This window comes from Limanda limanda, chromosome 11 (assembly GCF_963576545.1).
Source record: "Limanda limanda chromosome 11, fLimLim1.1, whole genome shotgun sequence".
Lineage (NCBI taxonomy): Eukaryota > Metazoa > Chordata > Actinopteri > Pleuronectiformes > Pleuronectidae > Limanda > Limanda limanda.
The window spans coordinates 5161476-5220808 of NC_083646.1; the positions used below are offsets into that span (position 1 = coordinate 5161476).

Genomic DNA, 59333 nt, shown 5'->3' on the forward strand with positions numbered 1-59333 from the left:
CTTCAACTTTCAGCTGAAGCATTTCTAAAACAGATTCTTCATCATCTTGTATGAAGCTTTGATTTTCATGACACAAACTCATAATAATAAATGTGAGCCTGAACCTTTGTTCACGTTGTTCATTAGAGTGTTGACACGATGTGTTTGTTTGCCTGTACTCGAATTCCTCTTTCATTCCAGTAGCTGTTCTGTGTAATGCACGCTGCAGACTGGAGTTTATTACATCCTGTCTCCCAAGTATATTCAGATTCAGGCAATCAACTTTGGGTTAGATTGGGAAATGGCTGTGGTTTGGTTAAATGTTTGTAGAGAGAGATCCTGTGCTGTGCTTCGGTCTGAGTTGACTTCAATATTTCACAAACACTATGAAGAATCTACAGAAAGTATTTGATAGTATAATGATTGAGGTTTCATGGACACACTGGGAGATTTTAAACTCTACGGATGCCATCGTCCATCGGCCATATTTAATATATATCACGACTTTTAGATTATCTACATGTACACAATCGTTACCCCATTTTTCTGGACTGTCACCAGCTTGCTACCGAAGTGGGCACTCAGGGAAATCACACTTGAGGAGCAGAGATGAGATTTAGTTACTGACCCGGGAAGAGGAGAACAGAGAAATTACGCTCTGAGTGAGGATGAAATTATTACCCAGGGCGGGAGCTCACTCCTGAAAACATATCCTCCGACTTATTGATCAGGGAGACGATTTTTTTGTTGTTGCAGTGTCTGGCTGCAGACATGGAAAGAAAGATTAAAAAAGATAATTAATGTTTTGAAATTACAAAAAAATCGTCTAATACGGCGACAAATGAGCAAAGCCTCTTATTCTTTATCGATTGATTTTCATACAAATCAAAGAGGAGCGACATGTCCTGTCTCTGCTGGTGTCTCTGCTGGTCTCTGCTGGTGTCTTGTTGTCGTGTTTACCCGCGGTGCATTAACCTGTGTGACCCGGCCGGCCTCTGTGGGTCAGAACAGGCCGAGTCTCGGAGCCTCAGCCAGACGGATCAATGTCCAGCTCGGTCCATCATCGATCAGAGGACGACACGGTCAGTCAGCGGGAAGCAGCTCACGTGAAGGCTGGACATGAGACGTGCAACGCTTATACGTCTTAATAAGGCTTAAATGTGCAGTAAGTCATTGAATGTGCAGAGGTGGTTTCAGCGTTGTCGATCGATAACTGTAACTCAGAGGCTCTTCTCCCCTCTTCACCTGCACCTGTGATTTTAGTCCAGTTTCGTGACGTTTATTCAAAAGCGCAGCCGCCGTTAAAAGCAAATCCATTTCTCCACCACAGAAAAGCAAAGCAAACACACACAGGACATTTATTTCTGTCCAATTATTCTCCTTTTTATTTTATTTTAGAATATGGGACCAGAAGGTTAATATCCCTTGTGTGAAGGTCTTGACATAACCTCCGATGTGCACATTAGTGTCATCAAGAGTTTCGGCCTTGTAATGAAAGGTGACCATGTGGTTGATATTGCAACGACAAAGGTCGGAAATGGACGTTTCAATCCAAACTGCAATGTTTGCAGCAGGGATTTGTCTCGATTTGTTTTTCGAAAGACACGAACAAACAAACAAATCTGAATGATAAATACAAACACCGTATTTTGTCATTTTATTACATATTATATTATCTGGTAAGAGGTTAACTTTGTCATCACCGTTTGTTGGTTTGTTTCTTTTGTTTATCTGTTTGTTTTGTGCGTCTGTTTGCAGGATACACAAAAACTACTCAACTGATTGTGAAGAAAGCCTTCAATAAAGGAGCAGATTGAATGAAGGAGCTTTTTCTAAAATGTCCTAAGATTTGGGCATTTTGTGAAATTTTTGCGAATTTCTTCAGACGAATATATCAATTTATAAATATAAATTCACAATGAATTTCGATATTTGTCATGGTCCTTGAAGTGCAGACAGAACCGGAGGAACATGGACGGATTAGCTTTTCCTCCACACTCCAGTACATTAATGCTCATATATGACATGTTGATCTGTGGTTTTCAGAGACAAGAATATTCTTAAAATAGCTCGACGATGTTTGAGATGTCGATGATTGTGTCTTTCACTTTGAAAAATCCACTGGAGAACCAAGAGTAGGAGTGACGACATGAAGACATGAGCTGTGGGTGAGGAAGATGAAGAGCGTTAAGAGGAAGAGAGCGCTGCTGGAAGGAGAGGAGGAGGACGGAGGAGGACGGAGGAGGGCAGCAGCGTGTCCATATGTGTGAGATGAAGAGAGAGAAAAGACAGAAAGAGAGAACGAAAGAAAAGAGCAGAGTCCAGGGGGAGGAGAAGCAGCAGCAGCAGGAGGTGGGGGGGGGTGATGATTTGTGGCTCTCTCCCGTGTGCTAGCGTTACAGGAACGAGCCTCCAGGGCAGCATGAAAAGCCTCTTGATTGTTCGGAGTGGTAACCGGAGCCCTCAGCTCCTCGGCCTGATAGATTTATTTACATTTCAGCGCCTGGACCCCACTCAGAAAAAAATGATACGAGGCAGCCAGGGCATCAATATTTTGTAGTAGCGATGATCCTCTTTTACCTAACTGCCCCCCCACCCCCCCACCCACCCACCCTCCTCCTACAGCTCTTCTGTTTCACGATGCTGCTGCTGCTGGTGATGATGATGATGATGCTCTGCTCCGTCATTGGCTGGGACGGACACAGGTGGCTCGTATCATCCAGTCTGTAACTACACGTCTCTGGAGATATTTTAGCAATGGAAATTTTCAAAGGGGTGGGTGTGAGAGTCCTTTTTTTTTTTCTTTGTCTGTAATTTACTTTTAACTAACACTTAATCAATGGCTATTTCACGAACATGATTGCATTACGGCGATGAAGTGAGCACGCCGGTGTTGCACCACTGTGATTACTCTCAAGTCACTTCCAAATGGCCGGGCTGTCACATTTCTAAAAGTTGTTTCTTTTTTTATCAGCAGAACCCCCCCCCCGCTGAGCCCAATATTAGACCAATTGTTCAATCTAGAATTATAAACGACCCTCGAGAATTAAATTTGTGCCGACTCTGTAATTACTTCAAATCAGCCACCAAATGCCACGTTTCTCCTCAACCTTCACTCCGCCTCTCCGGGTGCATGGTGTTAATTTGCTGCTTTTTTTCAGTATAACCAGAAAGATCGTCTCCACAGTTGCCGTGCAATATAACAACTATGGTATAAAGAGCAGCTTGGACTGATGTTTTCTGTCCGAACTTGAGGGAAAATGCTTCACAAGCGTTTTGTTATTTGTGACCCGAGCCTGATGTTTTCCTCGATTACAGGCACATGCAACGTTAAAAACCAAGTAGACTGCCCCGGCCATCGTGACCAAACCTGAACAAAACCGGATTATTGTTAAAAAATGGTGTCTGAACTCTTCCTGACGCGTTGGGTATCCACATGATTGTCAGCACAGATACCCACGTGCGAAACCTCAGGACTTCTGCCTGGATGGAGGTTAGCTGCATGCAGTAGCTAGTGAGCAGCGGCTGTCGAATTGAGAACGGAGAGCGATTTAGACCAGCCAGTAGAATAATGCCAGAAAAAACATGTGTGAGCTTTAATCTGACTAAATGCAAACCCATGTAAAGTAAGGTAGCTGCATGAAACCTTTAATTAACCACCAATTAATACCTGCACAGCTTTGTATAAAGGAACAAAACCAGAACAAATTCAACTGAAATGTAGAGAAATATAGAAATGAAGCTTCCACACAGATGAATCTGATTGTTAGAGAAGAGCCTATGAAGGATGACAAATAGTTTTCACCAGGAGAAAAACACAGAAAGTAAAACAGATCCAGACTGAGCAGCCAGACTTCCTGTTGAATTCTGATACTAAATGACTCCCTGCTCATTACTGTTTGTCAATAAGAGCGAATAGTAAATGCCAAGATAACGATTGTGACCATTATGAGTTTGTTCTGCGTCTCATGATTGTTGCATTTGATTTCTGAGGAAGTTTAAACTACTGATCACAGTGTGATTTTAAAGTAGATTTCTCACAGACTAGAGAAAGTAGAAGTGGTACATTTACTCACGTACACTACAGGATACAATTAATACAACACTATATTTACAATACTAATACTATAGTTTTACTTTACAGTTTAACATTTTCACACAAAACCTACAATGATAAATATGTTGCATGTGATATGGCTTAAACTGCATAAATGTGAGCATCTATTCTGATAGTTAAACCTGATGTTGGAGTACTTTCTTTAAAAACTGTAGATATATTTGCTAGTTTAAGCTTCTCAAATATGACATTTCTGAAAGTAAAGTGAAAATCTTAGAAAATTGGTTGAACAAAACAACGAATGTAAAGATGTTTTCTTGGCATTTATTGGTTATGTAGACAAAAACAGTTAATTAAAAATAATTACAAGAGATTAAAATAATCAATAATGAAAAGAATCATTAGTTCTAACCCTGCCCGGGTACATTTCTGAGATATTGCTCAGGCATTATTGTAAATATTACAATAATCATCCATAATAATTATAAAAATAGTGGCTAGTATCTAATAAAATAACCCTGACAGGAGCAGTTCTGCTGTGTATTGACTTTTCATTCTTTTAGGACATAAAAGAGCTTCATTTATTTCTAGACTGGTCACAAAATGTTTTTAAATTTAGGTTTCCTTGATTTAACCAAGTAAAAGAATCTGAACACTGGTCTTTCACCACTGCTCATCATGTGGCTTTAACAGATAAAAGTACCTGCAACACTGCCACTGTCGCTTTATCAATATGTGGAATATAAACGTGAAAAATACGTTGATCTTTAATCTACTTGCTGCAAAATAATTCCTGTTGAAGCGTCACTCTGCTGCAGCAGGAGCCTGAGTTTTGTGTTGAGTGATTTTCCAAAAGGAGAAAGAACAGAGGTCCAGCAGCAGCAGCATCTCTGGACAGCCAGCAGATATCCACAAGCAGACGGCTCTCAGTCTTAAGTGGAAGAGCAGCAGCCACTCTCCCATTTAGGATAGTGGGCTATTTAGCCTGACAGCCATTAAATATGAATTAAAAACCACACAGGCCTCTTTGCCTTCGAAAATGTCATTACATATCTTTATGGCGGCCGATTGTTGAATAAGCAGTTTGCAGGGCTCCCCTGGGGGCAAGGCTGGGGATGGGAGTGGAGTGGAGTGGAGTGGATGGAGGAAGAGGAGGGAGGAAACCGGGGTGGTCAGATGAGTGCCGGAGTGGAGAGAGGGAGAGAGAGAGAGGGATGGGATAGGGGGGGACGGGTGGATGGAGGAGCGAGCAGGAATGAGAGGATGAGTGGAGGGATGGCAGAAGAAAAACACAAGGGAGAGGGGGGAATGGTCACGTGTGGATGTGAGTCATGGAGGATGGAGAGAGCAGCGGAGGAGTAGCGGACAGGCCGGTCTAATATAACGAATGAGGCCCTAATAGCACCTGAAATGGAATCTACATTACAGGTCCTAACTGAGTGCAGTGCTTCAGGGGCCGGGCCCCAAAAGGAGCAAATAATAGCGCTGGCCTGAAGTGGTGCTTCAGTCTCTCTCCAGCAGATGAGGGAGATGTGTACGGTGGAAATGAGATTGAAGGGGAAGGGGAGTACTTCAGGGAGATACTGCCCTTCGTAGTATTTTTTCCGCATTGTTAAAAATATCTCAAAAGGTCAGCGTGTGCCTGGCGACTCATTTGGCCGCGTGCTGTTTACGCCGCGGCCAGGAAGACCAAAAGCGCCGAGCTGTAATTATCCAAGCTGCGCCTCCAAATTGTGACGGCCATTGTTAACGAAATAAAGACATTACCATTGGTCTTGATGCATTCTTGAATACAACCTTTGTTGCCTTAATGCAGCTAATTTCACTGAAACACGTGTGATGTGCTCTCACACAATGGACATTTAATAAGGTTATTTATACTGGTGCATTCAGGTTCATCCTACAGAATAAGAGCGTCAAAGAGAGGAGGAGAGGAATCACCATAATGTATTCTTTATATGGCGCGCTATTTTTTTCAGTCAGTCAAACACCTCCATGCAAAGTGCAGAGCTCCTTCAAATTAAAGGTGTAGTGTTTAGGATGATATTCATGATTGTGTTCTGTATAAACACATGATAATTAACGCTGCTTTCAGACATGCACTGAACTCTGCAGATCCTCCACGGACCGGAGATGAGTGAGAGCCTGAGGAGGTTCTGTGGTCTCATTCCACCTGGCCCCCCCGAGTGTTAAATCCACAGAGAGTCCGAAGGAGCCGATGAGTGAACACAGCAGGAGATCATCCCACCTTCTAACTAAAGTCAAAAAGAAAACAAATCTCTGGTGCTCACATGTTCAGACGAGAAGAGGTGGAATTGGCTTTTGGTTTTTACAGAGCCCGTCTGGTGACATTTGGGGGAAGAAGATTGCGTGGCCATGAAATAATAACAATGGGAACCAAAAGTTAAGTCGTAGGAATGAGAAAAACACCCAAAATGCCAAATGCGCACTGTCATGATGCACGAAAATCAGGCCCTATGTTTTATTGAGGAGTAATTGCAAACCTTTCCACCACAGTGTTGCCTCAATCAGAGTCTGCGTCAAACTCAAGCTCATTACAGAGGCTTCATCATGAGATTGAGTGAAACGTTTCTCACACAGACGCCTGCACCACAGACTCTGAGCAACCGACCACATTCACTCTCCTGACACAATCCATCGTCTGCTGCAGGAACATGTGCACACGTCTCCTCCTGCAGACACTTGTTGATCAGCCTCCAAACAAACATCAGGAAGAAAAATAACACAATAAAAGATTATTGACATTACTTCTGGATGAATAAATGTGGCTTTCAGCTGGATTTGGGATATTTGATTGTCAGCATAATCAAAAACTATATGCACATTTCAAATATAATTAATATCTTATGATATGATTTTACGGGCAATAATCATCCTCTTTTCACAGTCTGACCACATGTCGACGTGTTCAGAGGTGGAGGAGAAATAGTAATGATAAAAGTTATTCATTGAAATTACTGAAATATAAATAATGAAACCTATACTAAAAATATAGCGCATTTCAAAGTAATGTATATAAGATTGAATTGTTGTTGCTGTTAAAGATGAGGCTCATTTTTACTTTTTATTTATACCCTTTAATGCCTGGACAGCTTGAAACATTTTCCCCAGGGACCAAAACAGTCTTAATTAAAGTACTTTTAATGAACTCTGTTATTTTTAACCACAGTTGGCGATTAACTGATGAATTGAATTGATTTCAAAGTTTTAAAAAAATGTATAGAATTACAATCTAAACACTTTTATCCTTGGTTATATTTTTACTTCATGTTTTTTCCCGCACTGTGTGAGCACATGTCTGTGTTTAAACCGGTGCACACTCTGTTTACATTAGTGATTCATTAGGCTGTTGATTGGTCGGCCTGACAGATGGATGCTCGTGGCGATGGGCGGCCGAGAGACGCTCATCTGTGCAGATGGAGCGGCAGACAGCCTGCCAGACTGATTGTTGTTCTATTGATCATCTGATTGGTCAATACATTGCTCCGTCTGCAACATTATCTGCCGCCATCAGGTTTTTCCCCCCAAGTCATCTGCCAAAACAAAAGAGAAACACACACACACGACTTGTGTGTTCAAAACGCGGATGTTGCAGGTTTAATGCAGCGTCTCACACATCCAGAACCAAACTGCTCATTTTGTATTTTGTGCTAGTTTCCTCTGTGTGCTGCCCAAATAGAGAAACCTGGTTCAGAGCTGCAGCTTTCAGTCCAGTCCCCCCCCCCACCTCATGTTCCAAACAGGCAACTGCAATATTTTGGTCGAGATTCTGCACACAAAGGTGCACAGCTTGCACTTGCACTCTACTGTTCCCTGCATCGCTCTATTTTGAGTGTGTGTGTGTGTGTGTGTGTGTGTGTGCGTACGTGTGTGTGTGTGTGTGCTTTCACTCCTGACAGTCCACTTAAGGGCCTTTGGTTTCAGAGGAAGCCATTGTATTTCCTCCATCGCCTAGCAACCATCACCAAGGCCAGCACTCCATTGTTGCCGAGGCTGAGCACCTGAATTGCCTGCTGCCTGTTGCTCTGTTTCTACTTTTCAAAATTGTACTGTAATTTCACAAAGTGGTGTTTCAGCATTAGAGAGAGAGAGAGAGAGAGAGAGAGAGAGAACGACCATGCTTTAAAATTGGACTGCTATGAAAAGTGGGGGAAGCTTCATTTAGAGCAGCGTGCATTTGCAAAGAAAAATAAAATGATAAAGCTCAAACAAACAGCGGCAAAGATGTTCAACAGTGTATTGTGATGAAAGAGAGGAAAACAAACACCGAGCAATTTATGTAGCGTTGTGTGTTCGACCTATGGCTCACCGTGCATGTGTGTGTGTCTGTGTGTGTGCATGTGTGTGTGTGTGTGTGAGAGAGAGAGAGAGAGGGTCTGAAACAGAGGGTGAAGAGACGACATTGAAACCTCCAATGGTCTTTTTGTGAGTTTGCAGCAGATGTGCGTCTCTGTGGCTTCACATACAGTGTAGCTTACTGAAATGCACTTCACCAACTGAGAATCTGACGGAGGGAGAGAAATCTGCAAAGACAGGTGAACAAAAGAGTGAAGAGAGAAAGAGAGAGAGAGAGAAATAAGTGGAGATACAGAGAAGAAAGAGAGAGAGAGAGAGAGAGAGAGAGAGAGAGAGAGAGAGAAAATGAGAAAAAATATGAAGAGAGCAACATGTGGTGGGAGGGACTTGAGTGTTGAAAAGGTTTGTGGGCTCGATTTTTCTCCGTGACGTCACTTTTTACACAGTTTCTTTGAATAGCACCTGTGTGCACAGGGGGCTGTCTGTCAGTTCTGAGTAAAAACATAAGCCATGCCAGCAAAAACATATCTATCAGTGTTCTGCACTGGCCCATGGAGACACACCGGGTCCTGCCTCCGCTGCCAGGCCGCCGGCGACCGCTCTCTTCAACGCTAGCTGTTAGAATTAGAGATTGGCCCCTTCAGCGGCCCCTCCGCTCTCCAGACCCCCCAAAATCATTTCAGCATCTTTTCTTTGAGCCCTGCGAACATTTTTCTTTTTTTATTTTGCGAAAGAAATCAAGTGAGTTTAGATATTTTGACTAAAAACCCTGTTCTCTCTTTTTTTATTTTTTCTTGCACGCCTGCAATTTGAAGCCCTTGTGGATGACCCCGGGCGCCTGATTCAGAAGAACTGGTAAGTGCCAATAATTTCACCCTCAGGTAAATCTGTGTCTCTCGTTATCCTGTCGTTTTGTCTGAATGGCAGCGAGAATATTTGTATCACCTTTTAAATATTGACTGTTTGTTGTATTTCACTTGTTTGTTGCATTTCAGCTAAACCGAAGAAACGTTTTTCCATATTAATCGTGATTCTCCTGTCATCGTCTGTCAGTGTCACTCGCTTTCTCTTATTGATTTCCAGTTGTGCATCTGGTCCATTCTGTCGCCGCATGACTGCGTTTAACATCACATTGCTGCACACAGATGTGACATCCAGATAGAACTGGTTGCTCTGAATTATTAATGAAAAGCATTGAAAACACACACATTTTTGATTGAAACACACACACACAGAGGCAGATATCTACAGATATGCACAGCTTAGACTGGAACACACACACACACACACACCACACTGACATACTGTTGGAGTATGCACACACACAGACACACGCACACACACACACGCACAGACGCAGATCAGGTTTCATTGTGTCTGTGCAGTAACACACAGACTCACACACTCACGCAGGGTCTGTCTGTGTGGAGGGTCCGCAGAGATTGCAGCTCTGTTGGCCGCTGTGCGATCAAGTTTCAGTAAATACTCACATCATTCTCTAAAAGCAGCAGGAATAAGTTTCAGGCGATGAAATGTTACACAAATCGTGAGAGCACAGTTGTGAATGCAGAAATAATTGTTCACTTTTGCAGCAGTGACATGGATTGAAGAGCATCATTACATTTTTATCTTGTGGTACAAAAAATATGTCTTTATTTGATAGAACTGCATGAATTCTACTGCCGAAAATCATTTCTTATTCGTAAAATGAATGTTAATATACCTTTATTAGGTTGAAATAGAATTTTCTGGTGTAAATCCAGCAACTAATGTAAAGTGTAATTTCCTCACAGTAACATTTGCCCATCACTGTAATAAGTGTCCATCAGTGTAACATGTGTCCGGCTGAAGCATTAACAAAATGGCAAAGAGCCAGAGGGAAACAACTGACTGTACATCTTCTCTCAAAAGTTGACTTGTGCCAAAACCCTGTTATTAATGTTAAATTATTGATCATTATTGACGACATAAAACCCTCATTACCAGTGGAACCTGTAGGTTCTGTTCACTGTGGGGAACAGTACGTGCACGTCTGCAGAAATGTGAAATTAGAAAAGCAGTTTTCAGCAGCACCGAGGTTGGCAGGACTCAGTGGGAGATGTTTAATGGAAAAAAACATGTTCTACTTTTTCATTTTAATAACTGATTAGTGCAGCGTCTGGTAGCTTCTTTCAATGAGTGAATCATAAAGGAGGAGAAATATCATCAACTGAACAAATGTGTTCACAGCTTCATTGATTTGATACTTTATATTCCAGGCAGTCTCTCATCCACTGCTTTTCCTTTTCACAGGGGCTGCAAATAGTCATCATCAGAAAAGATATAAAGGAAATGTGACAAATACACATCAAAATATTACATTTGTGCGATAGAAACTCCAAAATATTCAATTTAGTGTAAGAAAAGCTACAGATTCTCACATTTGAGAACTTAGAACCATCACGTTTGCTTGAAAAATGATTGAAACATTTAATTGACGATCAAAATAAATGCAGTTTCCTGCTTCTTCTCCTTTTAACACATTATTCTGATGGGAAAAACAGAAATAAAGGATCTCTAACTGTAGCATAGGAGAATATAAGTATATTAGAACAGTTAGAGATTGCCTTTATATCTAAAGGGAGTTGAGAAATTAGAAGAGGACATCACCGAGCTCACAGGAGCTTTTCTCTCCACCGTCCCCCTCACTTATTGCAGCGGGGGGGTGGGGGGGTGGGTGGGGGGGTTCTGACTGACGGCTCAATCGAAGTGACAGCGAGATGACGTCAGAGCGTTGGAACGCAGCCCGGTGACTGGCAGCTCATCACCGGGTGTTTTCTCTCTGCTCCGGCGTCCAGGGCTGTCACTTGTTGTACCGAGCCTTGGATCTCACAGTTTGTCCCGGCAGATAACCCCCCGACGCTGACCTCTGCACGCCACCACCCCCCCCCCTCCTCCCCTCCACTCCCCACGCTTCATCCTTCATCCATCTCCTCGGCCTTGTCCTTCTGCAGAACATCAGGTCGTCCCTCACAGGTTGAAACTGTTGCATGTTTCCAAGAAGGGGAAACTGCAGGATTTGCATGTTGTGTCAGATAGAGAAGTATATATCTGTATTTATTAACACAATGTGCCGACAAGAGTGGACACAATATCCAATACGAGTCAGTGGAGCTGCAAGATGATTCCTGTTTTCAAATGTGAAAGATTCTGGATGGAGGTGGTGCAGCAGCCGCACAGAGATAATTGCAGCAATTGAAGTAATAACCTGCAGTGTGTTTCTTTCAAGCATTTTTATTTCTTTCTCTTACAGATGGTCTCTTGACAGGCCGCCAAACGGTTTCACTTCACCCCCGAGAGCACAAGGAGAAGGTCGCCCGGGACGAGCAGTGCCGCCGTGGAACAGGCTCCGGCCTTCAGTCGGAGAAGTGGTTCTGAGGAAAGTTCTGAAGGAGCGTCGTGGGGGGTTCAGTGCAAACAGCTCCTTCAGCCCTCCCTGGTGTCGTCTCCACGGGAGGGTTCAGATCGTACATCAGCTCAAGGAGGCCACCTTGAGTACGGCTGGTATCCTGGCAACAGAGCTGAGAGGGAGCAACGCTGAGGGGAATGAATTTTATCAAGCTATTATGTATATTCTAATGATTTAATGGAGTTATTGTGGATGTCTGCATGAATATTTTGTCATTTTGCGAGTTAAGCTTGAGGGACGATAGGAGATTCTGCTCAGTTATTAGACACAAATACATGTCATGGTCCACAGCGGCTTGGAAGACTAGTGATTTTGTTGTTTTGTGGTTAAACTGACAACAAGTCATTGTCTCCCTCACTGCTCTGAGACACAAGCTTGAACTGCGGCCGAGGATTTGACACTCAACTCCCTTAATGTCCCTTATTTTTATGATAAGAGAATAATTACTGGTGTGAAAACTTTATAACAATAATAAAAAGAAAAGTGATAAACAGTCATTTCAGCCTGATGTGTTGCTTTGTGCACAACTGACTAATCTGGATCAATCTAAGATTCCCCCCCGAGAGACAAGGGACACATTTCTGCATCAAATGTTAAGCATGCAAAATTAAACTGTGAATTTATTGACATCTACTTTACAATGAAACATCGGGTCAATTAAAGCTGCTTTAAAATGGATTTCTAAATCTGAGGAGTTAATGACACTGGTAACGGAGATATTACCTTTAACTGTGTATAAAAATCAGTGCAGATCTTTGATGGAAATCTTTTTTTTTACAGGTTTCATGAGGATTTAAGTACTTAAATCGACTTACAATAACTCCAGGCTCGTGTCTGCAGGGTTCGGTACTAAGTGATGTGTGAGACGACAGCCTTGAAGAAAGTCTTTGAATTTGAAGTGGTGAAAAACCGTCTTTTTGTTGTGACATTACATGCAGAGAAATTACTTAGTGACTCGTGGTATTTCAATATGATGCAAGTCTTCTCCGTGTTGGAAAGAGAAATAAGAATAATTGTCTCGAGGTCAATACATGTAAGAATTTGGGTTTATCTCATCAGCCTGGTTTTATCCACACATGTAACCTGGACTCTCCCACAGCCTATACCTCTGAATATTGACTCACCAATGATTGAAACCTGCAATGACACAAAGGTTAGAGGTGAAGTCGATATCGACATTTCTCGCAACGAGCTACTCTCGACTGATTCTGCTACAATTTATTTCATTTCAATTTTATTGCCTGCCCTTTGGCTTTTCATAAATTAACCCCTGTGTGCTCAGAATGCAAAGTGTGATATATGGCTCACATAAGGAAAAGATAAAGAATGAGTCAATTCAATATAATGACGTTCAAACCCCTTTAATGACATTCAGGATGAAGTGACGGACAAACACGAGGGAAACATGAGCCCGAGCTCTTGGGTGTTATTGAAGCTGGAGCGGACCAACGGCAACTTTACTGAGGGGGGAGCAGGGCATTGGTCTGGTTCACCACCTGCTGGAAGAGGTTCAGCATCATGTCCACCAGAGGCTTGACCTGGTCATGCAAGTCGTCGGTCAGGGGCGTGATCTTATCGTCGATGTTGGTGATGTAGGGCTTGACCTGCTCCTGCAGCTTGGCAGCTTCGGCCTGGACGTTGTCAACCAGGGGCTGGATCTTGGCCTGGCCGTCCTTAATGTAAGTCCTGATGGAGGCAGAGGAGGTGATGTTAGTCAGTTACACTCTGCTGCCGGGTCTGACTCGTATCTTAATAAAGAGAAATGAGCTAAAAAACGCCTGTAAATCTATCATTTGCTGACACACCACTTTAGTCATGAGACGGTGGCATGTGTTGATTCCTGTATTCAGTCACGATAATATGAATTTTACCTAAATATAACTCATTTACAACCTAGAGAGGTGATAACACTTTACTTTTATGTTTTGTATGTATTTTGGCCCCATAAATATGACATTTTCTATTTTCTGTGTATTCAACATCAAATAAATAAGCATCTACTGCATGTGGATTTACAACAATTACAATTATCCTACATAAAAATTGAAAATCATCCCATCTGGAACTTTTCATTTTGCCATTTTGTCCACAATTGCTCATTGTATCACCTTGCACTGCCCATTTATATGTAGTATTCACCTGAATGCCCTATTCAATTTGCAGCACATTGGAACATTTAGCTTTAATCTATATATTAATGCATCAAATGATGAGATAGATCAATATTTTGTCCATAAAATGTTCATGACAGAGTGAGAGCAGCGCAGCGATTGTCAGCTGGAGTTAACACAGTGCAGAACGAAGAAAAAGAAAGAGTAAAGGTGGATTTCTTGTGTTGGTTGTTACTTACTGGGCAGTGTTGGTCACCTCGAGAGCCTTCAGCTTCTCCACCACGTCCTGGGTGGAGCTGGTGATGCTGGCAGACATCTCCTTGAGGAAGTCGGTGATCTTGTCCACCTCAGACTGGGCGTCACGCTTCACCAGCGACACGGCCTCAGAGCCTGAGGACACACATTGAAACATCTTCAATCAAATCTGCTAAATATAACAACTCGATATACTGCAGGACACGAATCAAGCACACTGAAGCTATTTGATAAGCACTGGTTCTCAGCTGCTGTGGTACAAGCTCTAAGTCTAACACTTTCATGGTCATGAGTACAGAGAATTCATATCTTGTACAAATTCTTAGTCAGTGGAAATGCGACTTACCGTGGGCAACAGCCAGCAGAACAACAAGAGCGGCAACAAGGGAGAATTTCATGACTGCAAATTAGCAAGATCAACCTAAAGAAAGAGAAAGAAAGAAACTTTTAAAGAACAGGTCAAACAAACTGTGGAAAGGCCGTCAACTTGCAAAGAAGTTTCTGAAGAATTGTGTGAAGAAGTGAAGCAGCAGCAGCAGCAGGAGACGTACTTCAAACTCCTGGGGTTCTTGGACCAAATGGTAACTCCTGTCAGGGAGCTGAGGCTTTTGTAGCTCCACAGGATGAGCTAATCACGGCTAATCACGATTTAATCACCTCCAACGTAAAAGCGTGACCTCACAAGATGAGCTCCATCATTGTGTTGGCTGGGCCTTGATGCTTGATAGCTGTCACATGAAAGACACAAAGTCCCCTCTGTGTGTGGCATGAGTTGGAAACAGGAGAATTCCTGAAGTGCTGTACTCTTATTTTGAAATTAATGCTATAATAAGTCATGTTGGAGGTAACCTATTTGTACCACACCTCACTACATTTCTAAAGAAAATGTTGTAATTGTATTCCATTCCATTTATCTGACAATTTAAGTTAAAGTTACTTTCAAGGTTAAGTTTTTATACACAAAATAAATTATGTTATCAATTAAACTTCGAAAGTATTGAAATGACTTTTAATTCAACCAAAACAAAAAATTCTGAGTACACATTATCAACATTAAAAGTCCAGAAATAGACTACTCTGCCTGCATTGTGAATACTTTTGTTTTTGATACTTAAATGTACAAAACCCACCTCTTCATATCTGCTTTTACTTTGTGATTATGATGTGTATATTTCATATTTGTAGTTATTTGCTTCCTTTATCTTTAACCTATATTGTATTTTTGAAGATTGTTAAAATTGCTATTTAATAAAATGTATCATTCAATTTATTAACAACTTGTAATGTTTATTATCATTATTGTTATTAGTAGTAATAGTAGTAGTATTAGAAGTAGTATGTAGTATTAATCTTGATATTATTAAGTGCATTTTACGATATATCCTTCTGTAACAGCTGGAAGTAAACATTGCATGGGTATAACATATTCATTAATTTATATTTTTAAATAAATACAAAGAAAGAAAATGATCAGAATACAGCTTTAAATGTTTTTATGTGAGCTGTTTCTTCTTATTGGCACAGATGTGCCCTGTATTTTTTTATTTTGCTGGAGGTTCAGTTGATGAGACACAGTTTCTCCATCCTGCTGACATTGCTCATGATTCACTCAGTGCTATCAACAGCTGCTCTGTACTGTATGTTTCACCCAGCTGACTGAGAAACGGGTTCCCGATAAACTAATCACAGGTGATACTGCAGCGGGTCATCAGGTATAAACCATCACACTTAATGTCAGTGAATCAAGTTTCTATAAACCTTCAAATGGTTATTTTCTGTGACTTTAAATCATTGTGTTTCTTAATGTTTAAATGTATCATTCAGTACATTGTTACAGGCAATACTGGACATTGTGTTCATGTAGTGTTACTTTGGTATCCATCTGTTTTTTGATTTTGTGCGTGTTGATTATGCACAGGACTCCTTGTTTGTAAACATTGATTATGAAAGTGACAACAAAATAAACACAAACTGTCCCTTTTTTTGAGTGCAATCCTGAAATCTGCCTCTCAAGCTGATTTAAAACGGTTCCAAAAAAACTAGAGAGTTTATTTTGAAGGGAGCCGTGAAGTTAAAATAACTGTGACTCATGTCTGTAGTTAAATCTGAGTGGAAGGTGTTTTGGAATTTTTCTGGAAGCTGGTGAAAGGAGTACTCAGGCAGCAGCTGATGTCTCATTCAGAAGATTTTAATGTTGATCCATCAAGGAGACCAGAAGGTGGAACAATATACAAACGCTAACAGAGTAACAAGAGCAATTGTCACCCCCTCAAGTCTGAAGATGTCTCCCACAGCCTCCCAGTATATCTCCCTCTACTTGTGTCACCCATTCCTGCAGCACATCCATGAAAGGCTAGAATGGCTGTCACTCTGAAGGTGTTTGCATCCTACTGGATAGTTAAGCCTAAAGTATGAATTCTTAAATCACATTGTGTCCTGAAATACACAAAAGAGTTGAAGTTGGTGCCTCTCTGTCTGGGGCATGTGAGTAAGAGATGAAAGACCTTCAGCATAGATACTACAATGTACTGTTGGTTCGCCCTTTATCTATAACCTGACCTTGGGTACTGCTTGGAGAGAGAAGGGAGTATATACTATTCTCTTAATGGTGACCAGGTATAATGTGCAATATACATTATATACATCATATATTGTGGCATATACAGTAATGTGTGAGGATGGACTAAAATTCCTCAACAGAATATTTGAATATCTATGAAAATGAATATAGATTTTGGACAATCATTTAAAATATTAAAAAAGAATCTCCTTCAAATGCAGAATTAAGTGACACATTTGTGACTGTTTGATAGATTCATGTCAAGTTTTTAGGGTTATTTCATTCTAGTCTATGTGTCGTTACCTAATGATACAGGCAGGATATTTATAAATACATTCAGCTTCCATAAAAATAAAGTTCTGGTGAGGTCAAGTCAGTGTATTTCTCTAAAATCTTGCTCTTCGATGTCGGATTCTCTTTCACTAATGTGGTAATCCACCGAGTTCCCTTCGGTTGAAACCGCCACACATATCGGATTCTGCTGTAAGTGCAACCTGGTGATTACTGCTCAAGAAAGATCATCACGGATTCATCCATCAACTGTGTTGTTACTGTGCGTTTGTGTAGCACAGGAAACAGGGAACTTCTGGAGAGGTTGGAGATGTGATCTTTCTGGTGTTGGCCACTAGAGGACAACTTTCTGAGGCAGATCAGGAGCAGTCATGAGAAGTGGAGCCTGAATGCTGCCCCCATGTGTTGAATACACAGTTTCTCATTTATGATTTCAAGCCATTATTCAGTGCTTTAAATCTTGTGACCAAAGAATAGAAACTCATCATCGTCCGCTATTATTCTCACATGATCCAGACATTGATCTTATCAGTAGTCATACTTCCTTTTGTTTACTTTGTCTGTCTTCCACTCAGGCCTTTTAGAATGAAAACAGAGCCTTTTCCTTGGAGGACTAAAGGGTCAAGCATGAGGGAAAATCATGAGAAAATTACTATTGTTTTTCATTTTGAATATCAATAATAAAGGCAAATCAGATATTTGTCTTTATTATGAATTTTGAGAATAGAGCCAAAATATTGAAAAATACATATACTTTGAAGACTGGCAATACAAAACGTCTTGTGTAAATGAATAAATGGAATTGTACTTCAGGATCAGTTTCATACAATAAACACAATGTGTCCATCAGTATTAGGACAGTGAAGAAGTTGTGCACTAATGTCTGTTCAGAAAGAGAAACTACACAAAAGATGGAACAATGACATAGTGGTGAATCGCTTCATTCTCGAAGTACAAACACATATTAATATTATTACTGTTGCTATATCTTTTTACATCTAATATTAACATATATACATAATATATTTGTTATAAAAAAAGAATATCCTTCACTGATTAAGTGTGACTTTACACTAAACATTTTTACTTTTATCTATGATATATATAATTAAAACATCTTTTATTTGACTTTAATATCGACATTTTAACTTCATTCATTCAATATAACATTCGACATCCTCCTCTAATTTTATTTGCGTTTATTCGCTATATTTCAAAAGTAAAAAAACTAATCTTCCTCTTTTCACATTTTTGTTTTCTATATTTGTCCCCTACACGCTTCCGTACATTTACCTTCATTCCGTAGTGTTACGCCGATCGTCACACTCTTCCTATGTACGCACTTTGCGTATCTCACACACACACACACACACACAGAGACATCATGGCGGACGTGCTGGATCTTCACGAAGCGGGAGGAGAGGACTTTCCTATGGATGAGGATGGTGATGTTACACATTTAATTAACACGTTAGCGACAAATTAAAGCTTTAGCGGTTAAAACGCTGCGTGCACGTTGAAAATCCACGCATGAAAAAGGTCGCGGTGACGAACGCAGGCTGCGTGGTGCTAGGCCCGGAAACATGCTAACAAGCTAACAGCTAGCTAACAACGCAGCGAACACTCATTCAAACGCTTTTTGCGAGCTAGCTTACTTTTAATAAATATTTCTACGTTTCATCGATTAAATTGTCGATTTGTAAACATGTTGCTTTGCGTTAAAGTTTATTTTTACTTTAGCGTGAAGATGCAAACTGTAAAACTTCGAGTGTTATTAGGCGCCGCTAACATGCTAGCTGAGTCCACATAAAGCTAATGGCTAACTTGAAGTTACCCTCATAATCTGTACAGAACATAAACATATAGTTTTTAAACTTGTGTATTTAATGTTGTGTTAGTGTTGTTGTATTGGATACTTCGCAGCACTTTAAAGTGTCTTGTATTGCTTTGTTTTGACTGGTTCACGTCTCCCTCCGCAGAAAGCATCCACAAGCTGAAGGAGAAAGCCAAGAAGAGGAAAGGACGAGGCTTCGGTTCAGGTGTGTAACCACTGATGCATTGTGTTATTAAATACAAATAGAGTCTTAAATGGTTTGTTAGTAAAGTGAGCTCTAACCTTTTCCCTGTGTGACTGTTTACAGAGGAAGGAGCCAGGTCCAGAATCAAAGAGGACTATGATACTGTGGAACAGGACGGGGACGAGCCAGGTCCTCAGAGATGTAAGTGCTGCTGCTCCTATTGTAAATGTAATGTGAGCTAATCATATGAAGTCCAAGCAACAATCTTAGTTAACTTTTCTGTTATTTAGCAACAATTATCAGGACTAAAGCAATGAAATCGGTTTAGTGTGACCAGCCAGCCAATTTCCTCAACTATATTCTAAATGTTGTGCACATATATAACTGTATGCTGAGTGTGTCCATAGTTTTGTCTTTGTTTCCTGTTCAGGTATCTGGAAATTACATAAGTCATGGTCCATTTCATATCCTCAGTTACATTTGTTGATATTTCTCTCTTAACTATACTCAATGTCCTGCATAAGCAATGTTTATTTAATAGGCAGGGGAATAGAGTATCTATATAAGACGACATACAAAGAGAGCAGTCGAGTAAGAAGGTGGATTTTTGTTTTTCCCCGCATTTGAATGTTGTGCTCTGGACATTATATGCTGGTTTTGAGAATATTAATTATTATTAATAGCTTTTGATGAAGTCAGCTTTTAACTCGCAGACAAACAAGGCGTCGTATTGGTTTAACCAGTGATTATATCTACATTCTACTCAGAATGAGATGTTAAGTAAAGTAAGTAGAATTTGATCTATGTATTACCTTTTTAAAAGCAGGATTATAAAGTATCAGTTGCATAAATAAACCTTCATATGGAGTTCATGTTCCATATTCCTTGAGCTCTGATATCCAATGCTCAGATTCCATTAATCTAGTGATGACAACTGTCCTTGTTATATAAGTTTAGCTGGCTAAAAAAGCTGCTTGGGCTCAATTACAATTAAGGTCTGATGTTTTTGTGAGGAGGTGGCTACCTATTGCAGGATACCTCTCTAACTGAGGGGAATCCTGTGGTACGATGGAATGTCTTAACTGTCCATTTATTTCTTTATTTCTTTATTATTTTTCACCAATCAGTCTGTCATATATAATTTGTGATGTTGTCAAGGAATGTTTGTGTTTCTCTTCAATAAAGTTCTAAAAAAAAAAAAATGCTGCTTGGTTTGTTTTCTGGCCCCTGATGAATCTTCTTGTCTTTCTGTTGTTGCAGCTGTGGAGGGTTGGATCCTGTTTGTGACAGGTGTACATGAAGAAGCCACTGAAGAAGACATCCATGACAAATTTTCAGAGTTTGGAGAAATCAAGAATCTGCACCTCAACCTTGACCGCAGGACAGGCTACCTCAAGGTGAGACATATAAGTATTGTCATGTTTGTGAGTATAGGGTTTTCATTCGGCCAATGCAGACCTTTTACTGTTGTTTTTTAATCAGCCATCTCTGGGTCATTAGCTTTTTATGGTATTTTTAAAAGTAAATGATTTATTTGACATCTTCTTTGCAAACAACTAAATCTAGTCACGTGGGATGCTACGCTGTTCGTCTGATTGTTGAAAGCACATGTCAGAAAAGCCAAATGCAGTAAAAAATGAATGAAGACTGAAGAACAAAAAGTCTGTTTCTGTAAACGGTTTGTGTCTGGTTGTGTCAGAAGTTTGCTGAAACTTTTGGCAGTACAACTAATTTGACCGTTTATTCCATCTAATGAGGCTGGAAATACACTGAGAGGAGATCCAAATATCTTGTTGAGTCATCCATAGCATTTAACAAGTGACCTAGTTTCTCTGATTCAGCCCAATTGTTAAGTGATACATTATTTCCTATGGGAAAGAGTTAGAACAGTATAAATTTAATAAAAATGTCTAACTTTAAAAGAAAAGATATTTTGAAATGTTCATCTTCATTAAAGGAGCCATTTGTTGTAGCCTATGTCCGAACCAAGACATAAAAAAACAGTTTGATACAGTTCTTGCTTTATCGACGTGGGCATCAAAACCTTGCTAACATTGTTAAAAATCTAATTGCTAATGGCTGTTAGACACATCTTATTGGAAAAGATGCTCGAAGGCTCACACATTTGCCCATTTTCTGTCCAGTTTGTGTCAACGTTCTTCTAAACCACAAGATGGCAGCATTGTTTTGAGTGAAGTAAGAATAAAGCATCTTTGGCCTGAAACTTTTTGTAGTCATTTCAGGAAATTATAGAGAATATCAATTTCATTGCTAGTTTGCTTGGTAATCACTGGTTTCAGTCGGGCAGTTACACAAGTTAGCCTGAGGATTGTTATTTGATAGAAATCTTTAACCCTGTTTCTATCTGTTTTTCATTGTTAAGTGTTACCAAATTTCAAAGTGTCTTGCTATAACTCACATAATGTCAAAATAACTGTCTCCAGGGGTACGCACTGGTGGAGTATGAGACGTACAAAGAGGCCCAGGCAGCCATGGAAGGGCTCAACGCTCAAGACATGATGGGCCAGCCTATCAGCGTCGACTGGGGATTTGTCAGAGGGCCCCCCAAGAACAAGAGGAGGTGAGGGTGGTCTCAGATTATCTGTGTTTGCCTGATGTGGCAGTAAGTTGCTGCTAAATGGAGTGTCATCAATATGTCAACACGTCATCGAAGCTGCACTTAGCCTAAATATTTTGTTATATTCTTAGTTCATTGTTGTATCCTTTGTTTCTTCTATCACCAAGTTGTTTGGTGTTTGAAAAGATTAATGCTCATGTATTTATCTACATGTATTTAAAATATATTTTAAATTTTTAAATAGAAGTTAAACTTAATGGGATATTTCACTTCTTTATTTTACCCCAATTAATTGATATGATAATGCAAAACAAATAGGTTTGATTGGACAGGAGCATAATTGAAATACAGTATATGTCGTCCATTTTGTCTGGTCCGTATTTCCATATAGTTTATTAAATCAGCAACGGTACTCTATTCGTCTTTAGATCCATAGATTGGCTTCAGTCATTTCTGTGTGATGTCTCTCTTGCTTGCAGCCAAGTGTGTTTATCCTAAACCACACGTTTGTCTGAGTAAACAAATCCTATTCCTAAAACAACTAAACTGTATTTCCTCTTTTTTAATCTGACTTTCTCCCCCCCCCCCCAGGACTGGTGGACGGCGACGCAGCAGAAGTCCAGACAGGAGGCGGCGTTGAGTCTGGCAGGTGTGATCGGCCGAAGAGGGCGCCTGCTGTCGCTCTGACATGCGGTTTACGATCTGCTCCTCTTCTCATACGATGCTAGTTCCGTGATTTTTGTACGATATTGACAGTAACATTTGTATGGCATGTGCGATTTCCAACACTGAGACAAGGACTTGCTCTTCAGAGATGAATAAACTTGTCTGATGGCATCATTTGCATTTTTATTGTATTGTAAATTGCTGATGCTGCTTTACAGTGGAACATCCGTTCAGTTACATCTGCAAAAATGTGTTTTCCTTTCGACAACCAGCTCGTGATTTAACAACCTAATTCATGTTTGTGGGTTTTCTCAACTCAAATCAAGATCTTTCAGTTTTGCCTCTTGTTACGTGCATTTTTGTTGTGCTGGGGTGTTTTTATTTTGTATCACTTTGAGAAAATTAAACTTAAAAAAAAAAACAGAAAAGCCAAACGTGTCGCCTGGTGTTATTCGTCTTCGTCCTGCTGATGACGTAGGCTTTACATCATCCCGGATGACCTCACCGGGCAGCGGTGACGCCCCTGCTCTTCCCTCAACCCGGGAGCACCTGTCACTCCGCACCGTGCACCGCTCATAGGCTCCCCGGACAGAACCCCTGGCCCCCGGCTCCCCCGCAGCCAATCAGCGACCGGACTCTTCACCCTGGCTCGCCCTCATTGGCTGCTCACTCGAGTGGGCAGTGTCACTCAGTGCCACGCCGAGCGCCCATTGGCTGCGACCCTTGTCACTCACACTAGCCCTCCCCTGTGATTGGCCGGCTGCGGATCGAGGGGGCCGGACCTCACCCCATCGGGTTGACGTTGTTGTTGTAAGTGCTGGAGAGAAATTACTTTGTCGGTGCTGCTCCGGGTTTGAGGGGATTTTAACGCTCGGGCTCCGCGCACGAAGATGCTAAAAAGTTGAGGCTTGTCGCCGCGGGAGACGTCCGCGGGGTTTGCGAGGTGGTTCTCGCCGGAAAACTCCCATGGGACGACGGGAAGAACAACCTCTGCTCGGCCGTCCAAGGTAAGAGGTGCAAGGGAGACTAGGGCTAGCTCCCCCCTAAGCTAGCTAGCGTTAGCATAACTGATTAGCCCCACTTGCTAGTATAACGGGTTGTTGGACCAGCCGGAGGAAAGCCCATCGCTGTTACCCCGGAGGGAGGATGCACAACACGGCGGCGGGAGGGGGTGCTTAAACGCAGGAGCCAATGGCGGCTTGTTGTGGGGAAATAAAGTAGTTGTGAGTCCACGGAGCCCCATGCGTTTATGTAAGCATGTGTGTTGTGTGTGGATAATTTGGTTTCAGGGAATAGTCGCAGCCATAAGAGCCGGTTCTGAGTGAACGTTTCAGGGGGAAGACATCTCCAGCAGCTCGGGATGTGCATGTGTGTGTCTGTGTGTGTGTGTCGGTTGCTGAACGAGCTGTCAGCTGTGCGGTGTAATCATCACATTTAAAGTTGTGCATTTAAAAGAGAGATGCATCTTCTTCTTCTTTGGTTTCTGTTGCATTCCCACCAGCCAGCTCTCTCAGGGCTGGACAGTCACGATCCAGATTGCATGAGTGCTGGGTTTGTACTGAAGGTGCATGTGTGATGTAACATTTTCCTTAAAGCAGCAGCCCAGTGTTCACAGTCCCTCATGTGTGTGTGTGTGTGTGTGTGTGTGTGGTTTCTAACTTCTCCCAACCCAAAGCGACTGGTCTCATTAGGCCATCGTGAAGTGATGGAGTGAGTCAAGGCTTTTTCTGCCCAAACCCTGCAGCCAGGCATGTGTGACTCCTTCTTTTTGGAGCTGGCTGGTCCATGGGGCAGGTTCTTGAACCCGGGACTGGGGTTATGTTGTGGGAGAGGGCCGGGGTAGCCTTACACTTTTGCCTTGAATTATTCAGGTCTTGTATTGGTGGGCCCCTTTGTTTGCCCGAACACCAGGACAGACAGTCAACATGAAAAGTAGGACATGGGCACAAGTTCTCAAGTTTGGCCTGGAGGGACTGGTGATGTTGTTGTGACGCTGCTGGAAACGGTAGGAACTTCATGTTGCAAGAAAAGAGAACTTGGTGTTGTGTAGTAGGGATAAGTGAAGCATCCTGGACTCCTGCCTGTAGTCATGCATTCCAGTGACTCTGCAGCTTGAAGCCTGACAGTTGCAAAGGAGACTTTCGATCAGCACAAGTGTGGGAAGTCAGAGCAAACGACCACTTTAATGCTACTAAATACAAGCGATGGATTGAAACTTTGATCCGTCACTCACTTGGCTCGCGAGTTATTGTACCCCTCCAGATGATGAATCCATTTCAAGTTGCCTGTCAGCTCTGGGATCCACTGTGTAAGTCGGGCTAGAAGATGAGAAAGATCTTCGTACCCGGCTGCGTAGTCCTTGTGAGGGTGTGTGTGTGTGTGTGGGTTGCACTGTCAGGCGTCATTACACGAGTTCTCAACACTTCAAGGAACATATTGATGCACAGAGAGCACCTCAGGCAAATATTTTAAGTAGAGGAGGGTGTAGCATCCTTCCTAATGCAGTTCAGATTCCAAATTGGCAGGGTGTATGCGGAAAAAATATCAGTAGATACCAAAAAATACCAAAACATGGGTCAGCCGCTTTCTAAGTAATCAGATATTAGAAGCCAGTGTGTGAATGCTTGAATGGTTCTGACGGTCATTGCACTAAACAGCACAAGATAAATCAATTCTCCACGAGCTTTGAATGGCACAGAACAAGGCAGGTTTGTTTTTAAAAGTGCGTGTTGACTTTCCAAGTTGTTGCCCTTTGATTTTGTTGGTTGATTCAAATGCAAATCTGTGGTTTGACATTTCGCAGTAGTCTCGGTTGCAAAGGATATGGATGAGATGAGATATCCGTGAGAACTGTAAAGTGGTTTTATCGTTTTTGGATTATTTTAACTGATTAGTAAGAGGAATGTCGTGGAACTGCCCGATAATGCGTGGAATGAGGGCAGCAAGTGGCTAGAAAGCGACAGGTACAGATAGGAATCGATAACCAGTTTCCTTAACCATTAGAATTGTATTCCTCCAAGCGATCAATTCCTCCTATCGATGTTGGCATGTTTTTCTGACAACTGTGTGTTGCGTGACAATTATGTCAAACGAGACATGATGCTGGTAACTAGAAACATGTAGAGAGGAAATAACGCCCCAAAGTTTGGCTTCATTTCACAAGGAAATACAATGAGAGTGCTGGTTTTAATGTCTATGAACTGGTAATTTAGTCCATACTTTTTCCCCCACACAAAGTGATGAGAAATCTATAAAGAATTGGGCTGAAAAACAGAGACAATAATGGCATCAATATCAATATTATTTTGTCATTCAACAGGTCTGCTCTGCGTTGTGGAATTACACATGCCAAGAGTTGTCGTGTTTCAGGGGGTTCACTGATAGGTTCTAGACAATTTAACACCAGAGTATGTCAAACAAGCACTTCGAACTTAAAGCAGCTTCTGAAACAGAGACAACATGTTGTGATCCGGGTCCTCAAAAAGGTAATAGGCTGCCATTCAGTCTATCAACATGTAATGCTTACCTTTTAACATGAATAAGGTGACGTGGTTGTTCAGTTTAAACTACCTCTACTTGCACTCTGACTACATGTAGAGATTCATAAATTCAATGGTATTCGTCTCGCCTGCCAAAGTACTGGTACTGTTCCACCCCTCATCAGTCCCATGAAGTCACATGTACACCCTGTGAAAAAGGGTTTGTCATAGATCTGTCATCCTGAAGTTGCATAGTTGAACGACCTGGTGGCAATGTGCTTGTTGGCAAACTGTTTGGCTGTGGCGCATAGCAGAGTCATCCAGTAACACAATGGAGGGCAGAGCAGCTATAAACGAATGCGTGCCTCACTTTAGAATTTCCCTAAAGCTTGCAGTTGGTTTATCTTTTCAGGGGGGAAATATTTAGTCCGCAATATGACTTCTCCATCCTACAGGTTTTGTGTTACTATCTAAACTATCTTTCATATCCTTAATATCTTTAACATGGATCCTAAGTATTTTTGTGCTGGCCGGCTGTGACTGTTTAGACTGCCTCAGTGGATATAGGGTTTCATAGGGTAACCATGCTGCCTCAGCAACGCAGACGGTATGAAATTTTAAATTCATCTCTTTCTGGGCTCCCCCAAACAGCTGTTAGTGTGAGTGAGTTTGTACTTCAGGGATCCAGTGTCAGTTTCAGAGCTGGGCTCATTTGGCCACGGAGGTATTCCCATAGGATGTTTGGAACACGGTCAGATTAATAAGTTAGTAGGTGCGTGCTTCTCCAGGTTAGTAGGACAAACACATGACATTTGCATGAAGTGAACATGCTCCATTTAATGTTGCAGTGTATTTGCTTAGCCCTAGAATATGCATGAAAGCAGGAATAAGTACTACAAGCACTTACCACCTCGCTAATTGTCAACATGAATAAATTGACATCATAAAAAAACACATCTATACAGTCATGCGTTTGTGCTCTAATCTCTAACTGGTCGTAAAGACGGGAGCAGATGTGATACGAAGGCGAAAACTACCTTGCTACCGTGCGATGGGGATCAATAGGTGGCTTGTCTCCGAGAGGCCACTGTGTCCAGACAGCGACTCATAAAACTCTGTGCAGACCCACCCTCCTCCAGCACGGCTGGTTGCCTGCCAGTCTTGTGACACAGCACCCAGCCACTGCCCGGGACTGTGTGTGTCCGGGTGGAGGGACGGGGAACTGGGACATCTACCTGGGTGTCAGCAGCTGCTTGACTTCGATCAGAAAGCCGGGCAGAGTAGACCCTCGCAGAATGTCTTTGGGATTAGATTCAGATATTTCCCACAGTTGTTCTAAAATACAAGCGGCTGTAAAGTTGGTTGGAACGGTAACATGAGAAAAGATATAGACCTATGAACGGAGCAGACGTTATACCAGTCAGCACCAGGCGCCACTCCTGCAAGGGACGCTATGGAAATGAGAGCCGCTGTTTCAGTTGCTGTATCAGTTACTTTATAGTCGTCACCTTTTCTTCCTCCACATACAGGACAGGGCGGGGAACTAATGGTTATACAGTCCACAAGCCAAAACCTCACAGTCCTTTCTGCCCTGTCAGAGAGTGACCTCATTTTACAGCTTTTAAAACTATATAATTTCATAAATTAAATATAAATAATCAAACACGTGTTGGCACATGTTGTTAATATGAACACTTTTGCTCTTGTGTTTACATAATTTGGTTTTGGTGTTTGATCAATGCACTTCCGATAGGAATGGATGATTTGCCCTAAAATGTATTTAAAGTCAAAATATTAAAGGGTTATTTTTAGTTTGAATTTCTGATGATGTAATAAAATACAAAGTCTGATTTGAATTTGTACTTTTGCTTTGTGCCTATTGCTCTTTTATGTCGTGAGGTAAATTTCAATATCATTGATATATTAAACCCAAAGTTATTCAGTTTATTATAATGATATAACAATAAATGTATTCATATAGCAATTATCTAAACAAAGTTACAAAGTCCCTCACAAAATACATGGTCAAAGAATGAGAACTTTCTTCAAAATTGCAAAAGTATGACCCTGAGATAACAATTATTTATCTCGTAAAAATGTTACGGATATCATCATGAACAATATAGTACAGTTCACTCCTAAGCAAATGATGTGGTCTTTTTGATGATCTCTGTTAGTTTGTGGCTAAGTTGCTTCATATTCATAAATCAATGTGCCGTCTTCTTATAACTAACAAATTAACAAATCAAAACTATTATGGCCTGACTTGTGATAGAATTAGAAACTGCAGACAAACCATTCGTAGCTGTTGGATTTGAAAAATAACTAATAAATTCAGTTATAGTAAGTAATGCTTATTTCAATGTATTATAGCAGGTGAATAATGAAATCGTAGATTCCACTTGAACATGAGGTCAGAAGTGTATTTTCCTGCAGAGACCAGAAGCCGCCAGTCGCTCCCGCCCTGCCCTGTTGATCCAGGACAGCAGGAGTAATCCCACACACAGCTCTGATGAGGAGCCTGTCACCCAGGATGACATCACACGGGAGTGACGTGAAGTCGCCTGCTGTGTACGGGCTCTGGCCTGCAGCACGTGGGGATTCACATGAGCATTAGTGCTGCGCGCCTGCAGAGCGTGGTGCTTGTTTAGCCACTGGCTTTAGCCGGGCTTAGTTGGCTTCACATTCAGGCTGACTTATCAGGAGTTGATCTTGAACGTTCAACGAAGTCACAGATCCATTTTATTTTTAATATGAGCTGTGCTCTCTCTCTTAAGGCTTATTTTTTTTTGCAGGAGTTGAACAAAATCAATAAATTCTTTAACAGCGTGGCCTAATATCAAGGTGATGTCTAAGAAATGTCTTAAATTTCTCAAGGGGTTGATGTTCAAATTAAAGCAGAAGTCGTGTTACCTTCCAAATGTGAATTATGTAATATTAAGCACATTGTTTGTACACTAAGCAAACAGGACATTTTGGCATCATTGCTAATCCTGAAACTCTCTTTGTTGCTAGTTTAATGTTGAAATACGCCCCAAGAACAAAGTGAAAGGTTAAGATAAGCAGCTTTATAAATGTCCACTGTTTTTAAACTAATTTATCTATGTCACTCTGCCTTTTCACATCTGTTAGAATAGTTCCATTAAGGTCAAGATGCCTTAGCCAGTAGTTAGATTTTGAAAAACATGACTTTTGAAAAAAGCTGCCTGAAAAGCCTTTCCAAACTTATATTGAAATCTTGTGGTTCTGGAACTTGCTGTCAGTTGCCGTCCATCACAAATAACTGTGTAGATGCTTTTAACCAAAATGTCTGGTTTTAATCTGACAAAAAACATTGTGATCTGTGTGGGTTTCGACAGATTCCTTTTACAACACATTTTCTTTTTTGTTAATCATCTTAATAATCAAAAGCGTCCTACAAATGTTGTTACTTCCTCTTAAATGTCCTCACTCTTTGCTAATAAATATGTGGGTAGTGTTCAAATGGACCCAGAGGCTTGTATTTCTTCACTAAGGCTTCGAAATCGATCAAGTGAAGCCATCGGGTCCAAATGTGGACTTCTCACCCACAGAGTCTGGAGTTTAGGTTGGCTGCTTTCGGGAATACTGAAACCAATGCCCAATATTCTCAGAGTTTCGTGGTCTGGAAGTCGTACGCTGGGACTTAGCTGTAGCTCTGTGCTGCCGTCAGAACGACCCCTCTCACTACATGCTCCGCAGCTGTCACTGATACCCTCATTACGATTTTCTGCTGTTTCAGGCTAACCCACCCTCCTGACACTGTGCACAATGTAGTGTGGTCTCTGAGGAATGTAGGAATGTCACTTATGGTCCCATACAAGCCTCCCTGAAGCGGCCTTGCTTTGTGCGGCTGTTAATTAGCACTCCTTGACTGGTCATTACTGGGACTGGCTGCGGTCGGTTTGCCCCGGGCACAAGCTCGGAACCTCTGAGGTCGTCTTTAATATACTTTCTAAACAGAGGGACAGACAATAAAACAAGACCTTGGGGGCATGGTCAATGTTTACATTCATGATAATATCACAATGTTGTTAATTCATTATACAATATTCACTGCACAAATTCAAAAATCCTTTTAGACTTCATTTCATGATTCTGACCTCTACCAAAGGAGACTGTGTTTTCACCTCTTTCTGGCTGGTGATTTTCAAAAACTCTTCAACTGATTTCCCCAGAACTTGGTGGAAGGATGTGATATGAGTCATGAAAGAACCCATTCTACTTTGGTTTTGGGATCCAGACTGAGAGGTAAGTCCAGGAATATTTATTAATTCATGGATCATGGATATAAAAATTTGTCTGGCACACTCAGGGGACTGATACCCAAGAGTGTGTGTGTGTGCAGTTGCGTGCAGCTTGATTCAATTTAACAGTTGGGTTCCACTTTCAATATTGATGAATTATATAATTTGGTCTGTACAATTTCAGCATTACAAATTCTCTGAGCTAATAATGACTAGTGAATAGTGTTTTAACTATTCAACTTGTGATAACTGGTTATATTTAATATATTATCATTTATTTACCTATTTACCTCCAGCTATCTCAGGCTGAATCATATAAACTATGGTCAATAAATCACAAGCTGCTCTCAAATGAGACATCCTGTTCAAGAGGAAGACGTCTGGGCAAGCCTGGTTATAAATAGTTGTTGCCACTGTATCCATGTGTAGAAGTTGACCCCTGGACAGAGGAAAAGTTTTATTCCCTCAAGTTCAAATGCCAGAAAACTTTTTGTCTACAAAACAACAATGTAAGTTTATTTTGGTTAATGTTTTGGCAAGCGGCACGCAGGACTTCAGGCAACAGCGGACTAAGTGAGTTCAGAGATCTCTGCTACATGCTCTGCTTCACCATGACATCATCTCTCAGACACTTTGATAAACACTTGCGCTCAGACGCAAGCGCTGCCCATTTCAGTCGGCTGAACTTGTGAATATCAGCAAGAGTCCACATCAGACTGCAGGAAAACCACTATGAAACCATCCGAACTGATTGTTCGGAAGGTGTTTGTCTCCTTTCCTGAACTGGATTTACACCTCGTCATCTAAATATTAGGCACATCGCATGAGGAGGTTGATGAGTCATTTCTTAACTTCTTTTGTGCTCAGCCTGTCTGTACCAGCGGAAATCTACTTGTTATAATGTGTCCAGGTTAAGTAAACAATGTGAGGCTTGGCGTAGTCTAGAACAGTTTGGCCTCAGGCATAGTTCTCTTTGTTTTGATGAATATTCAGCCTTGTTAGGCGGAAGCTTTGGTGTCAAACTGTAAGAGAACAGATGAGTAGATGGTATTTAATTGAGCCATTAGGTGTTCACCAGGACATTTGGTCCCTGGTGTGTTCAGATGTTTAGTTGCCGGCTGTTTTTGAACTCTGCACAGTGCAGAGTTTCTATGTTTGAACTGTGATTATAGTAGATTATTTTTAGACTATCTGAAACAGGAGGTTGCTCTAATTCTGGAAACTCAGAGATTAGGTGGAAATTCTCTTTTATATGTTGGTTCTTTGGTTGTGCACACTGCAGTTTGCACACGCAAGGATCAGAGCAGCCAGCTTAAAATGAAGACTGGAGCCCAACCGATATGGATTTAGGAGTGGTGATATTTGCCATGAATCCTTAGATGTTGTTTTCAAACACTTGTGAGAGAACTGGGATATATTTAACAGTCATAAATAACTTTCACAAATAAATTGAATCAATAAAATGAACATAAACAAATAAAAATAAAATAGAAACACAAATATCCCATCTTTTCTGCTTTGGTTTTCTTTAAATTAAAAGTTTTCATATCTGCAGACATGAATAGCTGATTAAAGCCATTCTGAAAGGTATGATCAGAATAACTTTATTCGGTTGCAGTAGCTCAAACATTTAGTTCAGGACCCCTGCATCCTGTGGTTGACACATCTGTTCACTATTTACATGCTCCCGACACTTAAACTGAGGTCAAATTCATTATCTGTAAGTAGATCTTGTTGTCCTCTCTTTTCTTTGCCTCGAGCTCTCGCAGAGAAAAGGGGGCTGGCTGCTGAGTTCACAAGGATCAGGTTTGGATGTTTCTGCGCCAGCAAGCAGGATAGGGAGGCCGCGGGAGGGAAGTTTAGACTTGGCAGATTTTTGTGTGATGACTGGACAGCTTTTGGACTCGACCAGCTCCAGTGGCATGGCCTCCGAGAGGGCAGGCACGGTGTGGAATCTCTGACATCAGCTATGTGTGCATTCAGGCTGGTGTTGTCTTACGCAGTACACACACAAACACACACACACACACACACACAGATGCCCACAGCTGACGGTCAGAATGTGCTTGTTCCTAAACGCTCTCTTCCTATTGTAATATCATTGACTTGGTTAAGGACTTAACTGAAACATGAAGTTTCCTTGTATTGATTGACTCCGCCATGGAGGTTATGTTTTCACCCCTGTTTGTTTGTTTTTTAGCAAGTGTACGAAAAAAACCGAGACAGCTTTCCACAAACCCATGTGGACGATGGCTGTAAGGGTCAGGGAAGAGCCAATTGAATGTTTGTGTAGATCCACAAAATGCAGTGATGGTATCCAGGTTATTTTGGCTTCCTTTCTGTAGGAGGAGATGTCTCATCCATCTTTATTTACAGTCTATGGTATTGAAACTTACAATGTAGGCCGAGGCACGCTGGCTGCTCCTCACTGCAGCTACACCAGGACTCTGTGCTCCACTTAAGACAAAAGCTTTCTTGGACTCTCATGAAGAAGCGTTTTTTTAAGCTAATGGACTTGAAGCGGTTCACTAGTTCCTATAATTAACATGTCAACGGCTGTGTGGACATTCTGCTTTGCTGCAGTTCAGAGGGTTTCATTGATTTTTCTCCAATGACCAGCTTTCTAGCATAGTTGCTTTTGTCCAGGGAATTGGCCCCACAGTAATTTACTGTATTGATTTCTGAGATGTAAACCTATAGCGACCGAAATTATCAGTCCCCTCCCCCTGTAGTGGTCAAGGGAGAATTGGTGAGGCAGCAGGAGAACAGGAAGTAATGCATAGCGACAACACGCTAAACATAATCAAGAGCTTACAGTGTTGTTTGCAATCACTTAAAGGTGAATCTTTGTCTTTATTAGTTGAAAAGTGATTTTATAAATTCATTTATTTTGACATTGACAAAGGAGGAAGGGCAACAGCCTTAGATTAGCCTAAGGGGATATTTAGGATGCAATATATGTAATCGTTGGCATTATTCAAGCCGTTGGAAAGTCATGTGTCTATTCATATAATGCATCCAGTTGCCCTTGAAGAAACCTGATGTTGCAGAAAATTACAGAATTGCCTGTGATATTGCACTTTCTTTTATTTTGTGCTGTCTTGGATGTAATTACAATTCCTGTGTTTGTCAACACAACTGCAATGTTATCAGTAAAGAATGGTCCAGTAGTAATGATTTAATGAGGCTGAGTAAGGACTTTACCACGATGACACTGTTCTTGTCTCCCAGAGTCCTGGGGTCACAGCATCACAGCTTCTGTGGAATCACTTCTTGATCCGTGTCCGATCCTTTATGGTCCAGCTGGTCTCTCCAGTGAATCTGAGTGTAGACGACACCATCTTGTAAATACTCTTTGTAAATATCGCCACATTGCCTTTGTTTAGCCTTTCAATAACTAGCAGCAGACCTGTAGCAACGGAAGGGAAGACCCACTCGTACTCTGCCTCCCAGCTCTTGTCCACTTTTTGCTTGCGATTCTCCTCTAAGCGGATCTGTCCCCCTTGCCACTTGGATTTGATCTCCTCCATGTTGCCGCTCTTGGGTTGGCAGTAAATAGCTCACGGCTTTTCAGACACTAGTGTTTCAGTGTGTGTTCATAAATATTCATGTGTTCATAATATGTTCATAATGTTATGCTAATCACATTATATTGCATTGCTAATGCAAGACAACTTGGATTTGGTGCTGTAACGCTGTCGGCACAGGTTGCTGATGTGAGCCACTTTTTATTTAACCACAATCACAGTCAGAAACATAGGCTGAGTTTAAGATGTAATATCAACCCCAGCACAAGTCTAGTGCGGGGGTCTTTACCAAACAAGCATCCAGTAAATCTGGAGTTTATGCATTTTGTGCTGGAGCATCTCTAACACACCACAATGCTTCATTTATGATGGTATGTTGTGGCACATTTTACTTGCTGCCGTGATCAATAGTATACTATTTATTGAATGTCCAGCCCTATATGAAGAAATGTACAAAGGGCTTCCTCCGCTCCTTAGCTAAGAACCAATCAGCTTCCTTCCCAGCTGTAGCTCTCACGTTATATAATGAGTCAGTGTAGGCTGACTGGGCTCAGTCAGTAACCAGATTACAGCACTCCACAGATAAAGACAGCTGAAGGGCAGTCATCTCACCACACCTTTGTTTTTCCTCCCTCTCTGGTTTATTTCAGTGGAATAGTGTTTACTGTAGTGGATTGTTCACAGTAAGCCCAGCCCTGTTTCTGAGAGAAAAACCAAACACAGGCCTTTAACTCGCTGAGAAATAGATTAACAAGGAAGCTTATGCTCTGCTAACTCCCACACAGTTTTTGGCCTGTGTCTGTGGTTTTAAGGACAGTAAGCTACGCCTATCACAGACATTTGGAGCACTTACCGACAACTCTGGCTACATCAGTCTGATTGAGATAAGTCACTCATGTGGACAAGTATGTTTTCCCTACCTTATCTCTCCAGCCTCCCCTTTACCAGCTGTCAGTAGAGCTTCATTAATACTGGATCTTTGAGGCTGATTTAAAGACAGATTTATTTGAATCATCTGATAATATACTGGTTGTAAACAGTCTTGATAGGCATCCCTTTGACTTGTTTCTTGACTTGTTGAGTAGCCTACATCAATATAATACATGATTGATGGAATCTGCCTGGTTTGTCGGTCTGTCTCAAGCTGTCGTAGCTCGCCGCTGTGTCCAAATACTGAAAGGTTTTGTTTTCTGTCCCATCGTCACTGTGGACTGGAGATGGAGCACTGAGGTCCCAGTTACAATCCTGCTCCAGCTCCCACCTGCCACGTTGCCTTCCCCTCTTTGCTTACTCGTATGGTCTCGCCAGGCGGAGAGGGTGTGCTCCATTCACTGAGATCACAGTAAAGATTGATGTGATTAAAATGAAAGCGGAACGGACCCATTTCTAGACGGGTCATTGGTCCTGTCCTGACCACTAAACCAAGCACCTCAGTCATCCTCTTGAGTTAACAGACCAAAGACTGATGAGATAATAAAACCATTCTGGGTCATCGTTAAGTATCTATTCAGGTGTAGTTTTCTGTGCTTGTTCTTTGACCCCAGCATGTGCAGCAACATTCCTCATATTTCACATTATGAATGTAACATCAGCAAGTAAAACATGAAACCTCAAATCGTCCTCTTTTAAACAGGCTCTAGTCCATGACCCTTAACTCCTTTTCACAGAGACCTTTACAAGCATGTGGATCAAGTAAATAAACTGCATTACTCAAAGTGGAAACACAGGATTGGAGGATGGTTTCACACCCACACTGATTGTCAACACAGTGAGCTTTGTCTCTCTCTCTCTCTCTTTCTGTTAGATGGTGCACTGTTTACCTGATTGTCAGTAGGGTTGAGAAAACATTTTTGAAATTATATTCAGGTTGGGTTGGCTTCGTCGGCAGGGCTATCTATCAGATTTTTGGACTGCACGTACCCTTCTTGGGTTGGGTTCAGACTCAAAGTACAAAATGTCCGTTTCGGTTGGGCTTGACTGGTTCAGAAAGAAAATAGCGGCCTGAGCCTCTGTCTGTCTTTCTCCCTGTCTGTCCTTTCATCCATCCGTTCGTCCATATGCCTTCTGTAACTCACTCTTTTACCAATGCATGTTACGTCCTTACAATCTGTATAGACAAACAAATTGCATACATTCTTTAAAATGTTTTGATTACGTACCAATCTCTCCGGTTGTTATTAAAAGGTCAGTTTCCACAGATTCTCCTCGTACAGTATGTACTTCATGGTGTTTTCATAATTCAGGTCGTGCCATATTGAGTGACCTTGCATAAGTAACCTATGCAGTGAAGCATGATGAAGCATTCAGAGGACACAGGCACCTTTTGCACAGCGTAGACTCGAGGCCAAGTACAAAATGTTTGGTTTGTTATTTTAAGGTGCTCTATGGATTCAGTACTTGTAGACCTAGAAAAATTGGCTGTTCTATATTAATGACTTGTCTAAACTACTGCAGATTGTTTTTTTAACTGATTCTTTTTCTGTTTTTAAACTCGTTTAAAAATCTCCATCCATTTGACTGAATATCTCCATTCAAGCGAGAACACAAAAGACGACAAACACTATAAACATGCCGGGCCATTAGGTGGAGATAAAGTCTACATCAAAGATCCGTCAAATACCAGAGAAGAACACTGTGGTCCAATTACTATCGGGCCTGGCACACGCCTGTGAACACCGGTAATGTGGTGCAGTAATGCTTAATTTCACTGGAAACTTAATAAGACCTCGCAGTGCAAACCAAACTTATCGAAATCATTATAAAGCCGTTGTTGTTGTTTCTGGCGCAGTGGGCATGTGAGAAGTAAACTGTGACATATTTGTTTTAACACTATTTACATGTACACACTGATACACAGATTTTTGAGAGTTTTTGAAAATGTGCACTTTGGAAGGCATTTAAAAAAATCTGGATGAAGAGCCTCAAACGCCAGGGAAAAGGTTTGTTTTGTCAAATATCCATATTAGTGTGGACAGCGCGCAAAAGAGCATTGATTGACATTTCATGTGTTTTGTTTAAAAAAGGAAAAGTCCTTCAAAGTGTGCAGTGAATCAAATGTCTGAAACCAGACTAGATTTCTGTGGAAGATCCTAAGAAAGATACCATTTGGCCGGTGTGTTATTTTCCCCTTAACTCACTGATCAGTGTCGTCATATAATTTCCTGCATCCAAATAGGAAATTGCCAGTTTAACAGAGTCATTTATTCTGTGCTCAGCTTTAGAGATTCCGGCTTCTTGAACCCCTCAAGCTAAGAGCTGGATAAACAACTCCCCGTACTCCCACTGCTGTCAGGATGATCAGGCCCCTTAAGCTCCTCCAGTTCAGCTGCTCATAGGTCAACAGTGGAAACCCAGTGGCCACAGACTCAGCTATTTCTCCCGTCCAGACTGTGAGTAATGTCACGAATGTGGTCCCACATATTCCATAAGTAGAGTATGAAACTATTTACTCCATAACTAATCTGAAGGCTACCAAAACAATCGGTGTTGTGATGCCCCGGCAGTGCGTTGACCCTCTGGTGGTGCAGGGGCCGACACAGTGGGCTGCGCCGACCTCCCTGTCCGTCAGTGATCCAAGCCATTCTCCCTCAGCTCAGCACCCACGTGTTGTCAGCAGCTTCTGTTACGTAAGCCCTCCTGCCAGACAAAAGCTCAGCCATCCCAGACACAAATCACTGCCTGCCCCGCGCTGGCAGCCGCGCTGTTAGCGTTAGCCAGTGATCCACAGGGTCTTGATGGTATGGATGTTGGTCTTTGCCGGCTGCCAAGTTGAGACATTTTTGGCCATTAAGTAAAAAAGTATTTTGACTGGGAAGAAGTATCATTTTTAACGTTTTTATGTGATCGCAATGCATCGGCAGTCTTGACTTTAGAAGTGAACGTCAGCCTAACTTTCATGGCCACACAAAAAAAATAACTTAACTCTAACTACTGACAACAATGGTAAATCATGAGCTGCAATATCAGACTTGTTTGCAAAATCGTCAAATTGCATCACCACAATTTATCTCATTTATTGAATTTAAACTCACATCGTCCCTCAACTTTGATGTCATAAATCTTAATATCTGCATGTTGTGTCACGTCTGCTATTGCAAGATACTATTTGTGCAATAATCTGTCTTATGTCTAATTTATATTGCACAAATGTTAAAAGGCATCATAGTGTTAGAAGTAATCAAGTTACAAATTTAATAATACTTGACTTGTATAGGCCGATGTGACTTGCTAATATGCTCTTAAGTCGCATCCAGTAAATAAATAGAAAAATGGTATTTTGTTTACATTATGCCTCCTGAAATCTTATTGACATATTGTCTTGTTGATTGAAACAGCTGATGCGAGAATTCCACATGCCAATCTGTCTCAGTGTTTATGTTTGCTGATATGAAAACTTGTATTTGTCATAATAAGCGATTCAGAAAAGGTATTTATATGCAATAATAAAAAATAGACAATTTTCCTAATTCAAGTTGTATGTTTTTGGTTGTTCTTGTGTTTTCTTTTGTTTATATTTATTTAGAGTTGTTTATCTATATAAGTTCATGGTTGAACTGTAAAAAAAAATGAAAGAATGATTCTAATGAATGCAGATTTATCTAAACCATTTAAAAAGATGGTATTACGTTGTAACACCAGAGGCCTTGTGGGACTCAGTATGACTAGGAGTACAGACTAGGGATGTCACGAGAACCGATACCTACGATACCTGTCGATACTAAGATAACAAAACGATGCCGATGCCCAAGTTTTTGAAGTACCGTAGGCACCGTCAGCTTCGATGCCAGCAGCTGTTAGCAACTTAGCATTAGCATCGGTGCTGCGCCAGTCGACGTTTACATTCAGAAAACCAATACGGCAACTGCGGCTGCAGCGTTCGCCCCACCTCGACTTGTTTATTAAAAAGGCACAAAGAGTCGGGTATGGAAGTACTTTGCGTTTGACGCCGGGTTTACACCGGACACAGAAGCAACGCCGCCGCGCTAATCCCTACCGCGCCGGCACATGGTTGTTTACACCGGAAGCTGAAGCGGCGCATGGGAGTGGATTGGAGCCAGCTGTTATTTAAGGCTTGGTGCTGCGCTTATGAGTCGCTTTGGCGTCCGGTGTAAACCCGGCGTGAGGCAGGTGACCGTGGCATTGTCATTTAATGCATAACGTGTCTCACAACAAAGCGTCACTCACATGCGTCCGCAACTACCGTATAACCCTCAGTATATGCGCAGCGCAAGCACATTGAACTACCGTATATGACATTAACAACATCCAAATAATGCACTTTTTTTTTACCGTGGTATCGAAATTGGCATCGAGAATCGTGTTATTTTACTGGTATTGGCACCGACTACTGAATTTTTGGTATCGTGACACCCCTAGTACAGACTCTTTCTGTTTTTTCTGAAGAAGGCCCACGTGACATTACATCAACGTGGTCGTAGTGGGCTCACAGGAATGGCTGATGTTTCAGGCCCACGGTGACAACAGCCGGCCTTTTGTTGATCTGTGTTGGTACATTCTGTCCACAGCCCTTCACGTTTATCACCCTTCACTGTTGTGGGTTGTTTCCTGGCTGTCAGTGCCTTGTTGTCAGTTGATATGCTTGTATTTGCAGACAAACCACGGGGATTATTCACTCAGCCATTGAATGAGCTTTAAGGGTTGCAGTAAAGTAAACAAATTAAAGGCTATACATAGTACCTTTTAAGGTCCAGGGCAGAGGCTTAAGTTATCAGAATCAGTGGAGATCGTGCTGAACCCCAAATATTATAATAATAATATTATAAATGCAGGTTGGAATGCAATGATTTTCCAGTATTGATATTTAATAGCGCTAGCCTATTAAAAAACATCAATACTGAGACTTTTGTATTGATTACACTTTTTTTTTCTGTAATTTTAAAACTTCAGACTCTGATGTTTTTCTTTCTTTGTTCTTTGGGGATTTTTTCTCTATTTTTTGTTTCCATGATGGAAACAGAACTGAGTCAACAGCTCTGGAAACTTACTGTCATATTCTTTCATGGAGGCATCGCTTCACATGAGTCTGGTGTCACAAGTCAATGCCTATATAGCAACACACTCACTCCATCACAGCCCCTGCCTTTTCTTTGTTCTTTGTTTCTTTGTTTGTTGGAGTATTATTGTCGGTCAGAACCCAGTGAAACACGCAATTGTTTCAGTCCGAATACAGCCGGAGTCTGTTTAGATACCCTGTGGTTTGAAATGATTGAGCAGCCCCCCCGTCTCACATCTCTTAACTCGTACGCATGTTGTGATCAGTGAACCTGAACGCAATAGAATTGAAAGACTGCAAGAAAACGAAGAGACCCTGCAGGGGGAGACTGCTGAATGCCTGACTTTGCAGAGAAGGCTCTGGAAATACTCCGCTGGCTGAGAAAGGCCTTTTGTGCTGAAGTCTGTTCCTCCTCTGCCTGCCTGCCTGCCTGCCCGGCTTTTAATAATGATGGAGAATCTGAGGGAGGCAGGGAGAGAGCGTGAAGCGAGGGAGCGATGGAGAGAGAGAGAGAGAGAGGTGTAAGAAGAGTAAACTCGTGACTCATCAGCCACAGTGGAATAGAGTTCACTGAGTCAGAGATGAGGCAGGAACATTGGGTGGTGGATGAGCCAGGGGACGGATGGGAATAGATGACTGTAGGTAGATTTAAAAGAAATACAAATGAAAGGTCAGTCAAACCTAGATCAGGCAGTTTGTGAACTTCAAGGAAGCATAGTGACAGGATGGTTTTACAGTCGTGCACAGCGGTGTTATAAATATGCACAGAACAGGGTAATTATCTTTGTGTACTACATGGTGGATATTTAAATCATATGCGGAAAGGAAGTACTCTATTCCTAAGACTAATGCTAGTGATTGATAATCATGCATACGACTTGGAGTATAATTAGCATACTGTGGGTAGCTGAGATTTGCTTTCAGTGTTGCAGGTCTAAGATGAAATATTTGTTTCGCTTGCTAACCTGCATTGATCAGCACCACATATTTAAAATGTCTGAAAAGCAGAATTTATAGTAGAGCCCAACCAGGACATCTGTTTGCTGATATGAGCAGACATATCAGTATCTGTGTTATTCTATATTTATGTTTAAGTTCTGAGTATTGGATTATGTTTTATTTCTGTATTATTTTCAAGTTCCATATATTTACTTGTATTTGTTGTATCTATTGTAAAGGTTATGCTAAGTATGGTAAGTATCAAGCCTCCACTACATTTCTGTGAGTTTGACAACATCATCTCAGGAATCATTGCCATTGTATTTTTATCACTTTACTCCCCGATATCAGCTTCAGAAACCCACATCAGTCAGGTTCTAGTTTGTAGTATTCTAACTTACAGCAAAGTGCTCGAGACGGACAGTTATTACAGAGCAGGGCTTGTAACTGTCGAGATGTGGTTCAGAGAACTGCTGATGTGACTGTTCGCTCTCAACTTCTTTCCTGGTAAAATAAGGGCTTTTAGCCTCAGTTCCCCAAAGTACAGCTTTTGAGCCAGTGCTACTTCGATTCAGTCCTCTTGTCTGGTATTGATCGCCGTCTTCATCCTTTGTGTCAACGGCCCGATTGATACTGACGCCCTTTTCTCTCTCTCTCGCTCTCTCAATAATGTTTCTGGATTGATTTTTGGTGCCCAACTGATGCTACTTGTTTTCAGAGGGACTTCTTTAAGACGTAGTGTTTCCTCGTATCACGCCGTTCAAATGAACGTAAAAGAGATATACATATCTACTGAGGATTTATGTGACATTGAGGCCCATTTTCTCCCTTGTACTGAAAATATAAATTTTGCCATGAAAACAGACAAATATTGGCTTTTATTTACAGTATCTGATTGTCTCTAATTGGTTTGGAGGGAAAGCAGAGTTTATTTGGGCTGCGTGCTGAACACTTAAACAATTAAAAGTCATAGTCTCCACTATAGTTATTGAGTGTTTTTTTTGCTTCTGAATTCACAACAATTTAATAAAAAGTTACTTTAATGGAGAAGTGTATATAAAAACAGGATCTAATCTGAAGACAAACAGCTGAAATTACCCGCACGATATGTTGTCATATGGGGTTTTATTCGGTTTCAATGCAAATATGTTCTTTTGTGAAACACTGTGTTTGCCTCGGCTGTTGTCATGGGCGGGTCAAGTGACTGCGAAGGTGTCAAGTTCAAAAGCAGCCGGGCCGTGTTTGAAAAGGGATTCAACTGGGTCATTATATCAATTTGCTTCTCAGTCACTGTTGTACACGTTCAAGCAGTGAAACCTCATTCAATCCCATGTAAGCTTTTATTAATCTTTCTGGACAATGTTGAACTTCTGATGAGTTAATACCTGAGTTGTTAATCTTCCTCTGTCTGTCCTCTTGTTTCAGGTGTGGCTGGTAGAGCAGCTCGAGGTAGAGGGCCCTCCCCCCCCTCACCCTTCCCCCCCTGGTGCCCTTTGAAGGAGGAGAGCAGTGTCCTCGTTTTGTTTGTTTTTTTCTTTTTCTGCCCGGAAGCAACCCTCCAACTTGTGACTTCATGATCACATGACCGTGGATATGGACGCAGTCCTATCCGACTTTGTCCGTTCCACTGGAGCTGAACCGGGATTGGCCAGAGATCTGCTAGAGGGTGAGTAGCAGAGTATTGTATTATTTAGCCGCTGGCCTTGATGAGACCCTTAATAAAATACTCTACTTTATTGACCAGCCCTCGTGTTACACAATAATTTCTCACAACACCACATCCCAAACTACAAGAACTTGAATCGATAAACATTAAATCATTTTTTATCCGAGCAAGGGGGGAAAATGTCAATTCAGGAGGAGGGTATGGGGGGGGGGTTGTGGTCCCTGTCTCAGTCAGTGCTGCTGCCTTGTCACTGCTGATTAGGTTATCCTACACAAACAGAAAGAAAGTATAGCTGGAGTCAATGGGCTCCTGTTGCCTAGCAGCAACACAAGTTGCAGATAAGAACATTGGTTAAAAATTCAACGCAAGACGGTGAGCAGCAGCGAGAGGAGACGTGCTTCACATTCTCATATTTATCCAAACAAAGGAATGTGCTGGTGACCTTAACATAAGATAAGCAGCCTATGGTGGCATCAACTTGTGGAAAATGTTTTAACTCATTAAGGATGAAATGGTAACAAGACTTAGGTTGTCACACTGGACCTGTTTGCTCAACACCCCCCCCTCCCCCTCCCCTCTCTCCGTAGGCAAGAACTGGGATTTCACTGCTGCACTCAGCGACTTCGAGCAGCTTCGACAGGTGCATGCTGGGAACCTGACGTATTCTTTCGCAGAGGATAGAACGTTTCTGCCTCTGGAAAAAGAGATGGCGAGGGTAGGACGGCCCATCCTCCACCGGCAGGACGAGGTGGTGCAAGGTGAGGCCACGGGCAAGTGAGATGTTTGTATCTGTCACAACAGAGTTTAAGATGGAGAGGTACTCTGTGACCCAGTAAGTGAAGATATTGATCTAAACCATCGGTAACCAATGTAAAATGACCTCTTTTCTTAACCACTTTTTGTGTGTCTACTAAAGCTGTTTTCAGACATAAACTGTAGAAATTTCTTTGTACGCAGTTTTAGTTTGACACCAGCACAGGCCTCTTATCAGCAAATGCTCTTAAATTTAGTTTGCCAAATTTGACTTCCTCATCTGCATCTTGTTTGGTATGGCAGCTCTTTTTCATCCTGAGACATTCTGCTGTTTTCTCACATGGGCTCCCTCTGACATCTTTCGACAGGGTTCCCGGGAATCAAGCGTATATTGCTGGTTAGCAAAGATATTCTTCCTCATCCTCTGCTTGTCTTTTTTAACAGCCACAGAGAAGCGGCTGTCCAGGGGTATTTCTCACGCCAGTTCAACCATCGTGTCCCTGGCCCGTTCTCACGTCTCCAGCACCGGCGGCAGCAGCAATGAGCCGCTTCTGGACACGCCCCTGTGCACTTTCCAACTACCAGACCTCACCGTGTACCAGGATGACTTCCGTGGTTTCATCGAGAGGGATCTCATAGAGCAGTCGATGATGGTGGCCTTGGAGCATGCAGGTGAGAGAAGCCTGAACACAGGCCCACAAGGTTTCTAGCCACCAGGGCTCTACTGAATACTAACTCTGCTTTCAGAGGGAATTCCCTGTGGATTTTCAGAGCTTTGGGCCGGTTGGTTTGATAAGTCTGACTCCAGGGTTCTACTCTGTTAGCTTGCAGGTCACAGCAACACCAGTCGTAATAGATAACACAGTTCTTAGGTGACTTGCCTGTTTCCTTTGTCGTATCTGGCACTCAACTTTTTGGGGCTCGGCTTTGAACATTTGGTAGATATCCCAAATATTTATCCACATTCATTTCCACAACCCAGTTAAGCTCTTCTACCAACAGTTTTTTTGTAAATGACTCAAACATTTGCACTTCAGCACTGCGCCATATTTGTAATTCAAACCGATGAGTCAAGTTTTCTTGCCGTTCGCCTGCAGGTCGACTGAACTGGTGGACAAAAGTAGTTTCAAACTGTCAGAATCTGCTGCCGCTGGCAACGAGCGGAGATGGAAACTGCCTGTTACACGCAGCCTCGCTCGGTGAGTATCGCAGAGCTTTCAAACAAGACCCCAGTACTGTGCTGGTTTCACACTCTATTAACGTTCATTAAGAGCGCGCCATTGTTAGCGTAAGCACTAATTGCGTTTTACAATGTTGCACTGCACACTCACTTAGCCTTTGTGGCCCACTTAGGAGCCCTTGTCCGGAAAATTGATAATGCTTCAACTAATGTGCAGGCATTGTTCCAGGTCTTGTAGTGCATCTCCTGGACAGTAGATGTGAAAGTAATATTAGTTTAAAAGTATTTGAAGCCAAAAATAGTAGCTAATTCAGCCTTTCATTTACTGCAAAATAAATATTACATTTATTTTGGTCTTTCAAGAGGCAAACACCACAATAATACAAATAAAAAAACAGCTTCTCTTTATCATTTTAAGTGCAGTCTGCAGATGTTTTGTTAAATTCAATCATTTTGTTTTGTAACACAGGCATGTGGGGCTTTCATGACCGGGACCTGATGCTGCGCAAGTCGCTCTACGCGCTGATGGATCACGGGCTGGAGAGAGAGGCACTGAAGCGCAGGTGGAGGTGGCAGCAGACCCAGCAGAACAAAGAGGTCTGTTTTGTAGGCTGCACTTTTCTCTGGGTCATCTTTGTAGCTCTGTGCCGACTGTGTGGGGGCAAAGCCAAGGGTCCCAAAGCAGAGAGACTGTGGCGAGCGTTTGATCAGAGTGCTGCTTGTTGGATGTATTTGACCACACAGAGAGAGAATGAACAAATAAGGGCCTTTGTGCGCCTCCAGCTCCTTTTTAAAACACAGAGACAAGAGGAAACAACACCAGAGACAAAACACTGATATGGCACAACAGTCCTGTGACATCACTTACATAATACTCATTCTGTAGCAGTATAATATTTGAAGCTTTTAGTATAGCAGGTATAGGAAGACATTTTGGTATTAGATATGAAAAGCTTATTTCTTCCGATTGCTTCTTTATGTAAACATGGAGCTTTGCAAACATTGTCCCCTTTATCAGCTCCATCTGCAAAAGTTACCACAGTTCAATTCAACAGCTCTAATACATTATGTTGTGAAGTGTTTCTAACCCTTATGTAAGGAGGCCAGAGGGTGAGACACACCTCTGGTACACCGCGGCCAACTATGACCTCACTTCCTAAGTATTTATTTCAATAAACACCTCTGTAATATCTCCAACGCTGCTACAATGATAAAAAGTATAGTAAAAAGCTGATAATTTTGGCAGTATAAAAGATTATTTTATGGCAGAACAGTTGAACTGCATTAGAGTGCACAGGTGTACCTAATAAAATGGCCATTCAGTGTGTATACAGGTATTTCAACAGCTGCCCGCCTGCCTGTATGTGTTTGTGTGCATGTAGAGGGAGGAAGTGAGATCCAATCACAAGCTGTCCCACTCACGGAGACGCATTCTAATGCCGAGTCTGAACTGACGTACTTTGAGCGGCCCACTTGTGATCAGATCACACAAGACACACATACAAGGTGTGAGCAGAGGTTAAGCTTGTTTTCCACAGCGGCTGCACACAGTGTGCAGACGCCCACAGAGGACGAGCCACGCGCACATGACTGCCTGATGTTCAGCCGTTCGTCAACAGCTACTGTATCTCTGTGGTGTCCTTAAGAAAAACACTGAAAGCAAAAATGTTCCAGAGGAGCTGCTCTGTGGGCAGCGGCAGATGACTGTGGCTGCACTGGGAAGCTTTTTTGTGTGAATGTGTGAGAAGGGGAAACAAAGATTTCTTCTTCTCCATATATGGTGGTTCAAAATCAGGATGTTGATGAGGCTCCTAATGCCTCTGTTCAAATGACACAGGAGGTCGTAAAAGCTCTGGTTTAATCCCGTCTCTCAATTGTCAGCATGCAACCTTGTGGTTAGATGCCATAACGCACCGCATGCTTTTGTGACATTTGACACTCGCTCTCTAACTGTGTGTTTGCGTGTGTGTTTCCTCTCTCCTCAGTCCGGTCTGGTGTACACGGAGGAGGAGTGGCAGAAGGAGTGGAATGAACTGTTGAAGTTAGCCTCCAGTGAGCCGAGAATACACTACAGCACCAACGGCACCAACGGGTAAAGTCTGCCTCAGACAAAGCTGAGGCTGTTAACCCACCGCATACTTGGTCGTACTCATGTTTTTATTCATGAACAAACAACTGCGCTCACAATCAGAACTCAGCGACTGGCCCTGATTTAGTTCATCTGCAATTTACTGTATTATAAATAAATATGTGGGTTAACAATTTCAGTTTGAACGTTTTGAAATCTAAATCATGTCATTTTTATACTCAAAACCACTTTAAATACAGACAAGTCTCAATGTTCTTCTTGTTTTTGTGGCCATCAAAGAGTCTACCGTTAACTTAAAACACACATGAAACAGTGTAAACCTGTGTGTGTTTGTGTGTGTGCGTGTCTAAACCAGAAGCTATGTTGCTGTTGTCCTCAGGGCGGAGTCTTCGGATGAACCGGTTTACGAGAGTTTGGAGGAGTTTCACGTCTTTGTGCTGGCCCACGTTCTCAGACGACCCATAGTGGTGGTGGCCGACACCATGCTCAGGGACTCTGGAGGAGAGGGTAAATATTCTGAGAGCCCGGCATCACTAGTGCACGTGGTGTGATGTGAAAGACTGACATTGATCGAGTTTGAGTTATTGAAGTAGTAATGTATGAACTACTACCACTGACCCATTTCTGTGCATACACGCATACATTTTCAGGAACACACAAAAAGCCTTGTACTCAGGGATTGGAGTTATCAATCAATATGTCTGTCAATTAGTGAAAAAAGAGGGGGGGGTGTGACACATTGAGTTCAGCGGCAGTATGTGTCCGGCTTTTTCTCAGCTGCCTGGACCCTTTATTACATGAAAACTGATGGTAAACCATTGAATAAACCTGAAGCCCAATGGCATCTATTTCCTCACTACACAATTCTAATTCCACAAGGGCCATTCTCCCACTAGTGTCAAACCTCAATGGGAGGATGAAGCAGAAAAGAGAATAAAAACCACTATGAGAGTGAGTTGCTGGAACAACAATCAGATAACCTTGTTCTCTCCTCTCCAAGTTTGACGTCAGCAAGTCGCACTTGAAATGACGCGCTGGCTCGCAGTGCATCGCTCTCTGTCTGTCTCGCTCACGTCACCGGGCAGCGCATCGTCCGCCACGTCCAGAACTGAGCTCTGTGACTTTATGCCTTTTTAAACAAAAAAGCGGGAGTGAAATACAACTTGTACACTTGATTAACGCAAACTGGCAACAGTGTTTACACACCACAGCCTGGACAAGATGAGCAAATCATCCGTGAACATGTATTCATGTGCATGTGCATCAAATGAAACTCGCCCTTCACATTAGTAACCTTCGTGGTACCAGTCAAGACAATATATGTATGCATGATGCGATTCTCATAGATTCACACACAGTTTTTAAAGCATGACCATAATTCTGTATGGTCGCTGTCAATGTTGAGTTCTCTGTATGAATGCAAGATAGAAAGACATAGATAGACTATTGATTCCATTTAAAATATGTATTAGTTGCGCATACTGGGCAATAAGGATACTATTGAGTGTATGTCGTGTGTTATGTTTAAAAATTAATATACTACGAAATCTGGGAGAGCCAGTATAAATGGATCTGATGCATCGGGTGCAGATAAGATTAATCATAATATTGTTATATATAATTTAAAGGTGCTGTGCTTCAGTTTGTAAGTAGAGGAGATGAAGCATTGCTTCTCACCAAGCTGCAGAGTCTGAGGTTTTCTGTATTTTATATACGTTAATGCCAATATTCGCTTATCTCACAGATTCGATTCTATAGAATATAATCTGTTTGATAAACGTTGTGTGTTTATACCTCATCCTGCTCCGCATAGGTCGACATATTCGGATACGGGCAGATGGAGTTAACAGTTTTACAGGAGGGAGGATCGTAGCTGTCGGGTCAAAATGGCAAATGGCTCGTGGGTCAAGTAGGAGGGGGCCCGGGAAGGTCAGGATCAGGGCCAGCTCCGGGCGCATCGGGACAATCGGGTCAACCAGTGGACCATAAAACAATCCATAAAGTTCTTACCGGCCCTGTCTGTCTGCTACCGACCCCCTAATGTGTGTTTACAATCTGGACTAATGCAAAAGCTCCATGTAGCAGAGAGCACATGTAATGGAGCCCCACTGACCCGTTCCAACTCGCTCTAATCTCTGCCACATCCTGCTCTCCTGTGAGGAAACTAAAGCAACTGCCTAACTAATAGTGTGATTGTTGCTATAGCTTTTAATATGCTTTGCTTTGTTAATTCTCTTAACACCCTCTCTCCTTCTCCCACTCTGCTCTAGACGTCTGTGAATATTGCTTAACTTGTGTTTTTCTGACGGTTAATGTCCTTGTTGCTCCTCCGCAGCCTTTGCTCCCATCCCGTTCGGAGGCATATACCTACCGCTGGAGGTGCCAGCTGCTAAGTGCCATCGCTCGCCGCTGGTCCTGGCGTATGACCAGGCGCACTTCTCAGCGCTGGTCTCGATGGAGCAGAAGCACAGCTCCAAAGAGCAAGGTAACGCTTGGCATCATCATTCTAATTTAACAGCCTTTTAGTGAGGAGCTGATATTTAATGACGTCAATAAAGTGCATAACTTGTTTACATTAATTGTTTCTTAGGTTTGCTGAATATTCAATCATAATTCAGAGGGTTTATAGCCAAAGGTATTTAGTAATCACTACGTGCTTCTTTTCTCGTTTAGCACCTGGTGCTCTTGCTTGATGGTTCAGTCTTTTTTTAATATTGACCTAAGCAGTTTATTTGAGAATGATGACTAATGGCCCATGAGCTTTGGAGTGTGTCCAGTGGCTTCTCTAGCTCAAGAGCGAGGGAGCAAGTGAGCCAACAACCACCTGTTAGTGTTCAAGTTAAATGATTGATTCATTGATAGGATTTTATGATTGTGTAGTGTACATAACGTGCCCAGCCTTAAACAGGTTTCTTTAGAGGAGGAAAAAGTACAAAAGATAAAGAAACCAAAGTAGCAGCGTCGATAACAGAACTGAACCAATAAACCGTGCTGACATTCTTGTGCACAATTTGCAAGATTATCCTTAAAGTTCCAGATGCTCCTCGGACATTGAATTCATATCAGCTCAAAAACAAACCGCTTGAAGCGTCCACAAACAAAACTGCTCAGACGGAGAAGGCTACAGAAAGTGGAACGTGTATTATCACTTCTGGCTGTAGACAATCCAGAATGCTGAATACAAATAAATGTATCTCCTCCTCATCTCTACCCGCAGTTGTGATCCCTCTCACGGACTCGGAGCACAAAATGCTGCCTCTGCACTTCGCTGTGGATCCTGGGAAAGACTGGGAGTGGGGCAAGGATGACTCAGACAATGTGATGCTGGCAAGGTACGGTCTTTCAAAAGAACACGTCGTGCATTTACATTGTGATTTTTGTCAGGTTCAAATTTATGCATTCAGTGGCTTTTCACAGAATGACTTGTCTCAAGTGCCGGCACAGGGTCTCAAAGGATACGGATGAAAACAGAGAGTGACACCTGCATGTGTACAGTGTGACAGGCAGCAGTGTGTGGGTGTGTGGGGATTGACCCCCTGACTCCAGATTAGCCACACTCACTGCCGGTGACAATAAGATTAGCTCTAAATACCTTCTATGAATGGAGCAGGAGAAGGAGCACCCAAAATAGCCTCTCAGTGAGAAAGAAAAATAATCCTGCACCTTGTTCCGTCAGCTGGTGACACCGTGGATATCTAATTTAGATGAAATGGTGGACGGAGATGATATTACACGTGTGGCTGTTAACGTTGTTTGGAAAAAGGTCATCGAGTTAAAAGGCTATTTATTGCAGGACAAGAAATCATAACAGCGGCCTGAGACGTTTAGTGTTTTTGCCATTTACTGTATCATTCAGAGCCAAAATACCACCAGTGTGGAAACTGAACCTGCAGTTTTATTATCAGCCTAAATTAAAGAAGACAACCGGTATTTTGTTTGTTTCAATTTAACAACCTTTACTGTAACCTATAAGAATAGTGATGAAAACAGAAAAAATAGGTTCAACATTGTGATGACTCTCAGACATTTCTCCAACCGGAGCTCGCTTGGTTGAGCTCGCTTGAATCATGGACTAAATATAAAAATGGACGTAGACTCCGGGTGCGTAAAGTGAAGCCGATGAGGAAGCACCTGAAGCCGGTTTCCTCTTGAATGATGGTGACTCCACTGGTTGCAAAAATAAGTCAGTTTCTATAAAAGTCTATGAGAAAATTACTTTACTTCTCACTTGATGTATAACATCAGTATAGATGCAAAATTGAGGACTTCAAAACAGCAGTTCACAAACCGAAGGCTGACGTCACAGCCATCACCTCTCAGTCTGAACGAACATCACCTCCAGTTTCTTGTTAACAGTTTGGGGATGCAGTCTTTGTGTCTCTATTTTTCAAATGGTGGAAAACATTTGGTGTGATTCCTGTCCTTGTTGACACCAGTTTGCCTGTTTTAGCCACTTCTATAAATAGAAACCATTTCCAAATCACAGATTTTCTGTAACTCTTTTCCACCACAGTTTCCTCCTCTCGTCTGACTCTTCTCACAGTTGCTAAGTTTCCAACGATGTGTATGAGGCTTTTTTTTTCCTTTGCTTTGGCCATAGACATGTCAGGTATGACATATTATTGTCTAATAGCATTATAGTGTGGAGGAGGTTCGTGCCAAACTGGTAATTGTAATTTGCTCGTTGTTTATTCCATATTAATTATCAAGATTGTTTAATCACCCAGCCCGACTGCCACCACATCTGGATCTACTTTGCGGTTGCACATACCTCACATTTAATCATAGGATCATGTTGTAGAATCCAGGTCACAAATGCTGTTCAGTACTGTCTAAAAGCAAGGATACTGTTATACTTCTTAACAATCAAGTAACATCAACATAATTTTCGATGATGCGCGCGTCTCGTTGAAGTTTGTCTCTCGTTCTCTCCCACTAACTCTCTCTCTCTCCCTTTTTCTTCCAGTGTGGCCCTTTCTTTGGAGGCCAAGCTCCAGATGTTACACAGCTACATGACGGTCACCTGGCTGCCTCTGCCCTGCGAGGTACAGATCCAAGTCCACACATTCGTCCACAGCCATGTTTACAGAGCTGCTGTGTAAACAGGTTTAATCATACGTGTTATTAGACCTTCTGCTCCAAAGACTCACTCAGTGTTATACCATCCAAATTGAGTTTTGGAATTAAAAAAAACCACCTTGTAATGTGATAATCACGCCGTTGCCAAGGTCGTTTGTTGACTTCAAGTGTTACAGCCGCTTGTGATTAGTGTTAATTTTCCACACTCATTATAAACCGGGGCAAGAGCTTTTAGTTTCCCTAAGACATAAGAGCAGCTGACTGCTGTACAAACCATTTGTGAAAACCCAATTTACTGGACCTCTCGGGTCATAACGTCACACAAACACCACGACAAAGGTCCTCTTGTGAGCTACATGCTAACACCAGGCTGCTCGGAGGGACACGTTCAGAGCAGTTTCATGGTTGAGCTGCAGAGATTTGGGAAGTGCAGGAGTCTCTGGACGTGATTCAGGGACTTACTCTGTTTGTCAATGCTGCCACCAAGTAGCTGTGATGGTTTGTATTGCTGTGAGACTGTGACTCCTCCTGGTTTGGGATCAGAAGACTGCACCACTATGTAGGTCATCACCAATATACAGAATTATTTATTAGTATTATTCTTTACAGCTTCTTTGGCACGTGAGTAAATATGAGAGAAGCCTCTGGTCTGCAAAAAACACAACTCTATGAATCTCTCTTTTCAAAACTGCTATGTCCTGATTTTTTCTTCCCCCACACCTGGGGGGGAAGGGCCTGTACTGTAGTGAATTTGACTTTCCTTCTTTAAGGATTGCAGGACACTGAATCTGAACTACAAGTAACCTCCATTTCTTGTAAATTTTATATATTTTTGGTTTCCAGTGGGTGGGAGGTGATGCACATTTTCCTCATACACATCTACAGTATTTTTCCAGCTTGTGCTTCTGCTTTGTTTCTCTGCAGCAAGCGCCTCTGGCACAGCCCGAGTCTCCCACTGCATCGGCAGGAGAGGATACACGCACGCCTCCTGACTCAGGCGAGTCTGACAAGGAGTCAGTCAGCAGCAGCTCCAACGGCAACTGTGACACGACCACGGGATCAACGACCTTTGGAGGCGGGACCTTGGCCAAGAACGGCTCCTCGTCCTCGTCTAGTTCTTCTAGCACGGGTTCGGCAGGGACAGGAACGGGGACAGCAGGGAAGGACAAAACCAAGAAGGACAAGGATAAAGACAAGAAGAGGGCAGACTCTGTGGCCAATAAGCTCGGCAGTTTTGGCAAGAGCCTGGGCAGCAAGCTGAAAAAGAACGTGGGCGGCCTGATGACGGGAAAGAACGCTGGAGCTGGAGGTGCCAAGCAGGAGGGCGGGGAGAAGAAGAAGGGCTCATTCAGGGGGAGGAAGGGCAGCAAGGACAGCTCGCCTTCAGCCCAGGCCTCGGAGGATTCTGGGAAAGGCTCCCCCTCCTCAGGTAGCGAGCGTCTCAACGGAACGGGAAGCAGTATGAGCAGCAGCGGTGGGAGCAGTATCGAGAACGAGACGTACAAGTACAGTGCGGACGTGAAGGTCAGCCTCGGCATCCTGCGAGCCGCCATGCAGGGGGAGAGGAAGTTGATCTTCTCCAGCCTGCTCACCACGAGCAACAGGCAGCCCTTCCAGGAGGAGATGATCCAGCGCTACCTGACCGACGCAGAGGAGCGATTTCGGGCTGAGCAGGAGCAGCAGCGTCGGGACGTCGAGAGGAAGGGCGTCACCAACGGCATCCAGCCATCCAAGAAGGAGGTGGTTGTTGGTACGGAGCTGAGTTACCGGCCTTACGAGGCCAAGGAGGTGCTGTCAGAGAACTCGTCCCCTTCCTTCAACCCTCTCAAATCCTGTCCTCTGAGCCCCTCCATGTACTCTGGGGTCATTCCCATCCCCCGGCCCTCCTTCATAGATCAGACTCCTGCTGCCGCACCCCTCACCCAGCACCTGCACATGCACGGCTACATGGAGAATCGGCGGCAGCTAGCCGGCGGCTCCCCAGTCACCTCCTACCCCGGCCTCCCCTCGTACGCCACACTTCCGCGACACTGCCCCACAACACAGGGACCCTCGCACCCACAGTACAATATCCCACAAGGCCCCTCCTCCCTCAGTCCCTCCCGCCTCGCGCCCTCGTACCCCCCAGAGCTCGTCCCACCAGACTACCCCGTGTCTGAACCTGCTGCTGCTGGGAGCTACACCAACGGCTTCCGGGACATCCACCCCAACCTAGACTCTCGGAGCGGGCAACCCCCCGTCAGACACTACTCGCTGGGCAGCGCCGCTGGTTTGGCCGGCCTGCCGTCCAGCCGCTGTCGAACACCCAGCTGCCCCTACTTCGGACACCCCGAGACGGGCAACTACTGCTCCTACTGCTACCGGGAGGAGCTGAAGAAGAGGGAGCCGGAGCCGGCCATCCACAGGTTCTGAGCGGACCTTGCTCTGGCTCGAATTCGTTGAGTGGCCTTTTTCAGTTAAAGTGACGGCTGGAGCGGATCAGCCTCTGTACGGACGAGATGAACGTGGGACAGCCCGCTCCCTCTCTCCGCGGTGTCACCTCCACCTCAGTGCGTGACGGAGAGTCGACTCCAGTCCTGAACGAGCAGGGTGACGTCTGACTGCAGGGGAGATGGTTTTAGACCATAGGACAAACTAACTGCACTTCTGTTACATTTTGCTGTGGCTCTTATGCAGGTGTCGTGTATGAGTTTGTGTGTGTGTGTGCGTGTGTTTGTGTGTGAGCTGCAGGCTCTCCTCCTTTATCACATTTTAAACGCCTTGCTATTGTCTCCTCCTAGTGGAGAGAATGTATGTGGCAGGCGTCGTACATAACACTTATCTACACACAGTGCATGCACACATACACACACCAAGTCAGACTCACACTACACAAACAGCGATGCAAGCACAAACAACAAAGGGCACGAGTGTCTCCTCTCCGTTTGTGCTCCGTGATAATGTTCGGCTGGTGAGTTGAGGGACGTTTGAGCATTTTGAAGTCACATCCTCTGAGGGTGATATCAGTGATTTCATTTGACACTACTGTTACTAGATGCTTGCATCACACGTACCTCGGGAAACAGCAGAGTCAATCCTTTTCTTTCGTCGGTCCCCATTTGCGTAATGCAAAATTGCAACTACCGTGCAATGCTAATCGTCAAGCGTTCTGTAGGCTGCTGTGGTGCTAACGTTCCGGATTTGCAAACACGTAAATGTCCATGCATCCAACACCACTGTCCTGCATTGTTAGTAGTATCCTCTCCGGCTGAAACAAACTATACATTTTGTCCAAGTCATATATCTATACATTGGATTTTGAAGATGTCAGCAGTCGGTCGCATAATTGACCCGGCGTCGTAGAACAAGAAGACATAGCAACGTAGGTCAATAGTAAGAAGCTGTTCCCAGAGCCTGATTCAGAGGGTTTCACACGTGGTTGGAATGTTTCTCTATCGGGTCTTCCTGGTTCTGTTCAAAATGGGACGGTGTTGGGGCGTTTGATTATTGTGGCCGACGCAGGTTATGCAATACAACACACTACAAGGTGAAGATGTCACATCCAGACCAGCAGAATTTGGAGACGCGTTTGAATATAGCGTTTTAAATAAGGTTTGTTTAAAATGCCATGCAATACATTTTGGATTTCAGACGGGTCAAAGTTTCTGTACAGCAAACGACGGGAGTTGTTAATTAATCCGTTCACACGAGTCTGCATCAGAGTGGAAAACGTCTGCAGTCGTAATTGTCTCCAACTTCTGTTTCTGTGATGCTGCTTTGCATTCGTTCACTGATCATTCACATTGCACTGACGAGCTCTGGTTCCCCGAACGTCACGACAAACCCTCGACACTCTGCTGCTGCTTTCAGAAAAACGGTTTCTCATCGTCACACTAAAGGTTCACGTCTCCTCCCCGGAGGGACATCTCACTCCTCATTGGCTCGGTCGCCCACTGCAAAATGTTCAAAGTTCTACTGAAGGCGACGTCCTGACTCCTGGCATTTGTCTCGCCCCCGAAACCTGATCTATCTCTCTCTCTCTCTTTTTTTGCACAAAGTCAAGCACTTTCCTGATGTCCGTCGATACCGTATGTTTTGCTGTTTTTCGGAAGTGGCCTGACTGTCGTCCTGTGTTCATCTCTGCAGACACTGCCACCTCTGTTCATGGGAAATTAGGGGCCTGAGGGTTTTTTTCTCTAAAGGATTCAGTTACTGTAGAGCTGCAGCATTTCGGTGCCAGTGTCACCGTCTAACTCAATTTCCTAGTTGCCTTTTTTGACATTTGTCCTCGCGGCATCACCATGTATTTCCTCTGAAAAGAAAAAAATGAGCTAAATCCCATAATCCACTGCTTGCTTCATCGCCTGCAGTCTTGACGACTACTGCCCCCTAAATTGTAACATATTAATATTATTTTAATTTGTGTTGACGCTTTTGAAATCATGCCATTATTCTCTTCTCAGCCCGGCAGAGAGTATCACTGAGTTGATACCAGCGGATGTTCTGTCTTTGAGTTTTTCCTTGTTATCATTTTAAGGCTGTTTTTGTTGTGCAAATGTCAAAATGACTACTTAAATACTGAATAATCTCCCTTATGATAAAGCCATGGTGGAGGGACCCTCGCTGCTCCACTCCTCCGGCATGAAGTCCAATAGAAAAGCACAATTTAGTATGCAAGTCACTGCCTTGCCCAGTTGAGGGCGCCCTTGATTTAGTTGTTTTTTTTCTTTGAATCCAGTATTTGGAGTTTGCCCTCGTTGCTCGAAACCCAAACTACAAACACAAATGACCAAAATGTCAGAGGAATAAATCTCACACGTACTAATTTAACACTATAACAATATGTTTAGGTATTTTCCAACAATTGCAGATGCTGTTAAATGAAGGAGGGAGGCTTTTTTTTTTTTTTTTTTTTGCCGTGCATTTAAGGACAATAAAAACACTGTTTCCCAAGAAAACATTTGCTGTGTTTGTGTGTTGACGTGTTCATGCACTAGCATTTAAAAAATCCCATCAAATGTTCTCTTCCTCTGGGGAAAGCGATGCCTGTTCAACAAAGAAAAAGAAAAGTGTATGTGTGCGTTCTCTCTGTCCTCCCTCCAAAGTAATAACTAGCTTAATGAATCCATTTCTTATTTTTATTTTTGCAACGAAAACGGATGCCTCAGAACTGTGTTTCAAAACATCGGACTCCACAGGCTAGACTTTTTTGTATTTAAGATTTAAAAAAAAAACAATGAGAGGTTGTACGAGTATGTTCCATGTTATTTTTGTAAAAGCCCAAAGTTTTACAGTGTTTTTAAAAGAAATGGTAAGAATGTATATTGTTGGAAACTGAAGCAGGGACGGACGATGAGCGTGTACGAGCCTGGGTTCGGTGCAGAGCTGTTGTTGAAGGCCACTCCCAGACGGCTCCCTCATTGCAAACTAATTTCCTTAATGCTGACCTAACGAGATACCATTTGAGAATATATATATTTATAGTGAGATTTTTTTAATAGGTTTCCTTGTGGAATGTTTAGTTAAGGCGAGTTAGGATGTTCTTTCTCACATGGCTAATTGTCATAGCAGTCTGGCTTTTTATTTGTTGCATTTTGATTTGTACATTTCATTTCCGTTTTTTTTTTTTTTTTGTTTCTCCTACCAAAACCAACCCATGCTATGCTGAAACGTGACGGGAGCGTTCTGCACGTTTCCTCCGAACCTGAAGAGAAATGGCTCAGAATTAGTTTTGCAACACAACTGACCCGAGTATATTTTTATATATTATATTGTAAAAACACTGTCGTTTCTGTGGAAACAGAATATTTCATCATCGGTGACATTGACATGGAATGCTTAAGAGTTGCATGGGACTGGAACTGTTGCATGTAAACCGCAATTCATTTTTACCAAATTTGTGCATTATTTCAACTTGATCTCAGTTGTCCTGGTATTTTGATCTTGTTTGGTTTTTTTTTTCATTTTGTTTCATCTTATTTTTTTATCTTTTGAATGTTTTGTTTTTGTCTTTGAGAGGAGAGTCTCCCGAGGCTGTGTGACAGTGCAATCTGGAAAGAAAGAACATCAGATTTTATGTTAGGTTGTTATTATTATTATTATTATATTATTATTAATTTTTTGCACCGTTTGAATAAATTCTCATTGTATTTCAAGAACACTGCTGCTTCTCTCTTTTGTGTTTTAAAACAAAACCTTTTGTCGTCGGCTGATTTCTGAGTCACACACGAGTCAGGTTGTGCATAAAGATATATATAGAAATAAGTGTTACACATCTTGAATTTGATCCTGATATATAGTGTTTGTATATAATATGTGATGAATTAGAGCTGAAACTCTTTGTCCAATGGCAGAATTAGCTGACAATTATTTGACATTTTTATATTAAGTATTAATTTATAATCTTAAAATCTAATCGCACTTTGAATACACACTTTCATCTTCTCTCCTTTTATATAAAGTCTATAAAGCAGGCTGAACACACGTTATCCAAAATGAAATTCATTTTAATTTTAATTAATTTATGTCTCTGTAAACTGAGTAAAAGTCTATAACAAATGATTACGAGGACGTTTTTCTTATTTTAGATGTTTTGCAAACTAAGCAAAACTAGCAGATGAATAATGAATAATCAAAATCATTAGTTGCAGATCTGCAATAATTTTAAATCTACTTTAAACTCTGAGCTTGTAAGGTTTTAATCACAGGTTAAGAGAAACTAAAGGTTCTTCAGCTTTAAAACCATTATGTTATTAAAGTTAAGCTACAGATTAGATTATAAACCTGGAGACATTTCAGGGGGATATAGAAATAAAATCAATAGATAAAAGGAGCTTAGTCAGACAGTTTATTGCTAATCCCGCCTGTCGCTCTGTATCAGCTCTAACCTTGTTGCATTATACATCGATGAATAAGCTCCGATGATGCTTGGTCCTGTGTCTGGGGCTGGTTTATGTATTAGAGAAACTGGAGACCCTTATGTAATATTGAACAGTTTCCCATGTGGTCCAAAAATCCAGACCTCTCTCTAATCGTTCAGAAGGACCCGGTCTCTCCACCTGCCCAGCAGCACCACCACCACCACCAGTCCCAGGAGGCCGTCCAGACTGGGAGGAATCTCTCCTGAGGTCATCGCCGGCTGGGTTTTCTCTGGAAAGAGAGTTATTGCTGGTTTTATTTCCAGGAGTTTGGATGAGAGAGACGAGGAACAGCTCCCCACACCGAGCCGCCGGAGGATCCACGAGCAAGGTACTGCAGAACAGAAACAGGCTGGAGGTCAGTTCACAGGCTCAGTTCTGTTTCTCACCAGAGAATCGAGAGCTCAGTGGTTTTATGGAAACTGGACGACTGACTCTGCTGCTGCTTCATTTTAAAACCTGAGAAAACAAGAACACAAAGTCTGAGAAGAACAAACTCATCTCATTCATTCTCACTCAAACAAGAGAATAAAAGTGGGATTTAACAAAATGTGTATTCTTAATAGTAAAAAGGTGAAAACAGCTTCACTGTAGAGGAGCCTCGGGCTGAAAGAGACTAAAAGCATCTGCAGGTTTTTTGTGTTTCTCTTGTTGTTTCAATTCTCTTTAGTAATTTTGAATCTTTAATTTTGTGTGACTGTGGATATTTTGTGTGTGTGGTTCACTCAGTGTGTTTGATTGTGAGTGTGTATGTGTGTGTGAGTTTTACACTGTGTGTGGGTGTTTCACTCTGTGTTTGTCTGTGTGTGTGTGTGTGTGTCTGTTTCACACAGTGTGTTTGATTGTGAATGTGTGTGTGTGTGGGTGTGTTTCACTCAGTGTTTGACTCTGTGTGTGTTTCACTCAGTGTGTGTGTGTGTGTGTGTTACACTGTGTGTATGTATGTGTGTTTTACTGTGTGTGTGTGTTTGTGTGTGTGTTTGTGTGTGTGTCTCGCTTGTTTCATTTCTCTTTAGTAATTTTGAATCTTTCATTTCATTTTATATTTTTTGTGTGTTTGATTGCGAGTGTGTGTCTTTCACTGTGTGTATGAATGTGTGTTACACTGTGTGTGTTACACTGTGTGTGTGTTACACTGTGTGTGTGTGTGTGTGTGTGTGTGTGTGT

At 42.3% G+C, this 59333-nt stretch overlaps 3 protein-coding genes across 3 annotated transcripts; 2 read left to right on the forward strand and 1 right to left on the reverse strand.

Annotated features, from left to right (window-relative positions):
• Positions 1 to 13258: 13258 nt before the first annotated feature.
• On the reverse strand, positions 13259 to 14565 carry LOC133014791 (type-4 ice-structuring protein). The gene is made up of 3 exons (XM_061082055.1): positions 14514 to 14565; positions 14152 to 14302; positions 13259 to 13487 (listed from the first exon to the last, which is right to left on the reverse strand). The coding sequence occupies exons 1-3, from the start codon at positions 14563 to 14565 to the stop codon at positions 13259 to 13261; spliced, it is 432 nt and encodes a 143-aa protein (XP_060938038.1).
• A 3801-nt stretch (positions 14566 to 18366) lies between these two features.
• On the forward strand, positions 18367 to 22454 carry rbm8a (RNA binding motif protein 8A). The gene is made up of 6 exons (XM_061081072.1): positions 18367 to 18463; positions 18998 to 19057; positions 19160 to 19237; positions 20297 to 20433; positions 21481 to 21617; positions 22206 to 22454. The coding sequence occupies exons 1-6, from the start codon at positions 18403 to 18405 to the stop codon at positions 22252 to 22254; spliced, it is 522 nt and encodes a 173-aa protein (XP_060937055.1). The 5' UTR covers positions 18367 to 18402; the 3' UTR covers positions 22255 to 22454.
• Positions 22455 to 23102: 648 nt separating this feature from the next.
• otud7b (OTU deubiquitinase 7B) lies at positions 23103 to 57409 on the forward strand. Its single transcript, XM_061081245.1, has 12 exons — positions 23103 to 23287; positions 41929 to 42169; positions 42757 to 42927; positions 43367 to 43594; positions 44020 to 44121; positions 44572 to 44699; positions 46088 to 46194; positions 46571 to 46698; positions 48527 to 48676; positions 49409 to 49523; positions 51158 to 51236; positions 52195 to 57409. The coding sequence occupies exons 2-12, from the start codon at positions 42085 to 42087 to the stop codon at positions 53680 to 53682; spliced, it is 2781 nt and encodes a 926-aa protein (XP_060937228.1). The 5' UTR covers positions 23103 to 23287; positions 41929 to 42084; the 3' UTR covers positions 53683 to 57409.
• The last annotated feature ends 1924 nt before the right edge of the window (positions 57410 to 59333 follow it).

Bases quoted from the DNA above. Each gene is read 5' to 3' on its own strand.
- LOC133014791 (XM_061082055.1), bottom strand. From the start codon at position 14,565: ATGAAATTCTCCCTTGTTGCCGCTCTTGTTGTTCTGCTGGCTGTTGCC. The intron at 14,303-14,513 runs GTAAGTCGCATT...GTGTGTCCTCAG, and splicing joins TCTGCTGGCTGTTGCCCACG to GCTCTGAGGCCGTGTCGCTG. The intron at 13,488-14,151 runs GTAAGTAACAAC...TGCCTCCATCAG, and splicing joins GAGGTGACCAACACTGCCCA to GACTTACATTAAGGACGGCC.
- rbm8a (XM_061081072.1), top strand. From the start codon at position 18,403: ATGGCGGACGTGCTGGATCTTCACGAAGCGGGAGGAGAGGACTTTCCT. The intron at 19,238-20,296 runs GTAAGTGCTGCT...CTGTTGTTGCAG, and splicing joins CGAGCCAGGTCCTCAGAGAT to CTGTGGAGGGTTGGATCCTG. The intron at 21,618-22,205 runs GTGAGGGTGGTC...CCCCCCCCCCAG, and splicing joins CCCCCCAAGAACAAGAGGAG to GACTGGTGGACGGCGACGCA.
- otud7b (XM_061081245.1), top strand. From the start codon at position 42,085: ATGACCGTGGATATGGACGCAGTCCTATCCGACTTTGTCCGTTCCACT. The intron at 43,595-44,019 runs GTGAGAGAAGCC...GTTCGCCTGCAG, and splicing joins GGTGGCCTTGGAGCATGCAG to GTCGACTGAACTGGTGGACA. The intron at 49,524-51,157 runs GTACGGTCTTTC...TTTTTCTTCCAG, and splicing joins GACAATGTGATGCTGGCAAG to TGTGGCCCTTTCTTTGGAGG.